The sequence below is a fragment of the Amblyomma americanum genome, chromosome 11, assembly GCF_052857255.1.
Source record: "Amblyomma americanum isolate KBUSLIRL-KWMA chromosome 11, ASM5285725v1, whole genome shotgun sequence".
Classification (NCBI taxonomy): domain Eukaryota; kingdom Metazoa; phylum Arthropoda; class Arachnida; order Ixodida; family Ixodidae; genus Amblyomma; species Amblyomma americanum.
In genome coordinates this window covers 58,962,647-59,016,689 of record NC_135507.1, presented here as the reverse complement: position 1 = coordinate 59,016,689, position 54,043 = coordinate 58,962,647, and the positions used below count along the sequence as shown (strand labels likewise).

Below are 54,043 nucleotides of genomic sequence, written 5' to 3'. Positions count from 1 at the left end.
CAAACATTACTTTCTCGATTTGTTTGGCTGCTGCTTCCAATTGCTTTTCTGAGTAAAAATTCCCCTAACAAACGACCCTCTGCGGTTGAAATGAGCAAAAAGCGATTGGAGGATTGGTGGTGCAAAAGCAGAGAGGTGACATAAGTTTTAAAGTGTAGGAAGACGTTTCTTTAAAGGAAATGGCGAATTGTATTAACAACTTACAGCAGAGTAAACAAAAACAAAGGAAAAAAACTGAGCATTGTGGCTACAACCACTGCCGCCTTTCAAAGAGGATGCTCCTACTTTCCATCCATCCATCCAATTTCGGTTTAAATGGCTGGGAGATGTGCAGCACCCGATCATGCTGTTTCATCCTTATTTTCGAACTGTGAGCAACAACTTTTATTTTTCTTAATGACAAAAAACGTTTTTGAATGTCTCAGAGTGCAGCAAATGCTTAAGAAGTCTGAGCTATTATTACTGAAAGAGGATCATCAGTTTCGACTTCGAAGTCTGAAAGCGTGCTATGCACGTCGTTATATCATGCCGTTAGGACCGTTTGTCTGCTGTATAGTCAGTAACTTTTGGACGATTTACAACAAAATGATCATGTTCGAAACACCCATATTGCAACAAGTGCTTGAAGTGGCGAGAAATGCGGCACAATAAGTATTTACACTGCGCATGATGCATGGTTGTATATTGTACTGCTGCCAATGGCAAGAAATCAATAATTAACTACTTCGGATAATTAAGCAAAAAGGGAAAATAATCCATGAGATAGAATAAGGACTGGAGGAAGTCCGGAATTACCTGAGCTCTCAACAGTAGTCAGGTGACCCTTGGGAAAGGAGGACTGCATGGCGCTAAATGGATGGAAGCCGGAGACGTCGCGGTAACCTGCCTGGGGAGGCGCTGGCACGCAAGCGGCTCATCCCTCATATCTAACGTCCTTAGAACATTGCGAAGCGCTCGTCTGTTACAATCTTGCTGCGGAGCATTGCGAGAGATATTTCGATCGGGTGAAGGAGATCTTGGAAGGCCCAGCGTGCGCTGTTTCTGGTCATTTTTACGACGAGCTTTCGCTGAACGGTATACCTCCTTGAATAACGTTGACAAATTTCAAATAAACCCATGCCCCTCTTCTCTATACTTTCCGCAAGAAACAGCTCACTAGGTTCCTGTGTGATGCACACGCGCACAGTGATGTTGGGAGTAACAGCAGGCCTGACTTAACATATTTCTCCGAATGACAAGCACGTGCGTTAATGAAATGACAACTGGAACAAGGAGAGTACCAGACATATCGAGCGACTTGTGAATATTAAAAAAAACTGCACTTGAAGGCACTGACGCGTGCGCACTTATAATGGAATAATGGCATGCGTCGGTGCGATGAAGGCGGCGGAAATCGTTTCTTAATGCAGCTTTAAGAATATTCGGGAAAGAGGTTTACTGTTGTACATCTTCGCAATTACGTTCTTGTCTGTTACGTCAAGTGCATGGTTTGTTACCAACGGTTTGATTAACTTCTTGCAGATATTATACAGTAGTGCTTTCCTAGCTGTGGCTGCTGTCCTGTTCTCACAGGTCAGGACAGGAAAACCCGCGATTTTATTCACACTAGTTGTGGAGCAAGCATGTGTCCAGTGGCCTTTGAAGATGCGTTCGGTCTTTGAGCATATGATATCGACGAACTTCTTGAGGCCATGTAACACTCTTCGGAGCGCTGACGTCGGGTAAAAGAGTCCACCCCTGTCTTGGTGGGCAGTCAAACTGTATACAGTAGCATTTCCTTGGCTGGAAATGCAAGCTGCTAACTGCAGAATAATTTGATGTTGTGTTTGGCTGCCAGTTCTTTCTTCGAATTACCTTTAGCCGTCTTTCCCGGAGTTCTGAGTCAGCAGGAATATTATGGAACGAAACGCCGGGCTTCTTGTTTCGCTGAGTGGACATGCAAAACGGAACGCAACAGCAATGTATTTTCGCTCGCTACTCTCTCCTGCAACTGCAGTCATCGACGCATCACTTGTCAAACGGTAACACTAAACACACCACACAAAATAATATAAGAAACAGCGCACCAGAAGGCGTACTTTTTTGCTGCAACGGCAGTCACAAGAAAATTTTGTGCTGCCTGCGTGTCGTCTGCTAGAGGGTCATCTGACAGCGCCGTCGTATGGCGGACGCGCGATCTTCGGCGAGCGGAAAAACCCCTGACGCTTCAGGTATGTTCTTCAGGAGGCACTGGCCAATGGCGGTAGTTAGCGTTTCGTTTTATTCTTTTTCGGACATTTGGCTCGTGAAATCTGCAAGCTGGCTGGGATGCAGTTTACTGGTTGGGTCACAAACTGAAGCGCTGTTAGGTCATAGAGTGCCTAAGTTGGGCAATATTTTTTCCATGGCACCTGCGCCGGCAGACTATGTTGTTAGTGGCTATTATAGTGAACTAAATACCTATGTAGTGGCGCGAACGGAGGCGCGCGGCAGCGTAGCGGCTGAGGCAAAACGCCTCTCCTCGCCGCAAGGGGCGCGACTGCGCCTTTTACTAGCCCCGCGCTGCCGCTGCCGGGCTACTGCTTACATTCGGAACGGCTCTCCGGGCGCTGAACTGGCTGAAACGAAGTGTTTTGTCTGCGTTCTACGTTTCAGCGTGGCTCCTCGAGCTGTAAACTGTGAGTGATCCGTAGAAAATCGCCTTGCGTGTGTGAGGTTCGTGCTATAAAGACACTACAGAGAAGCACGATGCCGAAATGGAAGACGGACTCCCATTGCTTTGCCCTGGGCTGTCGGAGCGGTTATCAGGAGCTCCTAAGGCGTCTTTGTTCGCCGCTCCCACGGACGACGAACTTAGGAAGAAGTGCGAGCGCAATCTGCGAAGAGATCAAACCTTTCCCTGAGTCCTCAGCTGTCTGTTGGCGCCACTTTGAGCCCGAGTGCATATTGCGGGACTACATACACATGATAAATGGCTCTGAAATGCGACTTCCCCTTGGGAAGCCGTCACTGGGACATGGTGCGGTGCCTACCCTCCTGCCTGACTGTCCGTCTTACCTTTCTGTCCGAAGAGCGAAACAGAGGCCAGAAAGAAGGCCAGCAACAGCAAGCGACAGGACTCACAGAATGAAAGTGCAGATGTCGCGCAGGAAGCGCTTCGTCAGCCTGTAACCGATGTTTCGATTTCCGAGCTGAACGCTCTAAATGAAGCTGCAGGCCCCATCGAGAGTGGGCCCTTCACAGTTAACATGCTTCGAGGTGTGATGCTTCCCTCAAAGACCTGGTGCCGGATAAATTGCGACAGTGACGCCAGCGTGCTCTTCGCAACAACATCGATATGAAGAGACACCAAACTTGAAATTCTTCACGAGAAATCCGTGCTGTTCCCTTTTGGATGCAGATGCTGGCCAGCAAAGCTCCCATAGTAGCAGGAAGGAAATTGTTGATAAACTGCTAGATGCAGGCAACATAATGCAGCAAATGCAGTGTTCCCGAAATTATACCCCCAGACCATTTCACTTGCACTGTGGCATCAAGTGACAGCCGGCTAATATTTTATATAGCTGGTTATGTGGACAGGAAATGTGTCCTGAAGACGGGCTGTGAAAGCTACCTCAATTTGCTTTTGTTGACCAAAGAGGCGACTATGAACTTAAACCTAGCCAGTTGACTCGCATGAAAGACAACGGTGGTCTTCTGTATCCCGCTGCCGCCCTGTAAAAATTTGTAGCTGACCTAGAAAATGCTTTCACAACAAGTTTTAGCCTCCTAGAACTACATGCAGACAGTATCATTGATATTGTAGATGTTTTTAAAGGGACACTGAGGAGAACTCTATCATTTTTTTTTGTTAGCAAAATCTGATAGTTCGGCATTTCATGACTTTGTTGCCGCTTGTCCGGGCGCGAAAGATGCATTTATTTCAAAGAAATTTGGATTCGAAGATGAAAAAGTTTTTCCCGCCGCTCTGATTCAAACTCAGGGAACTCTTATGACGCCACGGCAACTCTTATGACGTCTCAGAACGGAGTGACGTGATACGTAACGTAAACGCAGACTCCGTGATTTCTGACGGCTAGCTGTGCGGTGCGCAACCTTCCTTCGTCAGCCTCAGAGATTCGTGGCTTCCATGAAGTAATGAAAATTCCTCCAAGGTGGCGCGTCTTGTCCTAGGAAGTCATCACGCTTGTACTTGCGAGATTGGCCTGTGGCGGCGACACCTGTATTTTGGTTCTTGCTATTTTCTACATTACAAGAGCTTTGTTTTCAGTAAGAGTGGCGTTTTTGTGATCAGGAGCTGTTATTCTATCGATACAAGCCAACTTAAATTTCTCCTCAGTGTACCTTTAAGGCAAAAACAGAGCTTCGACTTGGCTGTCCAGACCACTGTGAGAATGTTGCTGCCGAGCTCACTGCTTTTACGTAACAACCCGCCTTCACTTTTTTATGAAAAGCATCAATAGCAGCAACAACCGGAAATGCCAAGCTTTTAAGTCCCTGAAAATGAGTCGATGCACTTAGATTTGCGAAGCACCCGGTAGCTGCAAGCCCAGCCTTGTTTCCACGGATGAAATTTTTATGTAACCTAATTTAGGCTGGTTACGCCAATAATGTGCCTGCCATCAAACCAATATTTGCTTCAGTTTTTCTTTTACATATCCCCACTTGCCAACAAAGGTATAATGCTCGCCTCCCGTGTATTATCAACCTGGCTTACGTAATGCATACACTGCAAGTAAAATTTTCCGTAAATTGGGTTGGAAATATTTTCAGTCATGGACAAAATTTTCTCAACAAAATGCCTTTCTGAGGCCGCTTAACCGTCTCAGGAAATAACTGATTTCCGTAAGACTAGATCACACGTAGGCGCGCGCACAGATGAATGAGGGGTGTAGTTCCCTATAATTAAGTCGCCGCGGTGGCTCAGTGGTTATTGTGCTCGGATGCTGACTCAAAAGACACCGGTTTGATCCCGGTCGCGCCGATCGCATTTTGATGGAGGCGATATGCTAGAGGCCCGTGTACTGTACGCGATGTCAGTGCACGTTAAAAAAGAACCCGGGCGGTCGAAATATCCAGAGCCATCCATTACGGCGTCCCTAATAGCCTGAGTTGCTTTAGGACGTTAAAACCCATGGCACCAAACTATAATCGCAGGTAAACAATATCAGCCTGGCAAAAGACGCACCTAGACAACTAACATCCACCGGAAAATCCGTGAGCCTCTCTCATTGCCCGGCGCCCGTTCTCGGTAGCAGACGGCATACGACGACGCGATTTTTCATCATCGCCTAAATGCTCAAAGGGGAAAAAAAGGTGCCTATGAGGTTACGTTGAAGCTAGTTGAAGCAAATGGCATGCATGTTTATTAACTACAGGTGTATTAGTACACCACACCAGAACAACGACTCGGAGAAACACACAAGCTCCAGCGACGACGCCGCTAGAAAAAGTTGCAGTGGCGCCACCTGGTGGTTTCTACGCCAAACGGCACGCCCGCGCCCTTCCGTTCGCGCGACTAGGATAGTATTCTAGTTCACTGTAGTGGCTATTTATTAATAAAAAAACAATGGAAGGAAAAGATGCTGCTTTAAGCAGCGGCATCTGCCATCGGAACCTGAGCTGCAGATAGCGGGAATAAAAGAACAGGGAGAGGGAAAGAAAGGGTGCAGCGCGTGGGGTTACCGATCGCATTCCTCAAGGGGTGCACACATAATAATAATAATTGTCCAAAACAGCTTTTCGGGACATTCCTTTCAACTTTGAGACCACACGAATTCCTCTACCCGCCCACAAGATGGCTCGTATTCACCTTATTTGACTTGATGGTTAGGCCCCACTAACCCTCGTTTGGCTGCTGATTCAGATACTCTAGGCACTCAGATTCAGATATTCTGACATGGCCTACGGAACTAGAGACCTGCACATTTGGCGGGGTCCTATGGGACTACGTGCGCCAACTTTCGTTAAGCTTTTGGCCGTTGAGAGCTGTCATGAACATCATCATCGTCTGCTTTCCACAAATGATTTTTCTTCTCTCACTGCCTCCCTGTGCTTTTGTCCCGTCTTATTATTTTGAAACCTAGTAATGAACAATGCAAATATGACATTTCTTCAAATCCTAGCAGTAAATATTTTGTTTGCGCGCATGCCAGGCGTGAGACTTTCTGGCATCTTTGCTATAGGCAATGGATGAATGATGAATACTTACAACGTAGTCAAATGACAAAACTATTGCATCCTAGAAGTATAGTGCCTAGAAATATACTGGCTAGTGAGCGCAGCGCGCGCCGTTCTAATGGGAGGGCGAGGCCCACGCCGCGATGGCTGCGCGGAGAGGCCGCAAGGGGCGCTGCCGGTCGAGTGGGTGCACCTGTCGTTTGCTGTCGCGCCGATGCCGCAGCCTCGCGCGATTGCTTAGGATGTGTGAAATCAATGTTTCACAGGCATCATCTCTTGGATTGTGAAGCTGGAAGATGCTAAACGTCCTGAGATGTTAAAGGCTAAGAGGCAATGCAAAGAGAGGACGTGTTTTGTTCCGTTCTGTCGAAACGGTTATCGGTCTAAGGAAGAAAAGGTGTCTGTTCACTGCACCGGCGGACCCAGCAGGGCCTGCTGAATGGGAAAATAAGATCAAGAGGGCAGACAGAAGGCTGTCGTGTGCGAAACACATTTTGAGAACGAATGTATCGAAAGATCATTTAAGGTTATGGTGAACGGCGTCGTGAACCAACTCGCCCGAGAGAAGCCACGCCTGAAGCCCGATGCTGTCCCTACAGTATTTGAAAATTACCCAGCTCATCTTGTGCCTAAAAAGGCAGTCAAAGGGAGGGTGCGAAACATCTGCGACCAAGGACCGGCACCTAAACAACGGAAGCGAGATGTCGAGCTGGTGGATCCCGAGTTGTGCTCTGCAGTCAACGGTGATGATACGTGGGTTGACTCTCATTGCGTCTCTCGTGGAGGCGCATAGGAGGAACTCCAGAAGCGTTCCGATTCCGAGCAGACAGACATTGCTATAGGACCGGCGTGTGATAGAAGCGATACTGCAGATAAAAAATTCCTAGCATTTTTTTTTTATTTTTTTATAGGCATGGCAGCGGCATGCAGAACCAGCTGGGGGCGGATTTCTTATTGAAAACTCGGCTTGTGGACTAAGGGTCACGATAAGAACATTAGAGTTGCTATCTCATCCCAGCTCCACTGTAGGATACAACTACTTCTTCACATCGCGTTTGAGTCAGGACAAACTGGAAAACGTTTTCGGCATTATAAGGCAGTCATCCGGTTGTAACGACCACCCTACTGTGTCACAGTTCCTGGTGACTGTTAACTTAATGTCGTTTTATAACCTGGCAAAACCACTGAGGGGTACGAACTGCTCACCAGATGTTATCAAAGCACTCTTGAGTGAAGCACCTTTATCACAGCCTAGCACCAAGGCAGCGCCACTTTTGAACATTATTGATGATTTATTTGACCATGAAAATGTTGATGAAGTCGAGGAGGCAATTGATAGTGTTCTGTTCAGAAATGACCATGCCGGGTACGTAGAAAGGAAAAGTAGCGCTGCCCTGATCTACTATGCTGCTGGCTATGTGGCGAGAAAGACAATCGCGAAAAACGCATGCCCACAGTTTGCATCTTGCCTTTGTGTGACACCAAATGGTGCAAACATGGATGAGAGTTCTCACTTTACGGCTCATTTTGACAACGGTGGGCTTGTTTACCCGAGTTCCGCCCTGTCCACTGCAGTCAAGCTAATCGAGGACGAATTCACCGCCTTCTTCAGCGGAAATGTTCTGCATGAAGAGAGTTTGCTAGATTTCGCCAAGTGCTTACGTTCATTCTCACTGCCGCAGCTTGGCTGCTCTAGCCATGAGAGAGAAAATTTGTCCGAAGTGGTCAAGTTTTATGTCTTGTTAAGGTTCAGATTTTTTGTTAAGGGCCTGAACAAGGAGAGAGAAGGTCAAACGCAGCGACAAAATCTCCTGAAGTTGCTTCCCTGCCAGTAGCGTGAAGTATGAATAATTCTACTGTGTCCTATTTATGTAGCACTTGATTTGTTATATAATACTGTACACTGCTGTGTGAATAAATTACGTACTTTAATTACGCTTCATGTGTGGAGTAAATGGAGACTACCAGATTTTTGTTTTCAGATTTTTATGTTTTCAGATATCCGTAGATCTCATGCATGTAATCACCACTGGCTCGACTAGATCCGACAGAGTGCTTAAACAGTGATATAAAAAACAACTTTTTAGAAGCTTGTTTATTCTGGATGGAAATGAGAAACTGGTTAAATTGCTGGCATGCTTCAAGCATGCCAGTCTTTACGTGCGCCATCGAGCTTCAGTTCTCAACATCTCGCTGTCTGGTAAGTGGGCTAGTTGAATTACAAGGAAGCTGTTGAGATCGGTGGGATTATTATAAATGGTGGTTGTAATATTCTGGGTTAGGCCCTTCATGAGAAAGAAATAAGAAAACGCTTGTTTTAAATGTTCTGCATTGTGAAGCACAGCTGTTCCAAGATTTTTAACGGAAATATTATTACGTTAGCGTATGTCACTACAGTAGTTTTTTTAGAGCAATGTAAGTTTCGTGCTTTTTTTAAATGCTCTGATTGAGGAAATATTCATTAAGGATTGAGGAAATTTTCATTATTCACCTTCAACAAAATCAGCCCTTTAATGTCATTTCCAAATATCAGCGTGTATTCAAAATTAATCGAGGGTGGCGCTTTAAATTTCACTGCCGTAAAGTTCTCGATTTCAACGTTTTAATTTCCATTGCAATGAACGTCTCGCACGTTCCTTCAGCTATGGTGTGCAGTTTATTGCTTAACCTTATTGTCATTCTTAATTATTTTCACTTCAGTATGGTCGAATGAAGGCTATGTGGTAAGGGGCTTTGCACTTTCTGAAATAATTTTGCTCTCGAGAGCTTAGTAAATAAAAAAAATCGGTTGCATGGTTAGTATCGAGTTCTTTCCGGGCGAAAGCAAACTGCTAGAATACGACAACAAATTGATTTATATTTGGTATTGCAAAATGTGCGCACAGTGAACGAGCTCGCGTGGGTCTTAAATTACAAAACATTTTTTTTAAAGAGCGCTACAAATACAAAAAAATTTTGCTTCGCGCTCCTCCGAGCGCGCGTATCACGGCGCGAATTGAACGGAGATGCAGCCACCCGCACAACAGCGCACCAAGCGGGCGCCGCCGGAAATCATCGACATCGGGAGCTTCGCCTAGCCCGCGCTTGCCACACTAGCCAGTACATTTCTAGGCACTATACTAGAAGTTAAATAACTGACGCCATATTGCTCAAGAGGTTAGTTGTAGCGCGAAGCCGCCCATAGTTGCCGTTCCCTAGCGGCAAAAGGCACGAACTAGAATGTGCGCTGGAGCAGTACGAAATGTGCAGGTCTCTAGTTCAGTAGTTTTGATTGTAGGTCAGTAGTTTTGACCCTACTTTTATCTGCCTCATTTCTTCGCGTCCACGGGAAATTTGCCGGAGCTTAGGGACCCCGGAACTTTTTTGAGTGGGCGGGGGTAAGGCTTCTAGCTTATTTCGTTAATTGTTGATTTAATGCTAACTTACATAATAATTTATTATATTTCACTCCAGAGCTTCATTTAGGGGAGGGGTGGTGGCAAGGCTTCAAGCTTACTTTGTTAGAACTGAATGCCTGATTCGTTGTTCGTTCAGCGGGAATCGAACCCTGGTCTTCCGCGTGTGAGGCGGGTTCACTAACCACTACGCCACGCAGCGCACGCGTTTTGCCGACCTTAAAGGGGCTGCGAAACACTACATCAACGGATGCCGGTTACGCTTCAGATGGATTCATGTCACACAGGTGCTGACTCAAAAAGAATTACGAGAATCAATACATAGGAACGGGAGTTATTCAATGAAGAAATTTCAAAATACAAGCAAGCAAAATGTTTCCCTCAACTCGATTTTCGCGCAGCTTCCCATTTCACTCTCCCAATGACGACACTCAGGGCGACCAATCAAAACAGTCTATCTTAGCACGTGGCGGAAGGTTGCCTGTTCTCTGTAACTCGTTCATGCCAAGGCTGGCAGCGCCGTTTGCATGGTTACAACAACCATGTGAACGCCCATATAGTGCCTAGAATATACTTGCTAGTGTGCCGAGGGCGCGCGCTCGCGTGGCCGCTGCGGTGATGCCTTCCTGCAGCCACCGCGTGGTGGCGTTGCCAGTCGCTAAGGTGCCACCATGCCGCGTTTGCTGCCGAGGCAGCGTAAGTGCGGCAAGTCTGGCGTTGGTGCTCTGCGCTTTTCACCACGAAAGCCTATCTCTGAACGCTTTGAGAGCACTTTTTGAATAGAAACACTACTGGCTGCAAACAATCTTACCGGCCTGGCATTACCAGGAGAAAATACTGGACTGAAACAGCGCTCGCAGAAGCGTTTGACACGTGCTACCACCAGGTCCAGTTTGCTAAATTTTTATTCGTTTATTATTTGTGGTGAACCGCGGAAGGACTTAAGCAGAAGTCATATTGACTGCCTAATGTTCAGCGAGGTACCCAACTTGAAATAAGCAACGAAAGTTGATACGTTGGCCGCATTACGTTGTTGTGATTGAACGATCGAGTATGGTCCGGACTCATGATTTGTTGCTACATGGAAACTTCCGATAGAGATTTTATTCGACTAGGGGCCAGTCCATTGCGATCTACGCATCGCGATCGCGGGTGAAGGATATCGTATACACCTTCATGCTGAGTGAGCGCTCGGTTAGCTCTGTCCAGGTGGAAAGACCGAGTCGTGGCCCTCATTCTCAATGGCGAGCAGAATATCTAGCCCGGAATGACGTCGCATATAGGTAAAAGAAAAGCAGGACACTCTCGCTCTTTCCCACCACGAGTTCCGTCTAGAAAGATCGCATGCGACGATCAACACAAGCAGTTGGAATAGGTCTCACTATTTGTGTTTTATTTCCAAATCGCCTCTTGCTTCATACAACTTGTGCAGGTGTGTATGAGCTTGCGCTTCCCTTTGTAACGGAACAAAAGAAAATGGTGATTGTACCATTGATTCTTATTTACAAATCTGGAATACAGTAAAAACAGATTAAAATAAGAGCTTGTTGTAAGCATGTGCTTGCTTTGTTCTTTTGCTTCGTATATTTTGTTCTTTGCTTTGTATATAGAAAGAATGTTACCATTCTTTCTATATAAAAGTGGCAAAGTTGTTTTTCTCCTCTCCATAACGTGCATAGCTAGCTACAGAGCCAGCAGGTGCTTCAGATATTTTGGCCTAGGTTGCAGGGATACAAACAGTTCAATGGATGCTGATCTTCACTGGCAGGAACCCGTCACAGCACAGTGCAGGACATTGTCTACCCGAGTGGAAACCAGACATGCAGAAGGGAGGCTGCACGCCTTTTTTTAACATTTCTGCAAAACACGGATCTTGTTTTTAAATCCATGGTGACAGCAGGAACGGACTGTGGCCTACTGTGATTGAATGTGTGCGTAGATGGTGTCTTCCGGAGTGGACTACTTTATACTGTGAGTGAATGTGTGTATGGAGTGTGGCACTACAATGGCCTATGTTCTAGTGTGACTGAATATGTGCATAGATGGTGACTTCTGGAGTGGACTGTTATGTGAACTGTGTGGATTGTGTGCATAGCTGGTGACTGCGGGAGAGAATGTGTGCTATTATAAGAGACTGTGCGCTTAGCGGGGTAGATGCGGCATTGTTAATATCAAAGGGACGCTGCGGTGGAGCAATTGCCGGCAGACAAAGCAAGGCTAACCCCACCTGTAGCATTCAACACCTCAACCTTCAATAGCAACACAAACCATCTGCTGCTGTGGGCATGAGTTCTCACTCGGCTGCTCTGTTGCTGCCGGCTCGTAGGAAACATCGTCGAGCGTGCTTGACGGTCCATGGCTGACGCCTGCACCGGCACTGCGCGTTGCCCTTTAGCGGCAGGTTGGTCACACAGGTTCCTCACTTTTCTTTTCGATCTCTTCTTAGGCAGAAGGTATTTCGGATAGTTGTCGAATACTGCTGGAATGAAATCGAGCATCAGACGTGGTCTATCTCTGGCGAGCTTGTTGACACCTTTCACTGTCTCTCGATGTGGCAGACTTCAAAATGTTTCTCACAGACAACACACGCTGGAGTCAACTTGCGGTCCTGTCTTTTGATCAGCCGCTCCCACTCCGCAAGCCGTGTTGGGTCCGAGGACACACGGAACATGAAAGCCTTGCCCGGATTCGACCGGTAGCCACTCCGACAGACCGGCACGAAACATGTTTTTTCCCGGCCTCGGTGCTTCGACTTTACCATCATTAGTCGCTGTGGTTTTCCCTCACGTGGAACAGCACGTAGAAAACAAAAGAAAAAGATTAGATGCGACCAAAATGCTATAATCTACACCACGCACGACCAATGCAACTGCAGCGACATCCCTGGCAGCGACGGCACCTTTACGACGAGCAGCGCCCCTCGCGGCCAAAGTTGGAAGGCATCGCGCGCGCTGCCACCCTCTTCCATTTGGAGAGCGCTCCACACGACACACTAGTAGGATATTCTAGGCACTATAACGCCCAGGTGACCCAGCGATGCTTCACCGTCACGTCGACGGCGCAGAAGGGAACACTGATCAGTGACGTTCCCGTACTTATGGATCCGAACTCGAGCGCGAGATACTGCGATGGTGTGACAGCCCCGCAAGATATCATACACATTTAGCATAGCGCGTACCGCTACTGCTTACCGCCAACCATCGCCCGTCGCTCCCAGCGCGCTGGTTGGCCACTGCGAGCAAGGAGCGCGCGCTGTTTACGGGAACGTGGCGCCATCTCCACCGCCCGGTGTTTCTCCACAAACTGACGATGCGCACTGCCTGCTAAATGAGAAACGAACGCATCCTCCCTTGGGGCCGAAACGAACGCTTATAGAGTGAAATATGGCTCGATCGGAGCGATTCCGCAAAGCCGCTCTCAGATACACAGAGAGTAGACATAAGTGTTTAGTGCTAGGTCGCAGGATGTTCACAGAGAGGCGCAAAGTCCTTCGTTGCAAAAAGTAGCCAGTGCCTCTGGTGGCGTGTTTTTGTTTTACTTAAGTTAGTGCTTTTATCTAGGACAAACAAGCTAATGTGATATAAAACACAAAAAACTTCACAAATAGTATCTCTAGTTATTAAACCAATTTGCAGTATATATTTACTCTCCATCATCAAGCTCGCACAAAGTGATGACATATCCGCTGCTAAAAACCGCCACTGTATGGTGACACCGTCAGCGCCACGAATTTGTATTTGCGAACTAATTAAAATATTGAAAACCACAGGATACGCGGTACGACCAATGCTAATTACATCACTATAACTCATTCTATGCAACCAACAGGCAAAACAATGCTCTGAAAATATGTTTCGGGGCCCTTTAAAAAGGCACCTTGGGAAGGATAACGTTCGCAGCGATCCTAGCGGAAATTACCCGCTTTTTGCCTCAATTTTGATACACAGGCGGCATAGGCGTTTGACACACTATCTTCTAGTTCACTCTATCGCTGCGAAGCCAAGTAGCTCTGCCCCACTGTGCTTTGCATTAAAAGAGTCCAAGAACTGAAGTGTTCCAATTGTCAGAAATCTGACCCAAGTGCAAGCAATTGTTGGAGACTGGGGGAGAGGCGCTGCCCCCTCTAGAAAATGTTGGGGGGGGGGGGGGGGGCGACAGCCTCCCTTGCCCCCCCCCCCCATGTTCTGGGGTCCCTGCCAGAGCGTATGTAAGACATCATAGGGTTCTGTACGCACAGACACTCGTTCATCAACATTCAACCCATCTTTACCACTGTCTATACTATGCTGTTCTCGCGACTACCACTGCTGTAAATGAAGACGACCCAAACCGGATATGCACCGCCTGAATCTGTTCGCTCTTCGTCACCAGGCGGATCATTATACTTCTCCTCAACCAGACGACGCATCGACAATGCCCGCTCTTCACCTGGCTACCACATGTGCACGGCGCTATGCAAAGCAGCTAGGCAGGCAACGCTGGGCTGCATGGTGTCAGTTTCTTCCACACCATGACTGCACCTCTACATCTCCTTCTGACTTATCGGTTACAGAGCCCTTTGATGACATTACTTCTGACCTATAGCCATGGCCGAGCTGCTAGCCTCTTGTGAGCACCTAAAAACTACCACTATTCCCGGACACACAAAGACAGTGGGAATCCCTTGAATTAAGCAATCAATCGTGAGGCTATGCGCGCCATAACTTATGTGTCCCATTTAGCACCCATACCCGTGCCTCAGGAGTTTCCCCAACTTAATACACTCAGTGAACTTATTGAGCAACGGGTGGCCAAACAGAGCTCGCAAACATTCTAACTTCATCGTTTAAATGCATTCGCTCCGCTGTCATATTGCCAGCTAGACAATCACCCCACTGTTCCCTCGTCGGTATCAGCAGCGTATCCGACTGAAGGGCGCATATATTGTACACGAATGCATCACATACTGCAGAAAGGGGTTACTGCTGTGCATAGTCCCTGCCATTCGCATCTCAACTCCTGCGACAAATACAGCGGATACGTGCACTTCCCATCGGAACTTCGAGCCATTTACAATGCCATTGCTTCTCTTCATCTCGTTCCCACATTCAATACAGTTCATATTTACACCGACTCCCTTGCCGCCCTTAAACAGCGCTTAAGGCTCTTTGAAGCACATTCCAGATTACACAATCAATTCATATGCTCTGCGCAAAGTACCCATGTCCCGTGCCATACACTGGATTCGGGGTCATACCCAGGATCCACGTAACATTCAAACAGATGCTATGACTCACCTTGACACATCAGACGACCCGCCACCTTCCCCTCTTCCCTCAGATCAGTTCCTGTCTCATGTTTCTGAGTCCCAAGTTCTGTACCAGTGAAAACGCTGGAATTCCTCAATTTTCGCACCCTCTAGCCGTAATCTTACTCGGCAGGAGGGGGTATTCATGCGCCGAATTTGGGAAGGACGGTTCTAACACCATCTGTCCGTCATCAGGGGCGGACTGCAAAAGATCTGCCAGCAACTGACAGGTGCCGTCACTGTGGCACTGCACCGGACATTTGTGATGTGCGGCACTTGTCAAAATGCCCAGCGACGGCTGCCATTGCAAAACGGCTCCTCTGGAAGGTGGGCCTGCGGTGGAGCTGCGAACATGACTTTGTGAAGTGGACCATGAACCATCATTTCGTCGGCAACCTCTGCGGCTGCCTCAGCAAAATGGGCCTTAGTTTACTCCTTTTAACTTTTTATTTCCTGCATTCCTTGCCCTTTTCTCAACTCATGCCTCATGGAACACCTCTCGAATAAAAAAAATCTGTGGCGCGAAGTGCAAAGGATTGATACCGCGGAAAGTACAAAATTGCTGTGTGTACGAATCAGGCTGCGGCGTTTTCAGTTCCTCGCAATCAACCACATGTCGCTGTCACGTTGCAGCAGGTCTGTCTTACATCCGCCTCCTGTACTAAAAAGGAACTCGCAGGTCGCCGTGCTGGCTTAGTGGTTAAAGCACTTGGCTATTGACCCTGAGTGCCCGGGTTCAAACCCCACTGCGACGGCAGTGTTTCGATGGAGGCAAAACGCAAAAGGTACCCGTGTGCTGCGCGATGTCAGTGCAAGTTAAATGTCTCCAGGTGTTTAAAATAATTCCGGAAACCTCCACTACCACACCTCTTCCTTTCTTCTTAAATTCCAATCTTTCTCTTTTCCCTTAAGGTGTGGTTTGGTTCGGTGTCCACCGAGATATGTGAGGCAGTTACGGTGACATTTCCTTTCCTCAAGAACCAATTTTCCAATTTTCAGGGCCCGTTGTCAACTGTGCACTTAATCTGTTCTCAGAAATAGCCTATGTTTTGCTAGGTGACGCAGTTGGGTTTGTTGTATCTATCTTCATGAAACTAGCGACACTCTCCTCCCTTCGGCAGCTTTCTTCCTCAGTTTTCCTTGAATTACACTCTCCCACTGGAGAGTGCGCTGCGCACGGCAATCTGAACCTGCCTACACGCGCGAGAGAGACAAGACGCCTCGGGAGGGTCAATAGTGGGGCTTGTAGTTCCGGGTCCTGAAAGTGTTCATTTAAAAACTGCTGTGCACAAGTATTATAATCGCCTTTTAAATGTTACGTTAGCTTGTAGTGGCATGCATCCCTCATGACAACACAGAAGCGAACCAGAAGGCAGCTCTAAATGGCAAGAAACAATTTGCACTTCAGTATCATTCTCATGTACACTGAGGCATCGGGAACATAAAGTAAAACTGAGCAGGAAATTAAGACAGATGACATTGAATGGGGCCGACGGCCACTCAGAAATCTTCTGAATCAATGTGCATGAGCGACACACAGGCTGATTCTGATATCCCATTTGGCTAATATATGAAAGAAAAGCGTCAAGTGTCGCATGGTTTCATTTCCAGCTTGCAAGCTGCAAGCTCCTACGACTGCTAATCAGAGGCAGTGCATATAAAAAACAGTTATTTTTATTTCTTCTTGAAAATCTATTGGTGAGCAAAGCGATTCGGGCGAAACAGCATCTTATTTTATAGGCACAATACAAGTCACCCTTAAAGACTGGAATACGTGGCATGTACAAAATAATTACAACACACACTGTTCCAAATACAAAACAAATGTGTTGATAAACAATGTTACACATTTGAAAAACAATCCCGAGTAGCATCTTTAATTTTACTGTCACAACACTGGTCGCCTTGTAAACGGCTGTAAGATATGGCGTATACAGATTGCTTCCAAAACACACAGTTCCAAATACAAAAACGATGCATAGCAAAGCAGTTACAAATTCGGAACACAATGCCGAGAACTCTTAACGGAAATAAAAGATGCTACAGATTGATCAGCGTACTGTCCGTTTCTTATAAGGTACTTACTAAGGTAATCGCTGATAGAGTCACGACAACCTTAGACTTCAGTTAACCAAATGGTCAAGCTGGCTTTCGTAAAGGGTACTCGACAACAGACTATATTCACACTATCAATCAGATGACAGAGAAATGCGCAGAGTATAATCATCCCCTATATATAGCCTTTATAGATTAATGGCATTTCACTTAGTCAAAACTAATTCAGCAGTCTTGCAGGCATTGCAGAGTCAGGGTGTAGAAGAACATTATGTAAAAATACTAGAAGATATCTATAGCGGGAGCACAGCTACCACAGTCCTCCATAAAGTCGCAAATAAACTCCGATAGGAAAAGATGTCAGACAGAAAGACAGGATCTCGCCAATACTATTCACTGCCTCTTTACAGGAGGTATTCAGAGGCCTGGATTGGGAACAGATGGGATAAGAGTCAGTGGAGAATACCTTACTAATCTGTGATTCGCTGATTACATTGCCTTGCTAAGTTACTCGCGAGATGAATCGCAAAACATGACCACTCAGTTAGACAAGCAGATCAGAACGGTTCTTCTTAAAATTAACATGCAGAAAACCAAAGTAATGTTCAACAGTCTCCAAAGGGAACAGCAGTTTACAATTGGTAGTGAGGTGCAGGAAGTAGGAAGGGACTACATCTACCAGGTAGTGACTACAGATCTGGATCACGAGACTGAAGTAACTATAAGAATAAAAAGGATGCAATGCATTTGGCAGGTTCTCTCAGATCAAGAATGGCAGTTTACCAATATCCCTAAACAGAAACGTACTTAACAGCTGTATTTTAACGATTCTTACCTATGGTATGGAAACGGGGTAACGAAAAGGCTACAGCATAAACTGAGGAAAACGCAGCGAGCTATGCAAAGGAGAATGATAGGTGTAGCGTTAAGAGACAGAAAGAAGGCACAGAAAACAAACAAAGATTAACGACATCCTAGTCTAATTCATGCGGAAGAAACGGTTTGGGCAGGACACGTAATGGAAAGCAAGATAACTGATGGTCGCTAAGAGCAACTGACTGGATTCCAAGGGAAGGCATGCGTAGCAGGGTGCGGGAGAATGTTATGTGGGTGGATGAGATTAAGAAGTTTGCACGGATAGGGTGGCCGCAGCTGGCAATGGACAGGGTGACTTGGAGGGATACGAGAGAGGCCTTTGTACTGCAGTGGGCGTAATCAGACTGCTGCTGCTGCTGCTGTTGCTGATGATGATATACGTTATGGATAATTGCTTTCAAATGTAACTGTAAAGGTTTTTGGGTGCCCAAAAGGCATTTCATAGAGTTTAATATAATACAAACATTAACAACTGTGTTGAATGCCTTTTCCAAAGAATTTCAGAGGAAAGGCCACTTCTGTAAAGAAGAGCTCAGAGGCCAAAAAAAATTCCCCATTGATTAACATTAATTTCGATGCACATTAGAGTCACGAATAAAAGAAGCTTGTATCTTTGCTACCACTGATTGCGAGTTGACTTGGATTCACTGTTCTCAACAGCAGAAAGCCCACTTCCATAAAGAGCTCAGCAGCCAGAAAAGATATGTGCGCAATGATTCAAATGAATTTAGATGCACATTAGAGCCATAAACGGTGAAAGTTAGTAGCTTTGTCCATCCGGGGGAAACACGAGGGAAACCGGCTCCCCACTCTCCTTGAGGAGGTAAGCGTAGGAGAGCGAGGAGGAAGGTGCTGGGCAGAGGAAATCGAGGGGACGCGGGGGGTGGTCAATTGGTTTTGGGGGGAAAGGAAATGGCACAGTACCTGTCTCATATATCATTGGACACCTGAACCGCGCCATAAGAGAAGGGTTAAGGAGGGAGTGAAAGAAGAAAGGAAGAGAGAGGTGCCGTAGTGGAGGGCTCTGGAATAATTTCGACCACCTGGGGATCTTTAACGTGCACTGACATTGCACAGCACACGGGTGCCTTAGCGTTTTTCCTCCATAAAAACGCAAGATCTCGCATTTTGCTCTTTCGTGCGCTGTATTTCCCAACAACAGTAGGGAAATACCCAAGCCCAATGCCATGACTGTTTGGAATATTGTTCTTTCTACGTTGAGCAGAAATTAACACAATGGACATGATGTCGCTTGAGGGAAAAACGAGCATTTCTTGCTCTCGACTACTGTCCAGCAAAACACGGTATTAGGTTATATGTAGTTATTAAGAATAAGCTTACTCACAAATCTTCCGTGCAAAAAGTGCATGCCTATATCGACGCAGTTGTGTGACACAAGTTTCTTAAATATTATCTTGAATTATTATGGCAACTGCATCCCTTGCCTATAGATTTCACAATATAGCTTTTCTGCTACATTTGTGAAGGCATGTGTTTTCAACAACGGCCACTATTTCATTGACATTTTACATTTATTTTTGGCATGCTTTCTATGAATTTTGCAGGATTATTTTTGGAAAGATAAAGGGAAGAATGGCACAGCATCAAGTATCGAGGACAAAAGGAGAGCACACACATTCACAAGTGCCAAATTTAAACTTTGTTTGGCTGTCGCCATTATGCCGAAGTTATACAAGGCAACACATCCCACACACGCATACACGCTCAAGCGTGTGTCCTCTCCTGCTGTCCTCGCTACTTGATGCTGCGCCATTCTTCCCTTTCGCATGTCTGACCAACTTGAGCAATCCTATACGCTTCTTAATTTATTTTCTACACTATTCTACCACCAATAATAACTGGTTATTTAACAGGCATACTAATTTGTGCTTAGTAATGTAAAGCCTGCATTTACTGCTGGATAGTAGATTTGAATGTACAGCTGAGTACCATTCCACCAAATAACACCCTTTCTATGCAGGTGTCTCTAATTTCTACAATATTACTCTTTTTCCGCCATGAAGTACATGTGGATGCCAAACTAAATTAGCAATACCACCTAAATAATGCTGCCACCCCATGGAGGTGTATGATTTTAACCATCTGCATGCAATGTGTTAGAGATATTTCGTCAGTTTCTCCATTAGTTTATTGCTTGTTCCTTGCATGTCACATGTGGTTGTAGTAGAAAGGCTCACTTTCCCCAAAAAAAGAAACTGAAGAGGATTGTCAATCAACACCTCTCATTTGTGAGCAGATGAAAAAAAAAGAAAACAAGGGCCCGATAGTGTTAAAGATCTGTTGGGATAATACTTTTCATAAGTATATATATATATATAGTATATTGGTTATGGCGTTCGGCTGCTGACCCGAAAGACACGGGTTCGATTCCAGCCGTGGCGGTCGCATTTCGATGCAAGCGAAATTCTAGAAGCCCGTGTAGTGTGCGACATCAGTACACAAAACCCTTGGATGGTCGAAATTTTCGGAGTCCGCCCCTACAGCGTCTAATAGCCTGCGTCGCTCTGGGACGTTATACCCCCTATATATATATATACCAGGTGTCCCAGCTAACTTAAGCCAAGGGTTAAAAAAAATTATTAGACAGGCAAGTGAAACCAGTTGCATATTGATGACAGCCATCTTGCACACCACATGCAATTTTTGTTGGACAATTAATTAATTTTTTAATTAAATTTGATTATCTAAACTTATAAATATTGATTTTGGTCAACAAATTGCATTTGAAGAGTTGTCGAGCACCTTCAGAAACCCCCCGTCCATCATTTACAATAAGGAAACCTTCATGTGTGTCCTTTTTCCCAGTTCCTAAGGAAGCCCACGAAATACAAAATAAAACACGTGACTGATGCACTTGTGTGCCAAGATTGTGCTGCTCTCAAGCATGGTTTGAGCAAACGAAATCTCCTGCAGCCGATATTCGACGGCCTCGCACCAGCGGCAGGCCGATATGTTGACGGTAGTTTCTCGCCTGCGTCAGCCAGTGGCGTACTTGAGGGTGAGTTGCCGCCACCAATATATCGGCCTGCTGCTGGTGCGAGGCCATCGCCTCAAGGCTGCAGATAATTTCGTTTGCTCAAAGCATGCTTGAGAGCAGCACAATCGTGGCGAGCAAGTATGTTAGTCACGTGGTTTATTTTGTATTTTGCCGGCCATCTTTGGAGCTGGGAAAAGACACACGTGAGGGTCTCCTTATCGTAAATGATGAAATAGGGGTTTTTGATGGTGCTCGACAACTCTTCAAATGCAATTTGCCATTTAAGTCGATGTTTATTAATTTACATAATTAAAATATTAATTAATTGCAAAACAAAAATTGCCTGTGTTGCGCAAGATGGCTGCCACAAATATGCAACTGGTTTCACTCGCCTGTCTCTAATAATTTTTTTAAAACCCTTGGCTCAAGTTAGCTGTGAAACGGTATATATATGTGCGTGTTCGTGTGTACGTGCACAAGCACGTGTGTATGTGCGCATGTGTGTGTGTGTCGACGGGTAATTAAAGAGGTTTAAAAGTTCTGCTGTTCACACAGTGCAGCCATCCAAAAAAGTGATGAACCAACCCAGCCAATCTACATTTATGTTTCAGCAAACTGAAACATTGTTTACCAAGACGAACACGACGAACATGCAGATGGTGCGTACACAAATTATCCGAAGTGTTCTGGATCCATAAAGAAGGAAATGCTTGCACTCATATCACATCAATAAGCGTAGCTGTGCTTGTTATTTTTCTCTTAGTTCTTTGACCCGTCGCTCTTTGCAACATGAGAGAAATTTTATTAAATTGGTTACAAATCCTGGAAACTGTAACAGCACACATCTACAACTGATAAAACACTCTCAATCAGCAAGTAAGCCAGTTGTGACCTAATCAACGTCATGAAAATAGCAAATTTAGTACTGAAGCGCAAATTTGACAGCGCAACAGAATACAGTCTAGATGGGGGGTTCATTTGAAAACAAAGAGAGACGCCAACCAGTACACTGAATGTTCGCTGCGAACAACGACCCCGTGCTGGGAGCAGAAACCTAAAGTAAGACCATTTCTCTGGTTGGCACGTTTCCAAAAGTATTAATGCTCACAACACATAGCTAAATTTAAGAAATGGAGTAGATATTTCTTCAAGCTCACTGGTTTTTAACAAATGCAACAACACAAGCTGTTTATAAATTCACATAATTTTTTATGCCAATAGTGCCTTGAGAAATGCAGTCACCAAAGCAAGTTCACTTGAGTTTTCTTAAGCACAGCATATTATACAGAGGTTTGCTATAGAACTGCTGAAATACCCCCGAAACTTCCACTGTAAAATGGAATGAACACAACTGCTGTTGAGACAGTGAGGTGATTGTCTGCTTCAAATCTATAAAGCAAGTTCGTCAACAGTGACTGAGCAATTTGTAATAAAAATGTGCCACATGCAATGATAGCAGATTATTCGACAAAAGATAATGGACAGGAATCTAACGCAGTAAAGCTTTCATTTTTAAAAACATAAACCAAGAGAAAACTCCAGAAACCTGCAAACAAAAGCGAGCAATGTTTACCAACAGGCGGCTAAGCTTTGTTTCTCTGCACTTGAGTCCCAATAATACAGCCACAACACAAGCACGGGAAGAATGAAACAGCATGCTTCTCTGGTGGCATTTAACTCACAAATGAACACAGAACTGCTCTGACGTAAGTCAACTTGCTAGCTAGTGGCAAACACTGCAACCACAATTCATGCACATCATTCAGTGTGCTTAAACTAATAAAATGACATGATCTTATCTGCACATGCCACCATTTCAATCTTATTCATGATAATACCAGCTTGGTATGTTCAGGTTTCTAATAAAGGAGTGAAAGCAACCAAAGGATTACACTGGACGGATGTACTTTGAAGGCATGTAAATTTGGATTTTTTCTCAAGAAGGCAAATTAAAAAGAGAGAGGTTAGGTAGCTATGGTTTTAACACCTAATGTTGGGAAAAGGTATCAACACTTTGAGGAACTGTGGTTTTTGAAGCGTGTTTGTTGTTCTCATGGCGTTTTAAATTCTCTTTTTCTTTAAACATCATTGTGCAGAACTGACACTGATAACGTCTTTCACTCTTATGAGCCCGCACATGCTTTGCAAGGGCTGTACTCCGACTAAAGACCATGGGGCAGAGCTCGCACCGGAATGGTCTCTCACCAGTGTGGGTGCGAAGGTGTTGCTTCAGGTGGTCACTTTCAGCAAAGCTGCTGTCACAGTGGTCACATTTGTATGGTCGCTCACCCGTGTGGATGCGAAGGTATCGGTTCAGGTGGAAGTTTCGAGAAAAGCTGTTCCCACAGTGGTCACACTTGTATGGACGCTCACCCATGTGGGTGCGAAGGTGCTGGCCCAGGTGGGCATTTTTAAAAAAGCTGCTCCCGCAGTGGCCACACTTGTATGGACGCTCACCAGTGTGGGTCCGAAGGTGTTCCTCCAGGTGGCCTTTTTGAGAAAAGCTGCTGTCACAGTGGCCACACTTGTATGGTTGCTCACCCGTGTGGATGCGAAGGTGTCGGTTCAACTGGTCCTTTTGAGAAAAGCTGCTGTCACAGTGGTCACACTTGTATGGAAGTTTACCCCTGTGAATACGAAGGTGGTGCATCAGGGTGACCTTTTGAGCGAAGCTCCTCCCACAATGGTTACACTTGTATGGATGGTCATCCGTTTGGGTGAGGTCCTGCTCTTGGCAGTTTTTCTTCGTGAAGCTTCGAATGCAGTGGGAAGACTGGTGCAGCTGCTGACTCATGTTCTCCTTAGACAGCACTCCAACCTTAGAATCAGTTGTGGCCAGGCCTGCACCAAGAAAGTCGGGGTGTTTGCAGGTCAATACGAGACCACACGTGTTATAACTAATTTGGTAGTGGCAATATTATACAACATTTAACTTAGCAGGTTTATTTCAAGGACAATATGTTGAGCCTCAATACAAAAAGATGAGTTTTTAAACCGAATTTCTTAGTATTTAAAAATATCCATGGTGCTGGAGGGACATTGTTTTAACTTTCAAACAATTACTCCGAGCAATGCGCATACTCCATAGCCAACTTAAGAATCGCAGCAACTTCGACAAATTGCTCATATAATATGTACCTGGCTTCATGGAGATCTTTCAAGCCTGCCCAAGTTTTTCACGAATAAGGTGATGTCTATGAGCTTTCATTAGTGACACAGTACACTGGCAATGAGTGTATTCCTTCTGTCTACTGAAGCAAAGTAAAAAATTACGAATGCAAAACTCCTCTAATAAATCTAGTGTAAGACTGGCCTTCGGCTTTGGAATCTTCAGAGGCTGGTGCTTAACGAAGAAGACGACGAGAAGCGCCGAACACTCCGAAGCTTGAACGCCGAACGCTCGGTCCCTTGTGCATGCTCTGGACTGAACACTGCCTCTGGTCTGTGCCTAGACTGTACTGCTGGTTGCTCGCGATGCTATGCTTTGCAAGGCATTCCTTATTACACTAGCATAATGAGGCCTGATGGTCTGATGAAATAAATGCACAATGGAAACGCTCACATTGAAAACCACAAGGACAAAACCAATTCTGTCAGCACTGTCACCAATATAATACATAGCACTAAAGATAGCCATGAATCATTAATAACAAATCACAATGAATCAGACTAGACAAATATTTCTCAAAAGCAAATAAGATCAGAAACACATGCACTAGAAGCTCCTGTAAACATCCAATAAAACAGTAGTGATCTAAATTGCCCCACATCATCTGACAGCACACCGAAAAGTATTACTACTGCTGTGCACAGCTCACATTATCAAGTTGTATGCAGAAGCATACAGAAAACAATGAGCCATGAAATGAGACACGAAAGCTCAAAAGTGTAACAGAACCACAATAGAAACTTGAGACTACAGCACGAAAAGCAAGACAGAGTATGATGCACAAAAGACACAACTACACAAACTTTTTCTACTGCAGTCTGTTTTTTTTTGCTGTGTACGCTCTGGCTTGTGTCTGCAACCTGTGCTGCAGTCTGCTGGATCCCAAGGTTTCCTCAGCAAACATGCACAAGTCCACCTGTAGAATGTTTCACGATATCCATTGCTCACGTTGCAATGATGGTTGGTTGGTTTATGAGGTTTAACATCTTACAGCAACTCAGGCTATCACGGATGCCATAGTGGAGGGATCCAGGAAATTGCAACCAACAGGTTCTTCAACATGTACTGAAATCACACATTACACGGCCTCCTAGCATTTTGCTTCCATCAAAATGCGACCACAGCGGCTGGGATTAAACCCGTGTCTATCGAGTCAGCAGCCGAGCACCATAACCACTGAGACACCATGGCTGGTTACTAAAACGATGCGGTACTGTTCCAGGCATTAGCAAGGCAGGGTCTGATACGTCTTATTTTGTGCAATGATACCAGTCCGAGATCACTGGATATGCTATTTTACATTATGAACATCAAGCAGTTCAGCCTGAAAATGCTGGAAGCATTGGTTTTAGAAGATGATCCTTCAGGCAGCTTGTGTACTCATTGGTCGCCAGTATTCGTTTCGATGTCTGCAAAATGAAACAGAGCAAAAAAGTTGATTAGAATAAGAACTGCAAGGCTGCAAACCACAGCATTTTGTTAAATAAGTATAAACACCTAATTTTGATGGAAGGTTTTCATCTCTACAATGACGCAGAAGACACTACTATGCATGAATCACCACGTGATATTTGGCTATGACCGGTAAATAATTTATAGTCGAATTGTTCAGTCTTGCTTCTTCAGTTTCAACAGCTGAACGACGATTGTGACGTCAACGATTGCATATTGGTCATGTGCGGCATGACAGAACTGCAATATAATCACTGCTTCTGCATTCGCTGTCATTCCGTCACTTGAGGCAGGCTGGGTTTAGCCTTATAGTGAACTAAAACAAGGAGGCAGTGATTTTATTGCAGTTCTTTCGTGCCTCACATGACTGACAAGCAAGAAAAAAGTAAGAACAATACCAATCTTTGCATGGAAACAGCACAGCAGACGGGACCAAGAAAGGAGGACACACACATGGGCGCTATCAACTGAAATTTATTGCAGCAACGTTAATATATAAAACCCATACATATGATAAAAGCATGAAACATTAAATCTAGGTGACAAGATTCTTCTAATCAGTCATCGAGAAATCTGATTTCTTTTCTTTTCAAGTTAACAGGAGTGCTGACGCACTTCTCCTCTTGTTGACGTATGGCATACACCTCAAAAAGTTCGCGGTCAAGCTGGTTCATGTATCGTTTAAGAACCTTGTTCCTGTCCAAAGTGGCAGTGCACTGGCATGAGGTCACGTGTTCAGGCAAGTTCTTCCTTGCGCCGTCTTTTATATCTTTATTATGCTCTTTGAGTCTGTCATTCAAACAGCGCCCAGTTTGTCCTATCTATGCCGATCCACACGATAAAGGAATATCGTAGACGACTTCCTTTGTACAGTCAACGAAAGCTTTTTTGTGTTTCTTTCCATACTGTTTTGGCCCCGTATCTGCTCGATTTACCACCTTGCAAAGTTTTCCCAGCTTGTTTGGAGCAGAGAAGACCAACCCGACGTCGGACCGCCCTAAGGCTTTTTTCAGCGGATGACTCACGCTGTGCACCGATCCACCGAGCATCTAGGTTGTTAAACTGGGTGCTGTGCTGTTTTCTTTAGGGCGTGATTAGCCTTCTTAAGAAGAAACACTTAAACGACGCACTACTTTCGTGTCAATGAGAAATTCTGTGCGGCAGTCATGAATGTACGCAGAGTTTCATTGCCGACTTATTCGTATTTATTTATTTATACTTACTGCAGCCCCACAGGGCCTATTGCAGGAGTAGGGATGCAAGATAGATGGTAAGCAGTTGCGTATATATGTTGATTCATGCATGCGTACATACATAAAAGTACATACAAGATACAATATAAAACCAACAAAGCATAGGTGTTAATCACCTTCAATGGCAGCCAAAAAATATGAAGTGCAAGTGAATGAATTTCATCTGGCAGGCAGTTCCAGCTTTCGATGGTATGTGGGAAGAAGCTGTATTTACATGTATCAGTGCATGCGTAAAGTGGAGAAGTATTTAAACTATGATGGCGCCTAGTTGATAATGGAGTAGAAGAATTAACATGGGTGCTCATTGCCATGAGGTGCAGAGAGCTAATGAGCATGTATATATATATGCCTGAGGCACCCAGAGTACCTGCGCCTTGAAAGTGGGGTTGGAGATAGTGTGCCCAGACCAGACAAGGGTCAAAATTCTCTGCCGTAGCAACGGCAGATAAAGCGAATTGCCTTCTTTTGGACAGATTTGATTTTCTCGCAGTACTATTGTGCTTGGACCAAGAAATGTTAGATGTGAAACGCAGTCCGAGGTATCCAGCCATATCAATCCTAATTAACCTCTTTACAGTGTCCAGTCCATTGCTACACAGGGTGCCGTGCTATCCTTATTAATGCTCCTACAGCAGATGAACGACTTGCCACTCGCTTATAGGCACCCTGCGCCCGCCAGGTGCCTCCACTGTCCGCGCTGTGTTCAGTGCTACCAGTGGCCAGTTTTCCAGTTTTGCATCCCGAGGGGAACAGCGCTGTTGAGATTCAGACAGCGTGGTCGGGGCCAGAGAAGAGACAAGGAAGATCGGAGAAGGGTTTACCAGAAAGACAAGGAAAACTCTACACAACTATTTACGTAATATACAAATAAGAGCAAATGAGAATGCCTACGACGTCCACTCAAGCGAGCAGGTGTAGACACTAGTGGCAACGCCCACGGCAAGGGGCAGTGCTGATGCTCTCTCACAGCTCGGTAGATGGAAATTGGGATCCGCGAACACTATCCTGTCGACGTCACTAATCATTCTAATTTTAAGGCGCCATAAACACACACACACACGCACACGCACACACACACACACACACGAGAAGAGTACGGGACATAGCACCCGTGTGTGGTTTGTGTGTGGTTTTGGCACCTTAAAAGTACAATGATCAATTACCAACTAGCCGAACAAGAAGTTCTTTTAAGCCACTAACGCGGTCCGGTCGGTGCCTTCGTGGGAAAGGAATCGTACGCCAATTCCCAGCAGGTGAATGAACGTCCTTGTACTACCCCACCTGTTGTCCGATATGCGGGACCTCTGTCGAGGTTGCAGCCTCATTTCAATTAACATCTCCAGCACGACCTTTCAACATCTCTCTCTCCGGTTATCTAAGGGTGGACTCGGCCACTTGGCGCAGCCGCCACTGCCGTGGTCACCCCAATCAAGGGAATCCGCGTCTTAAGCCACTTAGGCCGGAGTGCATCCGGATCATAACAGAAACTCCTGCAGCCTGACAATACATTCGTAAGATGAACTGCTCCCACACAGCTCGGCTGACTGGACGTGCGAGAATGGGCTTTCGTTCCGCAGTCTTCCGGGGCTCTCCACCTCTACTGGCGATGTGCAGATCTGGGATCTCTGGAAGGCAAGCCAAACGGAACAAATCGCAAGCTGCATGCAACAAAAGCAAATGCCATCTGAAACCCATTCATCCCACAAGACCAACACCAAAACAAAACTGATTACACATAGACATCCCTGTAAGAAAAACCTGAGATGAAGCCAAATATTCCTCAACAAACACAAAATGCGAACCCGATGAAAAGTACACGTTTTCAGGCCTCTCCAAAGTGTTGTCATCGTTCATAACACTTCAAGATAGAAGGAAAATTATAATTGTTCTGCAATTGGTCAGAAAGGTTGAAACGATCTCGGATGTCACCCGTGCAGGTAGGAATCTACTGAGAGGTCAAACAAAGGCTTCCAATTTTGCCCCAAGCTATTTTTCATACGCAACTAGCACAATTGCTGTTTTCCTTTCCATCCTTTATGACAGTAGACGCTACATATGACGCCTGCCGTAAATATGCAAAACTTACACTGCAGACAGTGCAGAAGCAACAACATACTGCAATACTTAATACATGTGAAAAGGTAGCATCTCTAGGAGCTCTCGCGAGCTACCTTAGCTACAATGTCCAAGAGAGGCTTCGGTTGTGCTTCCGTGTCAGCTGACACTAACAACTAACAAATAATGCAGGTAACCTGACTTGCAAAGCCACATAACAAAGCTTACAAAATTAAAGCTCAAAGTAATCTCGTAGCGCCCACGCAAGGAACTATGCCACATTGCCCCATTAGTTATTTCCCTGTACTTCCGCTCGTCAGCAGACACTCTCACAATGTGCAGCTAAACTTATGTACAACTGCATGCTGCAAAGCGAGGCTCCAGCACAAGAGTTCTTGGAAGAGGTAGTCTGTTCGTTAGCCGCACCCTGTGCGGTCGCAGACTATTTTCAGCAGCCACGACAAGAAAAATACCGAAGGTCTTAACTGCGCATTTACACCTGCGAGCTCCAGACGCCATGAAACAATGATTTGTTCCGCACCCTGGCCGCACGTCACCAACACCTCGGCCGCATGAACACCTTCCTCTCTCGCAGTGGCCTCACCCTTCACATCTACTCTTTCACGCAGCACCGAGCCGAGTTTCCCACTTGTCTCCCCCAAATTGTCTCGACTGCACTTTACTTTCTGCTGAGCCTGATAACTTCCTCTCCTGAGGCATGCTATCCGACCCCATGATTCTAACTACCTGTCCCGCAACTTGATCTGAACCACGCTCTTTCACCAACGTTGTGTTCTGGCCCAAGGTTTCAGCGGTGCATTCAAGTGACTCGCTGTCACTCTTTTTGCCAGCCGCATCGAAGGAGGGTCTCCTTTGTATCGTTTACTGCACTGGCCTGCAAACTCACTACTCTCTTCTTCAAAAAAAGCATCAGCCCCACTTGTCAAAGCAGCCTCTGCTTTTCCTTTGTTCGCGTTATCAGTGCTCGCTAATGAAGCAGGTCGCTCGGCTTTGTTTTTGATGGGGTAGCTGCAAATCTTTTTCTCCACCTCTAAATCAGCAAATGCTGCCCCTGCAGCCACCAAAGGTCCTTTCTGGGCTTAAACCTGCGCTGTCATTACTCTCCTGAGCAACGGCTGTTTTCCTAGCTGACCAAGTGGGGTTCCTAGGCTGGTCGCATGACACTCAGATGGGAGCGCTGCCCTCTTCCATCACATCGTAGTTTCGAGTGTGCCTCTCCACGAATGGCAAAATACCCGTAAAGAGATCGTATCGTTGTCTCAAAGTTGTTGACCTCCTCATCGGTCAGGTGCACCAATGCACCTTCGACATCACCCAGGAGTATGGTCAGCAACGTCTTTAACCAGCAGCCCTGGTCTAGTTCCTCCTCAGTGCAAATTTGCTCGAAATTTGCGAGGAAAGTTGTAAAACTTTCTCCTCTTCGAAAACTTCTCAAATGAGCTCTCACTTTTTCCCATTTCAGCAACTGAAATTTAGGTGTAAGCTCCTGCGGCTCTTGTTCGTGCAGTTTCTCTAGCTCAGCCTGTCTCTCACAACATTTGGCTTGCCATTCTTTTCTCGTTCCTCATGAAATTTTTGCCTTTCCTGGTCTTTCTCTTCACGGAGCCATCGCTCCAGGATCGTTTCCAAAGTCTTGTCTGCCTCCTCGACTGTCGCCTCCTCCGCCCTCATAACGCCCAAAATCACTTCTCTTGTTTTAGTGGGGTCTACTGAAACGCCCAGTCCTTCCAAAATTTCAAAGAGGTTTTCTACCCTGAAGTTATCCATTGTGAATGACACCTTGTGCCGCTGATGCCTGCTGAACAGAAGCCTCATCTGGATGCGAACAAAACACAAAGTTGCCGAAATCTTATTTCCCAGCCTGTAATCAGAAATAATCACAATACGTTCCGTTCAAATGTAGTCTGTCAGCCGCTATCTTTTGCTGCCGGCGAGGAATGCACGCATAATCTCAACAAAAGTGCATATCAGATGGTTGAACGCATCTAGAGCAAGCAGGTGTACTGCACAAATTTAGCTGCGTATCGTGTCTGTATGTAATACAGCTTTACTGTAGCGGCTAGCACTCGAATGAAAGGGGCTACAATCCTGCCTTGCGTGTCGGTGGCGCGTTTGCTTGCATGATGATCCGCACAGGGAATTCTCTTTATTTCTTTAATTAGCCAAACACGACGAGATGCATGCGTACGGTACTTCTCAGATGTTTTAAGCAATTTTGGCAGAAGGCCCAAGCATCAAGATGCACTACAGTTGACGACGACAGAACCAGCACACCTCGGCTGCCGTAATGTGAAAACTGTGTGGCCACATATATGCCCGCATAGATGCCTCGAGCAATGTGCTGGTGAGGGCTTTTAATAAAGGACATGTTTCAATCAATCAAGCATTTCTCAAAACAGATCTGCCTTTCCACTGCGCTGAACGCAGCGAATACTATACGGTGCCGTATCAATGCTACAACTCGCTGAACCCGTTCAGCACATGCATATATGGACGCATACTGGGAGCAGGAATCTGCGGCCGCTCTCTTGAAAGGCCTTGAACACCATTGCAATATGAGCTGGGCGCACGAAATTAACACCAGAAATATTTTGTGCATATCTTCGCAATTGTAATATGAAGCGAAAATTTGTGCTTCTGAGGTAGTGAGATGATTGAACTTGGATCACACACACGTCTAGAAACATCATACGTCTAGAAACAAATCTAGAAACATCATACGAAGAACCGCGGTCCTTCTAGTCTATATAAAAATGGCCACAACCACTTCCCGCTACCATAACGCCTGTCTGTTGTCTGCTAGTTGCCCGAGCACTGCCAACGCAAAATCGACCTGGCAAGTCTGGCTAGCCAGTGGCAGCCCGAAACCATTTATCCAGCCAGTAGGTACACTGTCACAATAAAAAAAAAAACGAACATGTTCTGGGCGGCCAGCGGAAGTCCGCGGGGCAGTCGGAGGAAATCGAGCGCCTGGTTCCGTGTCCTTGCAACCCAAAGTCAGCCAGCAGGCAGCCACAGGCAGATAAACAAGACGCCCAATGTGGTAACGCCCATTGCAGGAGGCGATGCTGATACTACTCTCTCACAGCTCGGTCGATGGAAAGAGAAATCCTCGAACACTGTCGCGTCGACGTCACCAATCCGGTCCGGTCGAGCCTCCGTTGGAAAGGAATGGAGTGCTGATTCCCAGCAGGTGAATGAACATCCTTGTACTCCCCCGCTTGTTGTCCAAAACATGGGACCTCTGGCGAGGTCGCAGCTGTCTTTCAATTAACATCCCCAGCACGACGTTTCAACAGCATCGCTCTGTTCGGCAACCCGAGGGCAGACTGGCCACTTGACGCTGCCGCCGTCACCATGGTCACCCCGGTCGAGGGAGTTCGCACCTTAATCCACTTAAGCTGGAAAGCATCCGGATCATAACAACGCCCTATAGGAATGTATGTCAAGAAAAATTTTCTAACCAGCTTTATCAGTTCACAGTGCACTGAAGATGTCGTCCCTTCATAAGAAAGGCCGAGTGCCGGGGTGAGTGCAACACACACGTAAGAAAACTTCAGAACAATTTTTTACGTTTCGCAGTCGACTGGCGCCTTTCCTTCCGCCCCGCGGCGACCAAGGCCTGTCTGCAGATGAAGAGGATCACCGCCGCCGTGCACAAGCTCACCGCTCGAGGCCAGGGCATCTCCCAGCAAGCCGCGCTGCGTCTATACAATGCCGCAGCTTTGGGGGCGGTGCTCTATGCGCTGCCGCTCGTCACGGTGCGCAAGCCGTGCTGGAAGAAGCTCGAGCTTCAGCACCGCAAGTCCCTGCGCGTGTGCCTAGGCCTGCCCAAAAACTCGCAGTGCGCCGCAACGTTGGCCGAGGCAGGAGCGTGGCCCCTTGAGCTCCAAGCAGCGCGCAGGGCACTGAATCACATCGACCGGCTTCACCGCGCACCGGACGGCGGCTCGCTGCTGCAGCGTATGCGCTCGCACCCGCGCTCACGAATGGGCGTGGCGCTGCTCGAGTATGAGCAATTGACCCAAGGCCCACCCCCCTACGGCTCCTGCGCGCCTTGGCCTGCTGCCTCGGAGGTACAGCGAGAGATCGTCGGCATCGCGGGAAAGCGGAGCACACCCCTCTGCGCTGTGCAGCAGCTGGCCAGAGCCGTCATACACGAGGAGCTCCAGGACCATCTCCTCGTGTACACCGACGGCTCAGTGGCCCGCGACAGCTGCTCCCTTGCTGCGGCGGCCACCATCCCCGCCCTGCGACTGCACAGCCAGCAACACGCAACCTTCCTGGGCTCCTCCACCACGGCGGAGTTGATGGGGATCCGGCTCGGGCTGGACCTGCTGCTCACCCTCGGCCCTCCGCCGCCCAGGAGTGCTCTGCTGTGCGACTCCCGCGCCGCCCTCAGCCGCCTGCAATCTAACGGCCGCGGTACCCCACTAGTGCGGGAAATTCGCTCGCGCATCGAGCGTCTCGCGCAGAGAGGCTGTGCCGTGCGTGCACAGTGGGTGCCCGGTCACTGCGGCATCGCCGGCAACGAAGAAGCTGACGACCTCGCGACCGCTGCACACCAACTACCTGCCAGCGATCTGCCCCTTGCGCTGGAGGACGTGCGTGCGGTCATTCACGACCATCTCCGAAAGCAGCACCCCGACCCACGCATCGCGGGAGGTGAGCGCATCGACAGTGTCACCGGCTGTCGCGCACTTACACGGTCGCAACGTGCAATGATCCTCCGCGCGCGCATCGGCTGCGTGTGGCCCGGGGAACGACGGGTGCGTCACGGAATCGCGACGAGTGATGTGTGTGACGGATGCGGTGCAGTGGAAACACTAGAACATCTGCTCCTTCGCTGCTCCGCGTTCGCCGATGCTCGTCGCGATATGCTCGCGGCCTATAGGGCGCAGGGCATACTACCAGACTCCATCAGGACGCTATTGTGGCCGCAGGGCAGTGCGCGCACTCGTGAGCGAACTTTGGTGAGCCTCTGTGCATTCCTCGAACACACGGGCTTGACGTCCCGTCTGTTCTCCGTCAGGTAGTTACACGCAGTGACCGAACGCTCCGCGAGTTCTACCTTGAACGATTAATAACTGGACGCCCCACTCCAGTTGTAACCTACACAGTGCTGTGCGCGTGTGTGATTTAATTTCTCTAAACTGAACTAATTACGCGCACAACCTGGACACATTACTTATTGTGTAAATAGTTTGTACATATTACTTCTCCCCCTGTCCTCTACTCCTGTCCCCTCACCTCTTTCATTTCATTTCTCCATTCTGCCTGCTGTCCTTTATTTCCGCTGCCCCAGCTCAGGTGCTTCAGTATCGATGGCAAATGCCGGGGCTAGCAAAAATCTTTTCCTTCCTTTTTACTATTATTTTTAATAAAACCACTACCACCACCAGTCTACTTGTGGTGGCAGCCATTCGTTTACAGTTGGCAAGTGCTTTGAAGACAACTGACAAAGTCTGCGAAGTCATTCTAAAGGCAAATATAGCAAGCGCTATATTTGCTCACTGATGCAGTGGTTCAAACTGGACAGCCTAGACAGCTCTACATGAAAAGTTCTCAAACGGCATGATAAGCGAATGAAAGCAAACCGGGTACCGTAGCAGAAGACGGCGCGGACGAAACCACCGACCGCATCCGCCGACCACTAGAGTGTCTATAAAGGCAGCGGGGTTTCCCGGGGTCAATGAACTCACAGGCTTCTTTCGATGTGGAAACTTGAATAAAGGCGTTAAGCTTTCTGAATCCATCAACGTTGCAAAATTGCCACCAATTTCAAGAGAAGTCTATCGTATGTGCAGGATTCTAAGTCGACCTATTTTTTCAAAATTTCAAAATCCAAGGTTGAGGCGTTGATTTACAATCGAAACCAAAGCATGACACCATAAATAAAGGCGAGATAAACAATATATCTGGCATGCTACGGCATGGTTGCATTTTTGCTGCGCGGCTCCGACGCTTCGCTCTTGGTGCTGGCCTTGAGCAGCTGCTATGTCAACGTGCAAAACCGGGATCTCCGCCCCGCGCGCGGCGGCCTGTGACGGCAGTTGACGGCGGCCTGTGACGGCTCTGACGCATTTGACTACTGCCGGCCGCGTTTCACAAGTTTTTAGTGTAGTGCTTCTTCAGTCGTCATTCGTTCTCCGGGTCCGGTAAGCGACCGGCGCTCGTTCATGGCTACATTCGAGATTGGTGTCATTGTTTACGCCGAAGAAACGAACAACTGCGGCGGGGCGGAAGTTCGACGTTTGCAACGGGCGATACAGGTGTGGCAGCTGCAGCGAGGCAAAATTTTCAGCTGTTCCATGCAATGTCCTGATGTGGCTATTTGCGAAGCGCGGGATTTCTCTAAGCAAAGATCACGACGGCAGCGCTAGTTAGACGACGGCGCAAGTGTGGAGAAGTCCAGTGACTATACTCCATTTCATACATCAGGTGTCATGCTGTCAAAGCTAGCGCACTTCGCGCTGCCTTCATCCGCGACCAAAAAGAAGCGCGTTCCTTGTGGTGAGCGAAACACAGTGATCCCTTTGTATGCAGCCTTACTACATAAAACATTTGTCATGAACTTCATCAAATAGAATCTTACTGCTGACATCACGCTGTAACTTTCTCGTGCCTTAGACCACTCGGGCACAGAACAAGCGCGGAGTAACAGGCCTCTCTTTATTTTCCCGTCTGGACGACCACCGTACCTTTCATAGCGTTGCACCTGATGTATGAAACGGAGTATAATAGATTTTCATTTTTGCAATGTGCACACGGGCACACCCGCACACGGCAGCGGATAGCGGCTGGCGATAAGTGGCGACCGCAGGACAATGCTAACACGTTCTATTATCAAAGGCCAAGCTTTTTATTATCAAAGACCAACCTCCAAGTTTTTTATTTTTCTGAAATGTGATATAGAGGATGGACTTACAATCATGTAAATACGGTATTTGACAAATGATAACGCACAAGACTGGTGCGGTTGAGTTTTCTTTGTTTTTTCAAAAATTTACACAATAAGAACACACTCAAAACCTACCAGTAAAAGCAAGAAACGTATATCATTCGGAGGTTGGGCTTTGTCTCCTTGTCCTTGTCTCCCAATAAGACAGCAAGAATTATGCACTCATGGTAGCGTAAAACCCCAAAAAAGAACAACGCACTGTAAAACACTGCTTTTCTTTCACCTGCTCATGCTTTTGCTGGTGGAAGGCCAAGAAATATTGTCAGTAATGCACAGCGTAAGAGCTTGTTAATTAAACCCTCATTAATTAAAAACTCTGAATACTTTGAATTGCTGGCATGGTCCGAACCAATCACTATGCAAGTCTGTGGCATAGGATGGGCACTAATTCGGACACTACGAATCTCGCATTGGTTAGTTCGAATGGGCTCTTGAAAGAAGGCTGCATCTAGGAATGACCGGCACAGCAAGCAGTTCACAAAAAAAGCCCTATTTAAATCTGAACTGCATCCTGTGGAGTGGCCCGCACACCTCTCTCGGGGGAGGCCCTTCCCATTTTGAAGACATTCTGCTTTGATGCCCCACCCCGACAAAGCACATGCAAAATGGAGTTGATGTAAATGTTACAAATAATCATTGTTGCACTGTTCTAATCTAAAACACTGGCGACTATTGCCCAATCTTTTACCAAGTAAACTTGCTGTGATATAAGCGGTGTGCGTCAGTCTTTTTTGAAGTGGTTCAACAATTCAAACATTTCTACAGGTCCCTTGAAGTTCAAATTAACGGGCTGGAACTAAATTATATACCCAAACTTTAACCTTGTTGAAAAATACCATGTTCCAATGAAAGATTTCACTCGCACATACCATGCCAGTCCCAGTCAATTACAGATACAGCTCAGTATGATCACACTTCTTATGGATAAGATAAAGGATCTGAAATATTGTCTTGTGCCAGTTTACCATGAAGCCATGCAAATATGCATACTTTTAGCCAACCAGGTTATTATATTGTTAGATAGCAATGCCTCCCATATCTAATTCCAGTAAAAGGCAACAAAGCTTTACAGAAGTGCGGTTTTCCAGAGTGTGTATTGAGTTCATGGCATTCTAAAAGGTGCTTTTCTTTGAACGCCTTTGTACAGAACTGGCACTGATATGGTTCATTCATTCATTCATTATTTGTACCCTTGAAGGCCCTTTTCGGGCATTACATAAGGGGGGGATGAACAGTTGAAATACAAAGTAAAGAGAATAACAATGTTAATACAGTAAAATACAACACAATGCAAAAAGGATCTGGAATACACTGTGAAATGTTAAAATGCAGTTCTAATCAATACATGGTGGCGGATAGGCTAAATAGGGAATAGTAACAAGAAAAAATAAATGGTAAAAATCAAAGCATGAGGTTGTTTTTTTCATTTGATGTAATGTTTGATTAGTGCATCTTTTCTTTCTTGCGGGCTCACACATGCCTTGTAAGGGTTGCATTCGGTGCAAAAGCCATGGGGCAAAGCTGGCACTTGTACGGACGCTCACCAGTGTGGGGGTGAACGTGTGCCACCAGGATTTGCTTCTGAGAAAAGCTGCTCCTTCAATGGTTACACTTGTGTTGACGCTCACCAGTATGGGTACGAATGTGTCTCATGAAGTCACAGTTCCGTGCAAAGCTCTTTCCACAGTGGTCACACTGCAAGTGATGGCCACCCATTTGAGTGAGAAGGTGCGGCTCTGTGGGGCTTTTCTTCATGAAGCTCCGACTGCAGTGGGCCGACTGGTACATCTGCTTGCTCGTATTTGCCACAAGCGGACGTCCGAGCTTGGGATCAGTTATGACAGGGCCTGCACCAAAAAATGCAGGATATTTTAAGTGAAATGCATGACCACACATTGCAGCTCATTTTGTGGTATGGCCAGTAACTTGTAAATGGAGAAGACAATCTCACATAATAATTAGGCTAAAAAATTTATTTCAAGGTTAACAGGGTGATCCTCAAAAACAAAAAAAAACAGCTTTAAAACAAAATTTCCTAGTATTTATAAATTTGCATGGAGTTGGAGAGGTGATGTTAAAACTTTCAAAGAATTAGTGAGAGCGACGAGCATACTCTGTAGCCATCTTAAGAGCCATAGCTGCTTATAAAAAGTGCTCATACGATCCCCGACTCCATGGGTGGGATCTTTCATGTCTGTCGAAGAATTTTTCATGAGTAACAGTGTCTGTGGCTTTGACTTATGGCATACTACACTACTGATGAGTGCATTCCTTTTGTCTATTAAAGCTTGAATGTTAATTACTCTGCATGTTGCAGGAAAACTTGAGCAAACTGCTGGAGAAAAACTCCTGAACGACTACTTCCCTTCTACTAAATGTGTCCAAATGCTCAATATATACATCTGAGCTAAGCTATCACAACGGAAAATAACATATCGATTAACACATTAAGCTTCTGCATACTGCACCACTTCGGGTATCATTTCACAGTATGCACACGTGACAGCTGCCTTGTTAGCTTATTGTACCAACAAAGCAACCTCTTCAGCTATTATGCCGAAATCATCAGGAAGCAACTTTCATCATACAGCTTCGGAAAAAACAGCTTCCTGAATAAAAATAGGTGTAGGGTGATATATTATCAAACTGAATTGTAATGAATAAATAACTAAAACATACACACCAGCTGTGAATGCTAAGGCAGAAAAATAATACAAAACAAATACACAGAGAAACCTTTTCTACTCAGTCTAGCATAATGATGTTTTGCGGTTTGGTTTACGGGGTTTAACATACCAAAGCGACTCAGGCTATGAGAGATGCTGTAGTGAAGGGCTCCGGAAATTTCGACCACCTGGGGTTCTTAACTTGCACTGACATCGCACGGTACAACAGCCTCTAGAATTTCGCCTCCATCGAAATTAGACCGCTGCGGCTGGGATCCAACCCGTGTATTTCGGGCCAGCAGCCGAGCGCCGTAACTACTCAGCCACCGCGGCGGCTAGTCTAGCATAATGAGGCCTCATGATCTGAAAAAGTAAAAATTCAGAGCGCACTTACGGCTGCTTACGCGCTGTGAAGGCGAAAGCATTAGTGCGTCATTGTGAGCGTTTGAGTGCAACTCGGGTTGCGCACTGAGAAATGAAAAACAGACGAGGCTCAGAACGGTCATTCAACAAATGCCGAATCCACTAACGTCCAAGTGAAACATTTCAACACTCGGTTCGAACACCTGTCGCAAGCTAGCCTACAACCTGACTAAGACACACAAGCTATATGAAATGAGAAATCATGTAACACTGCTGCAATAATGTACTATGAATGGTTGTGTCGAAATTTCAATGAGAAGATACATTTTTCAGAAAAGGGAATGGCGCATTCTCTCTCTCGCACATCTCAGTGGACACATCTTAAGGTAAGATGTAAAGTCTGGGAAGGCATGCAATTGAAGCTGCATATGTCGTCTGTTCGAATCCTGTTCGTAGGCTATAGCCTCCAGCTTGACTACAACAAGTAAGCTATATGCAAGGAGAAATTGTTTAACACTACCCAGAATGCTGTGCCACAAACGATTGCTCAGATGTTTAGTTAATTGCCAATGCTGGAATTTTCTGTACCATCTGCAAGTACACTAACACATACACGCCGCTGGCTTTTCTTCTATTGAGGTTAGTAAGGCTTTCGCCTTAAATATCAGAATGGAAGCAGTCACAGTAGAAACCACAAGGACAAAACAAATTATGTCAGCAGTGTCACCAATGTAATACATAGCACTAAAAATAAGCAGGAACCATTAATAGCAAACCACAATGAACCAGACTAGATAAATATTTCCCAACAGCAAATGAAACTGAAGTCCATTCAATACAAGCTCCTGTAGACATCAGGTAAAACAGTATAGATTAATATTCACCCCAGAACATCCGATAGCATAACAAAAAGGTATTACTACTGGTTTGCAGAGCTGTCTTTAAAAAATATTGTAACGTGCAACTGTATGCAGAAGCATATACAAAAAAATAAGCCATAAAATAATCAGACACGGAAACTCAGAAGAACCCGAGAGAAGGTATATTCAAACCTGTCTCTTCATCCACCTCTTCTCCCGCTGATGCGAAGCCGATGGCAAAAAGGTGCCGCTGCTACAAGTGGAGACGGGCAACGCCAGTTCTTGTTTCGCCGACAAAGTGGAACGACACAGTGATTTAAATTTGGGACTGCTGTAGCTCAGGTCCATAGCTGACCGAGGAAGCCCTGTGCAAGCAGCTGCGACAGGCAATGTGGCACGAGGCCTAATAAACAGTCTTGTTGATACCTCTGTAAGCTCATACATAAACCATTGCCAGACATTGTGCTGCAAGTACCTGTACCACAAGCAGACATTTGTTGCATTGAATATGTGGAAATGTTTACGCTTTCTAATGCCCTGAAGTACCACCAAACCAAGATAATATCACTACTTAAGAAAACTACCTTGTGCACTTGGCAATTATTGTTGCTGCTGGCATTAAAAGTGCACAATTTTCTCTCACCATCACAGACAGCAAGGTAAGTTTTAAAGGTTTCAAAAGCACTTCTTTGTAGATTTGCATTCTCCATTTTAGAGATAATTAACCTCTGGCTTGCCAGCACACTTGTTAACATAAATTTAAGTGCCTAATTCTAATAAGAATGTCACATATAATTAATGCATTTTTCTGCAATTCTTACTGCATTTTAAAGAGGCTCGAATTAAGTGATCAACTTGATGAAATTAGTTGTTGGCAAGCAAAAATAATTGCAAGTCAGAGACATCAACTTTGTTTAGAAGTCAGACTGCAAAGACTGATAGTGAGTAACAGATCTCAAGTTATGGTATATTACAGACATACATATTAAGTGATCAACTTGATGAAATTAGTTGTTGGCAAGGAAAAACAATTGCAAGTCAGAGACATCTACTTTGTTTAGAAGTCAGACTGCAAAGACTGATAGTGAGTAACAGATCTCAAGTTATGGTATATTACAGACATATATATTACATTTTGTGTTTTTAGACTTTTTTAGAGCACCCGTTCTAAATCATTGTATATCAACAGGAGCCAAAAACTGCTTGGCATATATGGATATTAGCATTTGATTAAAAGGCTGCAGCAGCAACCTTATATAATTCTGGTGCAGTGGATTCTTCAAAAAACCTCACACAAGCAGGCAAATCAAGCAAAAGTATTATTTGATGCACTATGTGTCTTGCTCAGTGTACTCACAAACAATTATTGCTATTAACAACGCACACCATTAAAGCGTAAGTAAATTTTTTTTCTTAATAATTGTACATGTTTTTCTGTTATAAGTGGGAGGACTACAGCAAAAACAAAAACAGAGCGAAAAATGGCCAGTGGCAGTGAAAGTGTGGAACCCTGCAACATGAACGATACCGCTTATACATGAAACAGTGCCTAAAAACTGAGGCAAAAACCAAATTCCAGTCTCCTGACTTGCTTTCAAATCTTGCCACAAAGAGTTCCAGCGTCATCTAATGAATTCATTTTGACCGTGCCAAACTGCAAAAATCGATCCCAATGGTGAGCCTATTAACCCCAACAACTGAGCCGACACTCTTTCGCTTCTGTTTTCACACCTGTTAACCTTACTTGTGTCAACTGCAACACAGCACAGTATCCCCATCAAGCCAAATCCCTTGCCTAATATTTTCCTAATTTTCTGACACGGTACAAACTGTGCCTAACCGGAAAAAAGCAAAAACAGCACCAATCTTCAAATCAGGTAACCTCTCTGACGTGTATCTATGATGTGGAAACTGAAATAGATGCTACTCCACATACTAAAAATGTCGTACTACTGCCTGGCAGGTAAGATTAATATTTATTTTTTGGTACAGCCCTTTTGCCGACATGCAATCGCCATCGTGCTCGCTGATCATGGTTTCCAGCATAAGGATACATGAAAAAGGGTGCATGCATTGATTTAAAAATTCTCAGTTAAAATTTATATATTAACAAGTCTTTGTTTGTGCTACACAACCCTAAGTTACTTTGTCAAGGTATTAACGCCATCATAGGGAAGAGGAAAAATGGTCTTCCTTCCGAGCTAAAAATCAGTGGGGTGAATTGTGCCGGAGACTGATTTGCTAATATACTCAGCAAACACTTTTTAGCTGCCAGAGCATACCAATCTTCTGTTAGCTGTCACATAACTCTGACTGCATACTCATACTTGCGTTGCTGCAATAATGATTTTATATTTTTGTCCCCTATTTTAGTAGACGTTTCTATCATTAACGCTTTTGGAAGCACGTGCTCACCTGGAGATGATGAAGTTGCTGTTTTTTCCATAAAAAGTGCTCTTAATTTATCACTGCAATCTTTACACATATTTGTAATAGAATGCTGCTCTCTAGTGTATTCCCCAGCAAATTAAAAGTTGTGCATGTTGCTGCGCTATTCTGAGGGGCCGACAAAAATAACCCGAACAATTGTCGTCCTAATTCGGTATTGCCTTTGTTTCCAAAATAAACTTAGTGTGTACTTTTCTTGCCAATAAATAACTTCTTACAAGCTAAGCATCTAATCTGCCCCAACAGTACGGCTTTCGGGCCGGGAAATCAACCCAATTATCACTGTTTGATATTAAAAATGCTATAATTAATAATTTTGAAAATAGGCTTCTTTCTGTTGGAATTTTTCTTTGACTTGTGCGACGTCTTAAGTTTTGTGAAGCATCCAGTACTACTTTATAAATAAGAGACTTATGGGATCCGTGGAGTTGCAAGCGCACTTTTGGAGAGTTATCTAACTGCACGGATCCAGTATTTTTATTTTTTATTTATTTATTTATACTGCCGGCACAGGCCAAGGCAGGAGTTGCAGTTTTGCAAAGTACACATCTTGTTAAAACTTTTGCATGTAAAATACAATCAAAAACAGAAAAGGAAACTCTTTGAACATTAGCAATTTTTGCACGTCACTGACGGCAGGAAAAAGAAAGAAAATATTTGAATAGCGCACAAAAACGTCAACAGCTGTGGTGCAATGTGGAGAACAAAAGGTGCGTGGCCGTAATAGCAAAGTACAACTATTGTAATTAAGAGTAGGTCCGACTGGCAAAAGTTAAATAAAGGAAAACAGAGAGCAATGTACATAGATCACTTAGAGGGTGACAGGTGACAAGGCTAGTATATTGCCGCGAATATTTGCAGTGTTTTTTCGCTTTTCAAATCTGCCGCCACACCACTTTATCGCTTTGTTTGCGACGCAAGACGCGACTAGATTTATCTCGATTGATCGCAGCCAGGCAGAGCTGATTCTACGTTGTTCCGGAATGTTCTAGTAACTTTGCGCCCTTTATCTCGAATGTTTGCTATCAGCTTTAAATTGAGCACGGCCGACAGCGGCGAGCATTCTGTTCGACGACCGCCGAGCACGCTTGTCGCTTCGCTGCCGCCGAGTGATTCAGTCCATTTTGGGTGCAAGTCAGCCCAATAAACAGTTTTCTTTTAGAAGACCCTTTCGTCCGTCTTCATCGCTGCTTCGACTGCCGTAACCACTACGTGGCATCTGGTGGAGGTGCTGGGTACCCTTCCAAGTTCCGAACGCCCCCTTCAAGTCGTGAACCCAGCCCTAAGCGCTTCACACCCGAGGACGAACCATCAGCTCAGCGAGCCAGCCGACGTCACCAGGGAGAGGAGCCTGAGTTCGGGAAACTGCCGGACGGCACCAGACAGCGAAAAGACGCTGCTACGAGCACCGCAACCTCGCCGAAGATGTCAACACCGATCATACTGCAGCAGCCGCGGGTGCCGCCAACTTTCAATGGATCCCTAGGCGAAGACCCTGAAGAATGGTTGGACCAATTTGAGCGTGTGGCGTCATTCAACAAGTGGGATGATGCGGCAAAGATTGGACACGTGTTTTTCTCATTGGATGGCTCCGCACGCACGTGGTACGAAAACTACGAGTCGTCCCTTACGACATGGGAGTAATTCAAGAGAGAACTATTGAAGGTATTCACCAGTGTCGTGAGGAAAGAAAGAGCCGAACGACTCTTTGAGTCCAGGATCCAGCTTCCGAATGAGCCCGTCCGCAGTTACGTCGAGGAGATGAAGCGCCTATTTCGCCGCGCCGATCCCGGGATGACCGAGGGAAAGAAAGTTCAGTTTTTAATGCGCGGCGTAAAAGAACAACTCTTTGCAAGCCTCGTCCACCAGCCGCCAAAAACAGTCGAGGAGTTTATGCAAGAAGCCTGCACGATTGAGAGGACCCTCGACGTCCGAGCTCGGCAGTACAATCGCCCTTCCTCTGCCTGTGCAATCCGTTCGGACACGCCGGCCACCACCAGCGACAGCTTGCGGGAAGTTATCCGCGAAATCGTCCGAGAGGAGCTACGCCGATTACTGCCATCTTCCCCACAGCCACAAGCAGCGACTCTGATGGATGTGGTACGGGAAGAAGTGCAACAGGCACTTGATACCCCGACGGCAACAGAACCCCAGGCCATGACCTACGCCGCTGCAGTAAGGACTGCTCAGCCCCAGCAACAACCCCCACGTCCTCCCCGAGATGAGCCAATTGTTCCACAACGCCGCCTCCCAGCCCCCGCCCGCCCAGCCTATGACCGACGCTCAAGCCCCAGGAAATGCGACGCCTGGAGGACTTCCGACAACCGGCCGTTGTGCTTCCATTGCGGTGAGGCCGGCCATATTCTTCGTCACTGCTCGTACCGACGTATCGGTCTTCGAGGATTTTCCATTAACGCCCCATGACCACGCTTCAGGCAACGTCCGCAGGAAATCGACGAGTACCTGCGTCGAGAAGAGTACACGCCGAACCGCTTTTCGCGCTCACCATCGCCGTCAACCTCGCGCTTTGCGTCGCCACGCCGCAGATACGCAGCCGCAGTATGAGGAAGGTCTCCCAGCCCCCGTAGGGGAAACTGAAGGCAGCAACCTCTGGAGGTGAGGTTGCTCAAGAGCGAAACGCCGAAGATCCTCCACCGACCACGTCCCATGATGACGATGCACCCGCGACGCCGCATGAAGAACCGACACTTGCTGCACCGACGCCGCACACAATGAGAACCTCGACCACGACGCAAGCTACCTTGAAATCGACGCCGCCACCCAGAATAGCTTCGACCACACGCCCAACCCGTGACTCGAATATGCGACGAAGCCGTGACCCGACGCCGAGAGCGACAGGCAATGCAAGAGCCAGGACCTCTGACCTAGAAGTGACTATCGACGGCCGGAAAGTTACCGCTCTAGTCGACACAGGAGCCGATTACTCCGTGATGAATGGAACATTCGCTGCGCATCTGAAAAAAGTCACAACGGCTTGGGACGGCCCACAAATTCGCACCGCAGGGGGCCACCTCATTACGCCATCAGGACGATGTACAGCGCGAGTGACTGTCAAAGGACATACATATCCTGCGACCTTTGTTGTGCTACCGCAATGCTCCCGCGAAGTGATCTTGGGTATGGATTTCCTTGATGAGCATCAAGCGATCATCGACCTGCGATCCAAGCTGATCACGCTTTCGACGGACGAAGCCATCGCCTCGATGAAAACTTGGGAAAATCTCGTTGCCCTAAGTGTCCTGGAGGAAGAACTGAGCGTCCCACCCCGTTCAAGCGTTATCGTGACCGTAGGCGCCACGAAAGCCATTAACGCTGAAGCCATCATCGAGGGGAACATGCAGTTGCTTCTAGACCGAGGAATCAGCATCGCAAGAGGCATCGCACATTTCCGCAATGGCCAGGCCGAAGTACTGCTGACTAACTTCAGCGAAGAATACCGGCACATTAACAGAGGAACGACGATTGCTTTCTTTGACGAAATATCTGACGTCCGAGACTCCTTCGCCCTCTCCGACCCCTCCGCAGAAGATTCGCCTGACCAAGAGAACTCGCCCACTTTCGACATCAACCCAGCCCTGCACCGGAACAGACAAGACCAGATCCGCAATCTGCTTCAAAGCTACAGTGGGTGTTTTTCAACATCGCCGAAGGTGCGACAGACGCCAATTGCCAAGCATCGCATTATAATGGATCGACACGTCCGACCTCTCCGTCAAAGCCCCTACCGTGTGTCACGGCGAGAACGACAAGCCAACCGGGACCAAGTCGAAGAAATGCTTCGCGACGACGTCATCCAGCCTTCAAACAGCCCATGGGCGGCACCGGTTGTTCTAGTGAGAAAGAAAGACGGCGCACTTCGATTCTGCGTGGATTACCGCCGCTTGAACAACATAACAAAGAAGGACGTCTACCCCCTCCCCCGCATCGACGACACTGGACCGCCCCTGCAATGCCAAATATTTCTCATCGATGGACCTCAAGAGCGGCTACTGGCAAATTGAGGTTGACGAAAGAGATCGCGAGAAGACAGCATTCATAGCTCCGGATGGGCTGTTTGAGTTCGAGGTGATGCCATTTGGTCTCTGTTCTGCACCGGCGACGTTTCAGCGAGTAATGGATACAGTGCTGGCAGGCCTGAAGTCGCAAATTTGTCTGGTATATTTAGATGACGTCGTTGTCTTTGCCTCGAACTTTGAAGAGCACCTCAAAAGGCTTCGAACAGTACTAGACGCCATCAAGTCGTCTGGCCTAACCTTGAAGACAGAGAAGTGCCACTTTGCCTATGGAGAGCTACTGTTTCTAGGTCCCATCGTTAGCAAGGAGGGAGTACGCCCGGACCCGCAGAAAACAGCTGCTATTGAACAGTTTCCACCGCCGGCCGATAAGAAAGCAGTGCGCAGATTTCTCGGACTGTGCGCATATTACCGACGATTTGTGAAAAACTTTTCGCGCATCGCCGAGCCCCTGACCCAACTGACGAAAACAGACGTGCCATTTAAATGGGAAGCGCCGCAAGCAGAAGCCTTGAAGGAACTTCAGCGTCGTTTACAGTCCCCACCGATCCTCGCGCATTTTGATGAAAACGCCGATACTGAAGTTCATACCGACGCAAGCAGCGTGAGCCTAGGTGCCGTTCTCGTTCAAAAAAATGACAAGCTGGAGAAGGTCATCGCATACGCTAGCCGTTCCCTTTCCAAGGTCGAGGCTAACTATTCGACAACTGAGAAGGAGTGCCTTGCCATCATCTGGGCTACGAAATTCTGCCCCTACTTCTACGGCCGGCCGTTCAAGGTGGTCAGCGACCACCACGCGCTCTGCTGGCTTGCCAATTTGAAGGATCCCTCTGGCCGACTCGCTCGATGGAGTCTGCGTCTCCAGTAGTTTGACGTCACCGTCGTTTACAAGTCCGGACGCAAGCACTCTGACGCCGATTGCCTCTCACGAGCCCCTGTAGATGCACCGCCGCCGGACGACGATGAGGACGCCTTCCTGGGACCCATCAGCGCAAGCTCTTTTTGCTCGGCAGCAACGCTCGGACCCCAACCTAAAAGGCCTCATCGAGTACCTGGAAGGCAAGGTTTCTTCACCCCCCGCTTCATTCAAGCGAGGACTGTCTTCCTTCTGTGTGCAGAATGAGGTCCTCGTGAAGAAGAACTTTACAGCGAACAAAACAGCCTACCTCCTTGTTGTACCTACTTGTCTCCGCGAAGTTCTACAGGCTTCACACGACGAGCTGACAGCTGGACATCTCGGGTTTACTCGCACCCTCCGCCGCATTCAAGACAAGTATTACTGGTCCCGACTGTCTGCCGATGTCGCACACTATGTGAAAACATGCCGAGATTGTCAGCAACGAAAGACTCCTCCCACACGACCAGCAGGATTTCTGAACCCCATTGAACCTCCCTCAAGGCTCTTTCAGCAGATTGGCATGGACTTGCTTGGCCCTTTTCCAACGTCAACATCTGGAAATAAGTGGATCATCATAGCGACCGACTACCTGACCCGCTACGCCGAGGCGAAAGCCCTACCGAACGGAACAGCAGCAGAAGTCGCCAAATTTTTCGTGGAGTGCATTCTTCTTCGACACGGCGCCCCCGATGTGCTCATCACAGACAGAGGAACAGCATTTACAGCGGAACTAACGCAAGCCATCCTGCGCTACAGCCAAACCAGCCACCGGAGGACAACTGCATACCATCCGCAGACCAACGGACTGACCGAGCGCCTGAACAAAACCATCGCAGATATGCTCGCTATGTATGTCGATGCCTAACATAAAACCTGGGATGTCATCCTGCCTTACGTCGTCTTCGCCTACAACACCGCAGTGCAGGAGACCACCCAGATGACGCCTTTTAGGCTCGTCCATGGCAGGGAGGCCACGACCACACTAGACGCCATGCTGCCCAACGTTACAGAAGAAGAGAACGTCGACGTTGCCGCCTACCTTCAACGCGCAGAAGAAGCTCGAAGGCTTGCCCGATTACGGGTCAAAGGTTAGCAGCGGTCCGACGTCCGACGCTACAACCTACGAAGACGCAACGCAGAACACAAGCCAGGAGACCAAGTCTGGGTGCGGACGCCCATTCGCCGCCGTGGATTGAGTGAAAAGCTTTTGCGCCGCTATTTCGGCCCGTACAAGGTTCTTCGTCGGCTAGGTGAACTGGATTATGAAGTCATCCCTGACGCAATGACTGCATCCCAGCGACGCCGCGTACGACCAGAAGTTGTCCGTGTAGTCCGTCTGAAGACGTATTATGCGCGCTAAAGGCCGCTGCATTTCCATGCTCTATTTTCGCAAGATCCGTTTTTTTCCCTTACTAGTCGCATTATTTGTTTTTATGCATCGGGTCGATGCTTCTTTGAGAGGGGAGTAATGGCGCGAATATTTGCAGTGTTTGTTCGTTTTTCAAATCTGCCGCCACACCACTTTATCGCTTTGTTTGCGACGCAAGACGCGACTAGATTTATCTCGATTGATCGCAGCCAGGCAGAGCTGATTCTACATTGTTCCGGAATGTTCTAGTAGCTATGCGCTCTTTATCTCGAAAGTTCGCTATCAGCTTTAAATTGAGCACGGCCGACAGCGGCGAGCATTCTGTTCGACGACCGCCGAGCACGCTTGTCGCTTCGCTGCCGCCGAGTGATTCAGTCCATTTTGGGTGCAAGTCAGCCCAATAAACAGTTTTCTTTTAGAAGACCCTTTCGTCCGTCTTCATCGCTGCTTCGACTGCCGTCACCACTACGTGACAATACAATACATTTTTTTTATGCACTCATAGAATATTCCCGTAGTGCAGCTCAGTATACTCAGACTGATGGTGTAAAATTCAATCCAGTCTTGGTACGATAAATTTCAGTGTCCCTCAGGGTTCAATTTTGGGGCCATTTTTATTTATTATAGGCATCAATGACATTGTCAACGTTACATTCATTCCTAATATTACGTTGTATGCAGACGATATTTTTTTTTTTTCTGGCTCCAGTCTTCAGGTACTTGAAGTACAATCTAATGCCTGGCTTAACGAGTTAGCGGTTTGACTCTCTTTTAACAAACTTCAATAAAACATCAACAAAACAAATTTATTGCTCTTCCATCCAAAAAACAAACCATTAGATTATCACATCACATTAGCGTGCACCGACTTGAACACTGAGCAAGTCCATAGTTGTCGGTTTCTAGATGTATATTTTCACAGTGATATGAGGTGGATAGATCATGTAAACTACATTAGACTGAAAATGGCCAGGTCTGTTCGTGTTATCTGTCATATTAAGCGTACGCTCCTACAACAGGTTAAAAAACAATTATATTTTGGCCTTGTACCTGGCATGGGGTAACTGCAACAAAACCGAGTCGTATAAATTGTTTTCACTTCAGAAAAGAGCTTTATGTTCATTATTTTCACGCCCAGCTGTCGAAGGAAATCTTTTCGAAACACTTCATGTTTGCAATTTTTTTCAACCCTACAATTTCAGTTTTGTATAATTTCAGCATACATAATTTCAGTTCTTTCCAAAATGCTTATAATTCAAGAAACATTATGTATGGTTTACGTGCAGTTGCCCCATCCACTGCAAGACCTGGAACAAACTATGGAAAACAAACTATAGATAACGATATTGTAACCTTATGTACAATCAGTCCCTTGTAGATTCTTGCAGAAAATCATAGCGTATCTGTATTTAATAAATACCTGGATTCTTTTTACTCCTGTATAAAATTCAACTAATTCTGTATACTTAGTTTTTGTGTGTTGTTTACTTTTCTACCCGAATGTGCATATCAAGAAAGTGTTTTCATTTACTGCTAATTGTTGTTCAGCATGTTTTGCATTGTTTATCATTGTTCACTGTTTAAATTGTGATAAATTTTGTTTATTGTTGTTAAAGTGTTTTTCTGTTGTTCATACGGCCACCGTTGTTCCAGATGTATCATTCGGGGTGTAGGCCTCGTCAGGAGGCATGCTTCGTCTTCCTCCTGTAGCCTCTACTCGAGAGCATATTGTATTATATGGCCAAATAAAATACTATTACTACTACTATTACACTGGACTATGCTCAACACATAGTCAGATCAAAGGATACACTGTTTTACAGGATACAAGCATCAACCAGTGAGTCCATTAAGATTATGCTGGCAATTCACAGGCCTCGTCTTTTCACCATCAGTTAGGATACCTCCAAAATGAAACAAAGCAAAGCAGTCCAAATGAAAAGAAAATTCCAAGGCCTCAATCAACAACGTTTATATGCCTCGTGCATTTAACAATATTACCAGAGATGCCACGAGGGCACATAGAAGGAAAAATAATGGAAAGGTATCAATGGAAAGGTATCAAAGTTTTGTTCTGGCCTGGCTATTAAAACACTTAATCGTTAATCATTGCATGAATCGATTACAGCAGAGTGCGGTGGTTTCTTCGCTGAAACAGCAATGTTAATAAGCTATGCTCTTTCAACTTTTCGGCGCGATCAGCTGGCTACTAGTACTGCCAAATGCATCGCCTCCATCGGGCCCCAGAAGAGACAGCAGAGCTTTCAATGACAGTTACGACAATTGCTCGGCGCATGCGTACCACGAAGGGTTTTCTGGCGGGCTAGTTGGTGCTTCTCGTTTATGATTAAACTGCGCGAAAGAAACGGACAAAGACAGGAAAACACGTACACACACAGAGCGTAGACTTCCAACTTTTATTCGAAAAACGCTTTCGAGCATTCCTTTTAAACGCACCAACCCACCACGTGACACATCCCGAATCCAACACAGCAGGTAAGTTTAACAATTTAGTAAAGCCCATCTGGAGAACCAGTCTAAAAAACCCCAAATGTATGCGTGCCTAAGCACCCTTGATACCTAGATACCTCCCCCCCCCCTATGTGTACCACGCTTTTTACGGCCAGCGCACAAAAGCAAGCAGCGCGACAGTCGGAGCATTGCGCTAGCTGTGCGATGAAAGGCAGAAGGGACCGCATAAGCAAAGTAAATGGTGCATCGATAGTCACGCCCGCCAGAGCTGAAAGCAGCAACGGAAAGCTCATTCACGACTGTGTCAGCAAGACTGTCACAGAAGAACACAAAGATGCATTCAATTCTTAGCGGCCAGGCGCCAGTGCAATCAGTGCCTTAGCACTTGTTGCGTTTACTTGTCCCCTGGTGCACGCGATATGAATTATCCATTTTGATTGGAATTAAGTACCTAACGCAACCTGCATCAAAGTCAACTGCCTTAAGTCTGGTTACCCCGGTAGCTCTGACCGCGGCAAAATGATTTGCATCTGTGGCTAGACGTTTGCAGAGCTTTGCTCCAATTGGTGAAAAGGTCAGGAACCCGCCAAGCACGCGCAAAGGCAAATCACAATTTCATTAGCGACATGCTGCGGCTTGACATGCATTGAGCCGTACGAAGCCAAACACGTGGTATAAGCACAAAAAAAAATTGCCGAGCATAAACTGGTAAATGCGAGTTTTTGCATGCTATGATCACGCACCTCGCCACTCGAATTTGTTGCAGGTGTTGATGCTCATAGCGATGCAGCTTCATTTTCTGTGTCAACCTTGCAAGTTGTTTAAGTTGTCCTTTAAGCGCCCCCCAACCTCTTTTCTTCACGGCTCGAAATTCTTTCTGTCCGCAGAAAGAGCTTACCAGTGCAATTCCTCCTGAAGAACATGCCTGAAGCGTCATCTCGATTTCAATCGCCATGAAATTGCGCAGACTGGCCGCTAGGCAGCGCTAAAAAACAACCCTCATCCATGGATAGGTGGATGGATGGATACGGCTGAACCCTTTAAATTGGGCGGTGGCGCAAGCCACCTAGCCATGTCTTGTGAAATTTTACTCCTGTCTTGCATTTAGCCACCAATCGTATAACCTTCGCTTGGTTGCTTCTAACCTCTTAAAATCCACTTTCCCTTCACTATCCCTAAACCCCAATGCCTTGGGTAAGTCAGCCACGCTGCTTTCCACTGTAGGGTGAAGCCCTTTACAGAAAAGTATCAAGTGTTCAGCCGTTTCCTCCTCCTCTCCGCACAAATGCACAAAGTGTATATCTCATGGTACCTGACTCTATACGTCTTAGTCCGCAAACCTCCAGTCCTGGCCTCAAACAACAAAGAGCTTCCTGACTCTATACGTCTTAGTCCGCAAACCTCCAGTCCTGGCCTCAAACAACAAAGAGATTCCCCTACAATTATCAAAGATATTTTCTTTGACAATTTCCTGTTTAAATGTCCGGTATGTTCCCAGTGCCGATTTCGTCAGCATCCCAGTTTTCCACAGAGCTCTGTCTGTTTCTTTTACCTTTTTCTTAACCGATAATTGCTGATTTGCCCCCTTACTGCTGTCCAGATATTTGCTTCTCAATTTTCTAGTTCGCTTTCTCCATTTCGTGTCAACATTCTTTATATACAGGTATCTGAAAACTTTCCTAGCCCGCTGCTTTTCCTCCATCTTTCTCAATCGTTCCTCAAATGCTATCTTACTGCTAGCCTCTCTGCTCTCGAATGACGCCCATCCCATATCACCCTGTACCCCCTGATTTGGTGTATTGCCATGTGCTCCCAAAGCTAACCTCCCTACTCCCCGTTGTTTAATTTCTAGCCTTGCTTGAACATCTGGCCTCATACACAGGACAGCATTACCGAAGGTCAGGCTAGGGACCATCACCCCTTTCCAGATCCCTCTTACCACCTCATACCTATTGTAATTCCACAGTGCCCTATTTTTACATGACAGCTGCATTCCTGCTAGCTTTATTCACTACATATTTTTCATGCTCTGTCAGATACTCAGCACTGTTATTTATCCACACCCCAAGATACTTGTACTCATTCACTACTTTTAGCACGAACTCCTGTATTCTATGCTCGCCGCCCTCTTCATTAAATATCATGACTGCAGATTTTTCCTTACTATACTTGAAGCCTAATCTATCTCCCTCTGTACTGCATATGTCAAACAACTTCTGCAGGTCTTCCTTGTTGTCAGCCATTATCACTATATCGCCCGTGTATATTAGTCCCGGTAATGTTTGTTTAATCCATTCCCCTTGCTTGAAAAAAGATAGGTTGAAGCCTATTTGACAGGAAAGGTCATTTCTGTAACGATGAGCTCAGAGGCCAAAATAAAGATGCACCCAATGATTAAAATAAATTTAATATATATTAGATTCACAAATAATATTAGTTTTTAGCTTTGCTACCACTGATTGCGAGTTCACCTCTATTCACTGTTCTCAACTGCAGAAAGCCCACTTCCATAAATAAGAGCTCAGCAGCCAGAAAAGAGATGTGCCCAATGATTACAATGAATTTAGATGCACATTAGAGTCGTAAACGGTGAAAGTTTGTAGCTTTGCTACTGCTGATTTGCAAGTTCACCTGAGTTTACTATTCTCACCATACTGCCTAATCCAGAGTGGACATCAACTTTTCTGAACATGGTTACACAAACAAAACAAACTGAGAAGACAAAAATAACGTGGTTTTTAAATTTTGCAAATGCTCCGCAAAGCATGCTGAAACATCAAGAGATACACAGTACTTCACACAAAACAGCCCTTTTCGTCGGCCCAAAGTCTGTCTTTGCTATGTTGATCAGAAATTGTTTCATAATCAGCTCATCGAGTTTCCCTCGAGGAATGCAAAATTATAAGTTAATCTTTTTTCCAGCCAGCTTTAACATTGAAATACGCAGCAGCACCACATCACGCAGTGTGGGCGTGTGCCAGCAGACACTGCATGATGCAGGCTAATCTCGATACGGTGAAACTAAAAAGCAAACAAAACAAGTTTTTGCACCTCACGGTGACACGGTGACCACGTAAAGGGGCATTCTGGTGCCCAGCAGCCAATGAGTGGGCAGAAAAACCTGCTCCCCATTCTCTTTGAGGAGGTCAGCAATAGGAAAGTGAGGAGGAAGACGCAGGGCGGGGGAAATCCAGGGGATGTGGGGGGCAAAGATTTTACAATTTTGCACTTTACGTGCGCTGTACCAATTTG

At 46.2% G+C, this 54,043-nt stretch overlaps 1 protein-coding gene across 1 annotated transcript; it reads right to left on the bottom strand.

Annotated features, from left to right (window-relative positions):
• Nucleotides 1-16,438: 16,438 nt before the first annotated feature.
• LOC144110603 (uncharacterized) lies at nucleotides 16,439-40,221 on the bottom strand. The gene is made up of 3 exons (XM_077643622.1): nucleotides 39,763-40,221; nucleotides 37,310-37,528; nucleotides 16,439-23,611 (listed from the first exon to the last, which is right to left on the bottom strand). The coding sequence occupies exons 2-3, from the start codon at nucleotides 37,467-37,469 to the stop codon at nucleotides 22,758-22,760; spliced, it is 1,014 nt and encodes a 337-aa protein (XP_077499748.1). The 5' UTR covers nucleotides 37,470-37,528; nucleotides 39,763-40,221; the 3' UTR covers nucleotides 16,439-22,757.
• Nucleotides 40,222-54,043: the final 13,822 nt, after the last annotated feature.

What these genes read in the sequence shown, in the direction of transcription:
- LOC144110603 (XM_077643622.1), bottom strand. Translation starts at nt 37,469, where the DNA reads ATGTACCAGTCGGCCCACTGCAGTCGGAGCTTCATGAAGAAAAGCCCC. An exon ending in ACACATTCGTACCCATACTG is followed by an intron (nt 23,612 to 37,309) that starts GTGAGCGTCAAC and finishes TTCTTGGTGCAG; the next exon opens with GCCTGGCCACAACTGATTCT.